The sequence below is a fragment of the Zeus faber genome (genome assembly GCF_960531495.2).
Source record: "Zeus faber genome assembly, chromosome: 17".
In the NCBI taxonomy this organism is placed as follows: Eukaryota; Metazoa; Chordata; class Actinopteri; order Zeiformes; family Zeidae; genus Zeus; species Zeus faber.
In genome coordinates this window covers 12,591,920-12,654,316 of record NC_137204.1, presented here as the reverse complement: position 1 = coordinate 12,654,316, position 62,397 = coordinate 12,591,920, and the positions used below count along the sequence as shown (strand labels likewise).

Sequence of the window (62,397 nt, the reverse complement as noted above, 5' to 3'; positions counted from 1 at the left end):
CTCTTAAAGTTGCGTTATCATAAACAGTACAAATGTTTTATGAATTATGAAAACCAGGTGTGAAGACTGATGCCAATGCTGCCCCCACCTTATTCCGTTTTTCATTAAAGAATGTTTTGGTTTTTTTTGTCAAGCCCTTGACATCATAGGTGGAACTGGAATTTTTTTTCCCAAACTTAAAACATCTCCATTTTAACTCAATCCTCAACATAAAAAGAAAAGTGATGTCCATACCTCTAGTACATTAAGACAACATGATATTTGAATCATGATATTTTATTTAAACTTTGCAACAATTAATCAGAATATTATTATGTAGATCAACATATTTTAAAACTAAATACATTATTAATATATAGCATTAACAAGCTTATTAACTTTTTTTCCCTCTTATCTTAGGTTCAGCTTTCTGGTTCTGTCTGTCTATTAATCTATATGTGTCTATGTACTGTATCTATCTATTATAAAACATTAACAATGTTGAAATTAGTGCTGGCATGATCAACCATAGCCACACAGTAAATACTAGAAACGCATAATATCGTCTGTAAACCACAAAAAAACACTTAATTTTCTCAATCTTTGTGTGCTTTTTCTGTAACATACCAGAGGTATGGACATTATTCTTTCTCTTGTGTCCGGTTATGTTTACAACCAGTAGATGGCGCTGAGCGACATTTACTATCTGTAGTGTTGAGTTAATCACGTTTGTAAAGAAACGTTAATGTTGTACTTGTACAGTGTACAGTAATTGTCTTGTGTTTTCCAGAATCATTTGTCTAAATTCTGTGGTTGAAATTATATAGTTTTTTAAATAATCAACTGTCTTACATTAACACGTAGGTAGGATGTTTTACTGAACAGAGTATAGCAAGATTTATTAGGCTAGGTTTATTTTCAGAGCCCCCTGACACAGAGACACAGGCGATGGGGTTGAAAAGTGCCGGTTTTATTGTAGAGAATTGGAAAGGTGGAACAAGCGAGCAGATGGAAAACATGTCATGACAAGGGCTCCTCCTCTGTGTGTGGGGATGGGGGTTTTACCTGTTCCTCATTGACATCTAACAAACAACAGGCATACAGCCACCCTGGTCCCAAGCCCAATTACCTAGACATATATGAGCGTGGCTGCTTACACCACACCACCACCACACCACATATACTGTATGTAAGACTGTAAGATTTGAAAAAAAAAAATAAAAGGTTAATATAACTATTAATGTCAGACAGGATGTTATCTGATCCTAACAAACTTTTTTTTTTTAATTTGGGGAAAAACAAAAGATAATAATAATAAATACAAAAAAACAAAAACCTATAAATGCACATACAAATAAAATCTCTAACTCTTCTAGTGACTGTGCTATACAGTGGTTTGATATTTCCTCCAAATTGTACTTTTTTGTAGCCGCCCAAAATCCATTTGAGAGTGGAAGGAGGTGACAATCTTTCCGACTTCTCAATTGACATTATTTTAATTCAATTTCACTCCACTGTCCTCGTAGGCTTTTTGTGACAAAGTGCAGTGGCTGCCTGAAGACGATTTCACCCACTGAGTTGGTGATGCGTGCCCTGGAGAGCATCTACCACACAGGCTGCTTCTGCTGCTGTGTCTGCGAGAATCCATTGTACAAGGGGGATCAGTTTGTCGTGAGAGAAGGACAACTGCTATGCAAGAGTGACTACGAGAAGGAGCAGGACAGTCCTAACAACTCTGACTTGGGTAAGAGATAGATAGATAGATAGAAAGATAGAAAGATAGATAGATAGATAGATAGATAGATAGATAGATAGATAGATAGATAGATAGATAGATAGATAGATAGATAGATAGATAGATAGAAAGATAGATAGATAGATAGATAGATAGATAGATAGATAGATAGAAAGATAGATAGATAGATAGATAGATAGATAGATAGAAAGATAGATAGATAGATAGATAGATAGATAGATAGATAGATAGATAGATAGATAGATAGATAGATAGATAGATAGATAGATAGAAAGATAGATAGATAGATAGATAGATAGATAGATAGATAGATAGAAAGATAGATAGATAGATAGATAGATAGATAGATAGAAAGATAGATAGATAGATAGATAGATAGATAGATAGATAGATAGATAGATAGATAGATAGATAGATAGATCATTTATTCATCCATCCATGCAATAAAACAAAAAAATGAATTATAGGATGGAAAATTGGAAATATACGGTAAACCTAAATAATTAACAATGAACCGAAAAAATAAACAACCAATGAAAGGCAATTGGCAAATATATAATAAACCTAATAATAACCAATACATTCAAACCAAAAATGTAACCACAAAAAAAAACAATAAAATAAAACTAAAAAATTAACTTTAAAATTTGTCAGTGTATAATAAATGTAAATGTGCAATACGCAATAAACCTAAAAAATTGCGATAAAAATAAACCTGTGATAAACCTAAAAATAAACAATGAATGACAAAAAAATAAACCACTAACCTCAACACTAACAATAGGCAATACGAATAAACCAAAAATAAATAAATAATCAATAACGAACAAGAATTATTTGCCACAATTTGAGCAAATGAATATGAAACATTAACCTTGCTTATGGCATAATAGTGGTGAGATTTAGATTGAAGTTGAAGATATAAGATTTATATTGAATATTTAGCTTTTCAAAAGTGAAGCAAGTTCTCTAAACGGTTAGACACACTACACACTAGTAACACACTGAGAGAGCCCCACGTTGGTGTCACATATAGAACATCTTTTTCAACTGCCTTGTGGTGGAGAAATAATGATATCGAAAATCAAACAACATTTTCCAATCTATATCAGGATGAACCAGAGGATGTAGGACAAGAGAATTTCCTACATTTCCTTAATGCTAGTTACGCTTATTATGTCAAACATGAGAGAAAGGCGACACTAACTTGTTATAAAATCAGGACAGAACACATTGACATCAATTACCCAAGAGCAGAGAAATGAAAATAAATAAATAAATATTTGAAAAAAAAAAACAAAAAACTAACTCCTCTTTCTTTGTGGCTGGCTGCAGGAAAGAGTGAGGATGAGGAAGTGGATGTGAAGCACCATGGAGACCACAGAAAGGGCAGTGATGATAGTGGACATCCACATCGAACCAAACGGCCACGTACCATACTAACCACCCGGCAGAGGAGAGCCTTCAAGGCCTCCTTTGAGGTCTCCTCCAAGCCTTGCAGAAAGGTAACAAAGGTTTTTATATATACAGTATATATGTGTGTGTATATATACTATATATATATATATATATATATATATATATATATATATATATTATAATAATATTGCATTTTGTTACTATAAAGTATATGAAAATAATATCTGCCCTCCAATACTCTATATATAGTTTATATACAGTATATAGCGTATATGATATATATATATATATATATAGAGTATATATGAAATATCATATAGTATCATAGTGTCATATTGAGGGCAGATATTATTTTCATATACTTTATAGTTACAAAATGCAACACAAAGATGGCAGCTCAAAGATAAATGTGCGGAAGGGAAGACACATGAGAGAGCCTCTTCCTGATGTACCTTAAATTTCTTAAAAAATATATGACCCTTAATTCTATTTAATTATTGTTGTGATGAGCTGCTCCAAGTCAGTTATTCCGGTAGATGGCTGATAACACAATGTGTGTCATTTTTTTAAGGTGAGAGAGGCACTGGCCGCAGAGACAGGCCTCAGTGTACGTGTCGTGCAGGTGTGGTTCCAGAACCAGAGGGCCAAGGTGAGACTTGTTTTCTTTCCTTTTACATTTTTTTAAATAAAAAGCAGTGGGAAATCCCACATCCGAAAGTTTGAGTTCCGAGTCATACAGAATGTCCTTTTAAGAAAAGTGGTCTTTTAGTCTTCATCTCTTCTATTAGACAGGAACAAGACATCAGCCATGAATGAATATGTACTGCTTCTGGGATGGCAGGTTCAATATAGGGATGTTTAAAAGACAACTCTCTTAAAATATCGCATTTATATTCAGTAATACATTTCAAATATTACATATTTAGAAAGATTACTAAATTGAAAATATATCAGAACCCTGTATTTGATTTCAAGTAAGGGCTTTCCATGCTCGTCGGTAAAGGACTCATTTCTATCATTGTTATTTTTTAATGCTGGGCATGTGTTTATGGCCATGCAACCTTTTGTAGATACTTTTTGATAGACTTTTTTTTTAGTAATACTGTCATGTGGCGTGTGCACATATGTTCTGCACAGCAAATACCTCCCTGTTGACTCACCCCACTGACAACCAGTTTTATTGTCCAGGAGATTATCTCCTCTACTTCCCTGTATACAAAATGTCAGATTATGCTCCCTGCAATAATAATATATTTTGGGTACTTCCACGCTGTAGGAAAGCTATTTGGATCTACTCCTATTAGGCATGGATAATTTGCTCAGTTAAATTCCTTGGCAATACAGATTTGATTTGATGAAATGGATCACAGCTGGTTAAAAAAGGAATCCTTTCTTAACACGGAGGTCAAATTTTAATTGAGGCTCAAAAACTATACCCATGAAAGACTTGAAAGACTTTTGAAGACACTAATCTTCAGAAACAAATTCCATGTGCTATCCATCATCAACATCGGTAGGAACTCCTCTCCTCAGGGTCGTCTACTGATGGGTCTTCAGATGACTGTAGAGGCCAATCCACGATCCACATATTTTGTTGCAGTGTGGGCAGGGGTGAGTGGTGGTGGTTGGTGGTTGGCCCTCTCTCCTTGCGGTGCTGCCGGTTTATCTCTGCAACACGGCGGACTTCCACTTCATGTCGTGCAGCTTCTTCCTGGGCGGCTTTCTTCTGGGAGCCCCTGTCCTGTGAAATGTCCTCCCAGTTGTTTGATGTAATGCTGAATTTCTTCAGACATGTCTCGATATTGTCCTTGAAACATTTATTTTGCCCTCCCTGGCCTGCTGACCTTCTTTCCGCTGGGAGTAGAGGATCTGTTTGGGGAGGTGTGTGTTGGACATACAGATGACATGGCCTGTCCAACAAAGTTAATGCTGCATGATTGTGATGGGGAAGCTAGTCATGTTGGCTTCCTTTAGAACACTGTTGTTGGTGCATCTGTCCTCCTAGCTGATCCTCAGAATCCTCTGTAAGGATCTTTGCTGATTTCAGGGCCCTTATGTGCTGGCTGTAGGTGGTCCATGACCCTGCTCCATACAGTAGGGTGGGGAGGACAACAGCTATGTAGGCCAGTAGTTTTGTTTGGGCATATAATGTATGTCCTTGTCTTCAAAGACTCTTTCTCTGGCAGGTGATGGCAATGGTTGATCTTAGACTCTATGTCATCTTTTAAAGAAAGTAGGCTGCCGAGGCAGAGAAAGTGGTCAACATTTTCAAGGGTGGTTTCATCCCCTTTTATGGTGGGCTAAGTAAATGGCTGGTTGGGTGGAGGTTGATGTAGGGCTTGGGTCTACTTGATGGTCAAGTCTAGCCCCAGGGCGTTCAGAATGGGCTGGAGGTCTTCTGCTGAGTGTGCTGCCATGGCGTTGTCGTCCGCATACTGAAACTGTATGATGGAGGTGATGCTAACTTCGCTTTCGGCCTTGAACGATTGAAGAGCCTACCATCTGTTCTGTATAAGATTGGGATCCCCTGTGGCATCTATTGGTCAATGAGGTGGAGTATAGTTTGACCCCTGTCCCCACAATGAATGGCTCAGACTGTTACATAGCACTGTGGCTGACATGCCGTCGTGTAGTAGCCTCAATATTTGCATATTCTTATAAGGACAACCGTGCCTTGAAAATACAGTACATGCCACAGAGCCTGGCGGTCTACTGTGTCGAGGGCCTTTTTTCAGGTCAATGCCTTCTACAGAGGATGCACTCACTGCATTTTTCCTGGAGCTGTCATGCTGTGAATACCATGTCTGCTGTACCTATGGATGGGTGGAAGCCACATTGTGATTCAGGGGGTACTTCCTCAGAGATAGTGGTAACAGTCGTCTTGCTCGGATGCATGCAAGCACTTTGCCTGTTTTTGAGAGGAGCAAGATGCCCCAGTAGTTTCTGCATTCAGCCTTATTCCCCTTCTTGACTATGGTCACTATTAGAGTATCCCTGAGCTTTGAGGGCATTATTCTCTCTCTCTCTCTCGCTTTCTCTGTCCCAGACCTTCAGGAGTAAGGCGTGAATGTGGTGCAAGAGTTCTGGTCCACCTTCCTTCAAGATCTCAGCTGGGTTTCCATCTGGTACGACGGCCTTATTGTTCTTAAGGCTCCTGATATCACCTCGAACCTCTGTCATGGTGGGAGGTTCCCCTGTGTTTTCTCTGATGGGACTCTGGGGGATGTGCCTGGTGATGTACAGTCAGGTTGTACTGTCGTGGTTGAGGAGTTCCTGATAGGAAATTTGTTTTTCTATCGCTGTGTTTCTCATCAAACCAGTCCTGATGTTTTCTGGACATGTACCCAAGGGTGGTTATGCAGATTTTGAGGATGGTGGATTTGAGCGGGCTCCAGTGTTCTCCGATGTTGTCAAGATAATCCTGTTGGAGGTTTTCCTAACAGAGACCTGAAGTTGCTGAGGATGCCTGTGCATCTTTTTTTTTTAACGTGGGTAGACTGGCACACGGACAGCCACCACTGTCCTTGCCGGATCTGGGTCAGGCTCCAGTGCCATGGAGTCCAATACAACTGGCCCCCCTTCTCTGCAGCAGCTTTCTTCCGCCTTCCTAGCTGATGCTCCCCTAAAGTCAGCCATCATCCTCCGCCGGTTTCATCGCTAAAGCATTGGTTGGATTACTTTTTGTCAGGAATCTCCCGCTCAACTATACCGCCATGTGCGACTCTACCAGGAGCATAGCTCCAAATGGCATCGCTCTCGGCTTCTCAGGAACACAGAAGCTTCTCCACCATGATAAGGTGATGATTCGCAGAGTCTGTTATTGGCCCTGTCTGCAATGGGGGATTATGTTTTGATTATGCATCTACCACACACTTTTACATTCTTCTTTAGAAATATGAATACAACTGGGCTGCTTTTGGTGTTTTCCTTTATCAAAATAAAAATACAATTGTTGGTGGCTCATTTTAATAATGTTGACATGATGTCTGTAATTGGGAACTGTGACTCCACAATACCAACGGGTATTCAGATGTGGCATATGAATTCCCTTTGGTTTCTCCCCTAATTTCAGTTTTTGTACACTTTTATCCACAGCGTATAACATCACAGAAAATAATTATCTCGAGAAGTATAATGTTAATTATTCTCAATGTAATTTAGCAAGCTTTGTGTAACCCTTTGATAATATCCTTGCAGATTAAAAAAATTGCCAGGAGACAAGCGCAGCAGCAGGATCAGCGGAGTGTCCAAAGGCTTGGCCAAGGTGAAGGGATTTGTCTCTCTCTCATGGTTGACAACCTTACATTTTATTGTATTCTTTTTATTTTTATGTTATATTGTTATTATTTTATGTAATTATTTTTGCTGTTCTGACTGAACTTTATCTAATGATGTGCAGCACGTTTACTGAAGCCATTAAAACTGTGTTCAAGAGTTAAAAGTTAATTCTAATTTTATTGCATTGAGCTGCCCTGACCTCTTTTGTGGTCAAACTTGAACTTGAACTTGAACACATGTTGACTGCATTTGCTCACACAGTCAGAAGGTTTTGACTGATACATTCATACTTTGCTGTAACGGAGTTAAGGCTGCTTTATAGTTCTGTGTGGAATAGCCGCCATAGGTACGAGGTAGGTCTCTACGTCTCCGGTATAGCCGGAGAGGCCGCCGCCATAGCTTACGTGCACCTCTCTGGAAATGTAATTATGTGTCGGGATGACACAAGACAGCAAGAGCTGTGATTGATCTGTGTGTTTCCAGTTTTTCCGCCAACGGTTAAAAATAAAATGGAGCAGATCAAAGTGAGGCTGGCTGAGGAGGTTCGAAAATACGTCAATTTATACGACACATCATCTTCTAATTATAAAGACCAACAAATGACAGCCAATTGCGTGAAATATCCACGATCTGTTTTTATTCCATGCTAAAATAGATTTGACACTGTTAACCAGCATTTCGGAGTAGACACCCATTACGTACCCCTGGCTACTACAAAACATCTTCATACCTTCTCACCTGAATTGGTTCTATAGACAAAAGTTTAATAACCCAAAAAGCTGGAGTATCCCTTCCATTTGACTGATTTATGTTTCAGATCCTGTGGAAAGCCTGCTGTGCTCCTATTCTCAGCCCCTGGCCACCACTCAACAGCAGCAGCTTGTGACCACGGAGCAGAATGGCTACAGCAAAGACCCCTTCCAACAGGGCCTAAGGCCACCGCAGATGACAGGTGATCACATGAATCCATGTGGTGATCATCGTCATAATCTTAATAGGCAGAGAATAACACTGACATGGCGACTGTCAATGATTGTCAACTGTGTAGTAGTGATGCAATACTCACGAACGATTCGGCCGTAGCAAACAAATCTTCTAAATGACTCAGGAGTCGTGAGTCACTCTGGCAAACGAATAGTTCATTCGTGACTCCGTAACTGCAGCCAGGCTGTTATGAATGTGACTGATTTACACATTGCATTCTTCCTAAATAAATAGCTTGGACAGAATTAAATGATTCCTGCGAAAAATCCCTCCACAACTCTGAGCTGAACAAACTCTTCTGACTCGTTATAGCAATTGCATCAACCCAGCGAAAGTCGGAAAAATTTAACATATCATTTTTTTCTGAGTCACTCGTAAAGAGACAAACTGCCAAAAATAGATGAACTTTTCATCACCATGATGTAGCTCAATTATAGAGCATAACTTACACCACCAGAGAATGCAAGAGTTGAGAAGGTATGAAAAAGACATACAGTATAATACTTAATGGCCCATAGAGAGAAGTACACACTTCACACAGTATGCCTACATTTGTCATTATTAAAGACCCTCTCTAGCCATATTTTAAACTGTGACATGTTGAATACTAGTATTTTTAACAACATTTTCCACCAAAAATGTTTTTCCACACATAGACTTGCTGACAAGTAGGAATGGTGAGTTTAGTTATTACTAGGGCTGTGAATGGATAAAAACAGTTTGCTGTGATTAAACACAATTAATAAAAATATTTTCCCTTAAGACTGAGGCTTGAACTCAACATAGAATCACCAAAAATCTCACTAAACCGTCAACACAAAAGCAGTATATTTTAAATCAAATAGTTATTTAATGGCATTGTTTTAATGGAGAACAGACTTAGAAAGTGTGCTGTATCTTCCTCTTGTCTGTCTTACACCACTCAGGTAACGACACCATCTTCCACGGCATTGACAGCGATGCTTCACAGGCAATCTTGGCTGACTGCTTCACAAAAACTGCAGATGTGGGCTCCGTGCGAGCGCAAGTAGGAAACCCCATTGATCGATTCTTCTCCGTGCAGAGCTACTATTTCGCCTACTAGAAGAATCCTCGTCCTTTGCCCTACCTTACCCAAGCACCCAAATGGAGAGCCGTGCACAATGGTACAGACCTTGTTTGAGAAATTCTCATTCTCATTATGAGTGGTTAGTATTAGTTGAGATTCTCATTCTCAATCTGATGTGTTCTAGCATCTGTACAGCTCAAATCAATGATTTGTTAATATTCTGTATTCAATGGATGAATATATTTGAGCATTTGAGTAACATGACCTCCCACGTACCCTTTTAGTTTTGAAGCACACAAATGGCAAAGCCATGCATAATTAGAACAATGACATAATTTCGCGATAAAATGCAACACAGGTGACTTCGATTCGAAGTCACCTGTGTATCCTGATGTGTCCACATCTTGTCACTTACACGCTGGGGGACATGTAATAAGACATGTAAAACATTTTTTATCACTTACGATGAATCTCTGGCCCACAGCCTACACTCTCTGGGGAGATAATCATTTGAAATGAAGACAAACTTCCTTAACTTTGCCGGCTCCAATTGTATTAAATGAAGAAAGAAAGAAAGAAAGAAAGAAAGAAAGAAAATGTATCAATGTAGACATCCTTCAAATTTACCATGTTTTATAGTTTATAAGATTTTAAGTGTGTCAAAATGTTATTAAATAAAAAGTAAGCACAAAGTATGGACTGCTTTCAATGGACGACACAGAAACATGGGAAGGCAAGTGTGTGTGTGTGTGTGTGTGCTTGTAGGTGTGTTTGTGTTTACTCTGCCCTTTGTACAACGCATTCAATAATACTGGCAGAATCCAGTTGTTACATATTCACCATTGACCTTCATATTTAGTCATATACCCACAATGATGTTTAGTTAGAACTTGTCATGGGAGTTTACATAACTCCTGACTAATTTTTTAATGACCAACAGACGGCGGCCATGTTTACCATGCCACAAAAACCTTCTTTCGTTTGCATCGGCAGCAGTGAACATCGGTGGAATAACCCAATTTGTTCCACTCCGCCAATCTGGCAGATGAAATTCAAACAAACACCCTATTGCCATACAATTGATTGTAAAAAAAAAAAAAAAAAAGAGAAAGAAAGTATACACAGTATCCACACTGTACACACAGTAGACGTCTCATCGTTTGACTTCGCTCGGGTGGAACTAACAGCATGAGACAGATGTCTGGAGTCACCCCTCCCTCAAAAAACCAAACTGACAAACGTTACCCAGGTGATGTTTAAGTCTCACTGCGTTTTCATTGTGATTGGATTGGAAAATAAACTAAGAACACTTAGTAATATACAAGAATACAATTGTTCCACTTGTCCTCCTCCTCCTCCAACAACTACAAAATTGTATTTTGTACATTAAATGGGCTTTCTATTATAGAGTTTAAATCCTGTATATGCTGTGAATATGCTTTTAATTATATTTCTTATTTAATAGTGTCTGTTAAGAAGTGACTCTAGACACACATTTATTACAATATCATATCCTATAATGGTGATACCGTCTACATAAACCTTCCATATAAATACTGTATGTACTGTGTATATATGTGTTTGTGTGTGTACAGTATCTACTGTATATGCGCAATTGAAAAGCTTAGCCTACTGTCACACATTTGCCAATGTGTTTTATATATATATATATGTGTGTGTGTGTGTGTGTGTGTGTGTGTGTGTGTGTGTGTGTGTGTGTGTGTGTGTGTGTGTGTGTGTAGAGAGTGAGAGGGGGCAATGAAGAAAGAATTTGGAGGTGGATTTTTGGAGGTGTACATAGAAAACATAATGTAAATGCATATACCATTCACATGAGTGACTGGTCCACACACCAGTAGATGTCAAATATCTTTCAGTTCTGCCGGAATCAACAGGTCACAGATGGAAAAGGCCGACAGAAACAGGTGTCAGCAATCTTTAATGTTTATGAAAGTTCTTTTTTTTTGTTTGCCCATGGACCAGTGTTGTCATCGGGAGCCCAGTATTTAATAACGAACGATTCTTGGGATTCTGTGGGTGTGGGAGCTTAGGTTACAGGAGTTTGGAACGTAAGTAAAATTCTTTGCTTTTAAAGATCTCAGAGCACAATGGGAGAAGGGTCCCGCCGGCCCCATGCACTTGACAGAATTTTTATCCACACTTCTAAAGATATTGTTAAAGATATATGGTATAGTAGGGTAGCCCTCTAAATAAGTTGATAATCTATATAATTGCACCCAGGGATTTAAGTCTAAAAGAGATTATATTGGACTGATATAATCCCTTATGTATGGATATACATAAGTGTGCCATGACACACATATATACATATACACACAGACATATATATATATACACACACATATACATACAGTATATATACACATATACACACACACAGGCATATATATACATATACACATATACACACACACACACAGACACACACACACACACACACACACACATATATATACACACATATACATATACACACATATGTATATATGTACAAACACACACACACACACACACACACATACAAACATACATACATACATATATACTATGGGAGTCTGCCCACAGGTAAGGGTTTAGGGAGGGAGACAGAGTCTTTCTGTTTTTTTATATGTATGTATGTATGTATGTATGTATGTATGTATGTATGTATGTATATATACATACATATATATATACATACATACATACATACATACATACATACATACACACACATATATACACACACACATATATATGTAGTTATACACATTCATACACACCCACAGGTACTCCTCAGTTAACGACCTACCTGTTTAACGACCGTTCGGACACACACACACACACACACACACACACACACACACACTATATATTCATACATACATACATACATATATACATACATATATTCATATATGTGGCAGTTCCTCCTATCACACGCCAGAGAACAAAAATGAAAAAAATATTTTAAGCAGGCTCTGACACAGGGTTACTATCCCTAAAAGGACAGACTCTGACACAGGGTTACTATCCCTAAAAGGACAGACTCTGACACAGGGTTCCAACATTTTTAAGGGTTCCTTAAAAACACCGGACTCTGAAACAGGGCTTCCATACCTTATACAAACAAATGTCTAAAAAACATTATGAGGTCCCCTTCCAGAGGACCTGGTTCCCCCCCAAGGTGACTGGCCTCCTTTCCCCCAGGGTGACGACAGACTGCCCCCTCCTCCCTTCCAGAGCGTAGGGCCTCGGGCTGCTGTGTTGGCTGGTGACAGCGTGGCCGGACTTGGCTGCTGCGGGGGCTGCTTGGAGGGGTGGCCTGGCTGCTGGGCTGCTGGATGGTCCCGGCAATGGCTGCTGGGTGGAGGAGATAGCCGCAGACGGTTACCCATCATGGTTGCTCCAGCTGCTTCTCCCCCAGGTCCTCCGCCGGACCCCTAGGTGCTGCTGCTAGCAGTCAGGAGAGGGAGAAAGTAAAAACAAAAGTCACTGGGGCCGCCCGTTGACCTGCTGGTGGCTCCAGGGCTTCTTTGGACGGCCCCTCTGTGTCCCCATTCCTTTCCTCAGATTCAATGGTGCATGGTTGAGTGGAATACTACATACTACTACTAAACAATGAACTTCCTTGACACACAGAGACCTCAGGACATGTTGTCTGCCTCCCTACCTTGGTTCACACCAAGCAGACTATCCTGTACATCCATGCAAATGGTGAACATTTCCTACGGTATCGGGGAGACAATCGGGGCTGTCATCCTGGGCTCATTTAAATTAAATGTGACTGCATGCAGATGACTCAAGGCCAAAACTGAGTTCCATGCATACTTAGTGAATCCGTCCAGTTCTTGGACAAAACTCAAAACATTTTCTCTGAATAGGGAGGAGGCGGTCAGCTGAGGCAACGGTCAGCTGAGGCTTTGTTGGGCTTTTTTGAGCTTACAGACTGGGAAGTTTTAGGAAGGCATGTGGTGAGGACAGTGAAAGAATAACCCACTGCATTAGGGACATATGTACATAAAATTATGTGTGGATGTCAGTCCAGTATGTAAAGCACTACCCCCTTCTAATAAAAATTATTTCACAATAACTAAGTCATTAAATGTTTCAGAATTGGAATGAAAATCTAGTCTAAAGAGAATCTAAAGAGAAGAACAAGTCATAGTGCCATTGTGAAATACAACGGTACAATGACTTGTTTTTCTTTTAGCAGTATTGCTATCAAGTAACCACAGTGTGAAATACAATACAATTGGGTGGAAATGGGCCATAACCCAAAGGAGAGGAGTGCAAGGGTTTGAGGACCGGTTGGAAGTGGGAAGACGTAAGGTTTGTGGAATAATGAAATCATGAGGCTTCAAGTTTACTTACATTGTAGATCCAGGACTTACATAAGCATACAGGATGTCACACAGATGCCACACATGATGAATAAGCTTCTTCTGAAGTCACCACACAAATATGATCGAAAATGCAATTAGTTTTCATAAACACAAACAAATGTACTACTCAGTGTCATGGTGTTTCTAGATTCAAGTTGTGTAGCAAAACAGAATATTATCAAACCAATATGAAAGCACTAGACACTAGCCTCTAAGAGGTTGATTATTTATAATAGAGTCTAAATATTATTAGTTGTATCGTGAAGTAGAATGTGGTTGTATTCATTAAGAATAGTCATTACTCCAAAAATGGCAAGAAGGCCTATGTAGTGATTAGCTATAAGTAATAAATAACTTTTTCCTTATTAATGCAAAATCAGATAAGGAAAAGACAAACAATAATTGGGTAATCTTCAAGGGCAGAGAAACAGAAAGACATCTTGAAGACAGCAGAGGTAAGGAACAAGATTTCAAGTAAAACAGAGTCAAGGGAATATAAGAATATAAAATCAAGAGCTGCATGTCGGGCAATTTATCCGTCTACAGTATATCGCCATGAACTTGAAAAAGTTGACACTTCTAGCTCAGACAGACATTTTCATCAGGGATTGGCAGGCTCTTCATCAGTGGCTTTTATTAGACTATTTTTTTGACTCTTCAATGGCCTGCCCCTTAAAAGGCAACACGGCAAAAGCTGCTATCGGTCAACATCATGATCTTGTGTGTCAAAGTTCACCGCGGTTTAACATTACATGAAACTTCACAATGACTTAACTTTGTGATCCATCCATTTATTTTGCCACTTATTGAGGTCCCGGTCGCAAAGGCAACAGGCTTAACAGAGCGGTCCAGATAGCCTTTTAACCAGCAACTCCCTCCAGATTTTCCTGGGGGATTTTAAGGTATGATACCACCTCGGACTCCCTCCAGTGGCTCCTACGCCTGCCCCAGGGTCTCCTCCTTCTCATTTTGTTTGCCTTTATCTGGGACCTTATTCTTTCACTGTCCAAAGCTCATGACCATAGGTGAGGGTTGGACTAAAGACTGTCCAGTGAATTGAGAGCTTTGCCTTCCAGCTCTCTCTTCACCACAATGGTGCTACAGTGCTCATTTTACTCTAGATGCTTCACCCATTCATCCATCTGTGAATCTCAAGCTCCCTTATACCCTCACTCATTAGTACAATTCTGAGATACCTAAACTCTTCTACTTGGATCAGATCGTCTCTCCCCACTCAAGGGGACAAGCCACCTCTTTGGGTGGCACCCTTGCCAGAGGGATCGGATTTGACTTAACACCGAGAATACAAAGACAATTTTTGTTCTGGTTGTGTGAGGACAGAATGTAACTCAGCAGAACCCCTCTGGACATACAGTCATAAGCTTTTTCCAAGTTCACAAAACAGAAAAAAAACCCTCAGCATCACAACATTCAGGGCCTTTAGCATTTCTGGGTAGAGCTCGTCCACCCCAGGCTTTTTGGCACTGCATGATTTCCCAACTCCCTCAGTGACTTCTGCCAAGGAGAAGGGTTATGCTATCTCAGAACACTCCACCCCTGCCTCCTCCATAGATGAGGTATTAGTCGGGTTTAGGAGTTCCACAAAGTGCTCCATTCAATGATGTCCTCGGTCGAGGTCAGCAATTCTCCACCCTTACTGATAACAGCCTGGGGAGGGATCCTGCTTTCCCCTCCTGAGCCGTCTGATGGATTGCCAGAACCTCTTTGAGGGCACCGGAAAGTACTTCTGCATCGCCTCTCTGAAGTCCTCCTACACCCGAACCTTCACTTCAGAAAATATAGCCTCAGGTTTGACGAAACAACTACAAAGGCGATTAGCGATGGTCATGTGCCAAATCAATTATGAGCCTCCTTGTGTTTGAAGATGGACCTGAGACAAACTCCAATTAAGTGGTGCCCAGCCGAGGGCTGTTGAGTATCTGGCTCCCTCTCCACCAGAGAAGTGACGATTGACCATCTGAGGCCAATCTACCATGGGTGGCCCTACCAGCCTCTGAGACACCAGAAAGCATATCCCCTAGATTCATTGTGGCACACAAACCCTCCACCACATTTAGGTTCACTTTGTTACCATAAGTGAATTAACTGATTGCGATGATTGCATTTAAATAAATTGAATTGTTAAATTTACTGGGGCCTTTTTAAGTGATGGTCTGGGGGGTCAGCTTCACTATAATAACAATGTCACTTATTCTTTTGCCCCATTTATTCCCCTGAAATTGTTTTTACTTTCTCTGCTCCGTCTATTTTCTTTACGAACACATCCAACTTAAATCAGTTTAACCCTAAAGGAGGTGGGGTTTTTATTTATGTAAAACCTTTTGCTATATTTACTCTGATATATACCTATATGCTATATATACTAATTTTTGTCCAATGCGTAAGAAATATGATTATGCATTTGGGGCAGCAGTATGAGTGTTATTGCCATTAATCTCCCTCAACTAAAAGTGAATCAATGGGAAAAAAATGAAAGTTATGGCCAACCTGCGTATCCTCTGAGTTGCATATCATGAGTGATTAGATAAGTTACTTCAGACAAGCTCTAGGAGCATTGTTTTCAAATAAATATATCTCAGTTGAGATCCAAACCAGGTGAGCCAAATTGTCAGAATGTGAGAATAGTCTCTCTTTTTCAGTTTGGAGTGTTAAGCGATATATATCTAAAGATCTCACCTGACAAAGCAAGATGTTTTGATTTGTTAGGTGACTGAAGTATTTTTTTATTTCCTGAAATTCTTGAATTTAATAACATTTGAGGAAGAGCTGTGCTTTCTTGACTAACATGATTCCTTTTTTTGGTGATTCCTCAGCATCTGGTTTATAATACAATGTCTGGGAGTACGTAGGCCATATTTACAAAGTAAACAGAAATAAAAATAAATTGTGATAATTATGAAATGATAGTATAAAAACACATGACACATTCCAAAACACAAGTATAAAGTGTGATCATAATAATTTCTTAGCCTCAATTTAGAATTACCTGGTGAGTTTTGTCAACACCATCAGCGTTGACACAGTTTAAAAACACCTTTTTTACACATCACACTGTACATGTGTGCTACAAAGGAGATACAGTATCTTGTTTTGCCTCTGTTGCAAGCTGCCGCTATGCTGCATACATTTATTTTACGAGTTAAATCAAATCTCTCTATTCCATAGATACGTGTTGACCCATTATGGCTGTGACAGCAAGCAATATCAATAGATTATGCCGAAATGATTAAGAATTAACAATTTGGTCTTCTTGCGTTCAGCAGTTGGTGGAGGACGTTAAAGCAGGTGGTGGAAAAGAGGCTCAGATATATAGTTGACCATAAAGTAGCCCGGTTTTATGACTATTCTATACATATCTGCCAGTGTTGACGAGAACTTGGGACATATTTTCAGCAACTACATCATCAAAGCAAACACTGTAAAAAAACACTTTAATCGCTTTTAGTTCAGCAATGTTCACTTTACTCAGTCAGCAGAGATATACTGTATATTTTAAAGATGTTTAAAAAAGTTTAAGTTAATTTTAATTAAAGTTAAAATTCAGTTTGATTCAAATGGAATATATAATTTCTAGAGGTATGTGTCATAACATTTGCATAAGTGATAAAGACAACTGCATGAATAGTAGTTACCATTTGTGCAAAGGATCCTCAGATGGTTCCCCCTGAATAGTTTAAATAAGAGAATTGTATTCATTTTTGAAGAATCTGAATGATCACTTTTCCTAGTGGGTTAGGGTTAGGGTTAGGGTTATGTTTTCGCACAAGTCCCAAGAATCAGTTATAATAATAATAATCATAATAATAATAATAATAATAATAATAATAACGATAAATATGGCTGCAAGCAGCAATACAGAGGGTCCAGTTTAGTCGTTTTAGGTACGTATCTCAATTTTCCTGGTTCTGTGAAACACAGCACAAGTTACAAAAAGCAGCCGTCCATTGTTGGCTGTAAATCACGGTTTGTCATTGGTATAACTCACCGTGATGCCATGTGAGGCAACGATGATGGAGTGACGTAATGACATGGTGACGACTTTCTGTGGATTAATTATAGTTTTCCGGGTGCTAGTTTTACGATACGTTCCAATTACATGAAACGCATCATCGACTCCCACAGTTTATATGTTACGACTCCCTTGAATCGCGGAAAGTAAGGAGGGACACAATGCGGGGTTAGATGGGAACAGAATGCCTTCGTTTACAAAAAGATTAAATATCAATCGAACAGCCCCGCCGACGTAAAGCAGGTAATACAATACACAGACACCTACACACACGCAGTTTGTAACCACAACTTAGCGATGGAATCTACACGACGCACCTGGCACAATGCGACTGTGGGTCAAGAGCCACAACCTGCACATATATAACGAATTGGATGACGGATGAAGAAGCTTGAACCACGAGATGTCTGTGACGTCCTGGTTCTAACAAGACCTCAACAGTGTCCCTGGGTCCAGCAGTTGTCGTGTTCCACACACTTTTAGCTCGAAAAATGCCAAGGAGAATAATAATAATAATAATAATAATCTGAACAATAACAACAGCTCTGCAGGCTGGACTCCTAATAAAAAAATAAAAAAATAAAAAACATAATAATAATAATAATAATAATAATAATAAGCTTTATTTCTATAGCACCTTTCATACGCAACCCGCAATTCAAAGTGCTTTACATCAATAGAAGGCAATCAAATAGTAACAACAATAATATTACATATATGCAATAATAATATATATTTTACATGTTAATTACATTAACATTGTTCTACTGTAACAAAGTACTTGTGGTTCTGGTTATAAAAAAACAACATTTTTTGGAAGAGCTGGGCCGGGATAAATGGTGCACCTGCGTCTGTCCATGCAGAGCAACGATTGGCCGTCGCTCCTCTCGGTGGGCGGGGCTGAGGCTGGACGCGGGCGGGTGATAGGGCGGCACACCGAGCCGTCAGGAGCGGCAGCGCCCACCTGACACTTCCTGCTGTGGGAAATATACATTTCGGATCGTTTTGTGTTATTGTTGTGGTCGTTGGCGGCGGCGGCGTTGACTGAGCAACCCCCGCCTCCACCCGCCACTGCGATGTCGGCGTCGTGTTTTTCTAGCTGATGTTTTCTGCGCGCTCGGTGCACCGCGTGGTTCTGACGTCGCCACACGGGCTTCACGTTCGCCTTAAAGGAATAAGAACTGTACCACACGGGACTTTAAGTAACCTGCCCGTGGATATTGTAACGAACCACTGCGGGTGGCGTGGACTCAAAATTCCAGGATCGGATTTATCACCTTGGGGTTGGATCGGCATCCGGGATCTGCGTGGGATCCCGACGCGTACATAGGTATGTGGACTTAACATCCACACGGTTAAATCACGACTCGCAGTGCCATTTTTGTGTGTGTTTGGATCACGCACACACACACACACACACACACACGCACACACACACACACACACACACACACACACGCACACACGCACGCACACACACCAGAGGGCCTATGCATTTCACCGATACCGTGTCATATGCGGGTCGTGACGTTGGGTTTCACTGACAGCCGGGCGGGCGGAACGAGCTTAGCGGACAGTTTGCTTTGTGTCTTAATTTCTTAAATTTCATTTAGTTGAATTCCAAACCGTTGCGATCATGTTTGTGGGGGACGAACGTGCGCGTCCCATTGGCGCGGTCGGACGTGCGTGTTGGGTCTCCCTCGTTTGTGATGTACTTGGTAAGATTTCGTCCCATTGAACCAATGAATCCACAATTATTATTATTATTATTATTATTATTATTATTATTATTATTATATATATATTTGTCCTTTCTTTCCGATGCGCTCAACCAAGAAGGTGGGTTTCGGTTGTCAAGGGGCTTTCTTAGGCTACTGCCCTGTTCTGTGCGAGACGACATAAAGACTCATAGATGACACGTCGAGTAGAGTGGTGTAGACTAGGCCTGTAGCCTACTATACCAGCGAGTTGGCCAGACTGTTACTCTTAGAGAAATACCATGATTTTAACGAATACATATTTCTCACACCCCATTGCATTCGCATATCGCAGAGCATCATGGATGTTTAAATAAATGATGCTCTGCCATCTGCCAAACAATATGCACCCATCCATTTTCCTTAACCCGATTTACCAAACCCTTTAGTGTGTGTGTGTGTGTGTGTGTTCGTTCACTGGACACACTTGCTAAAACAATCAGAAGTGTTGGGTTAAAAAAAAAAATCCATCTATCCGAGCAATTTAAACTTTTGAATGATCCAGGGCGTTGAGTGAGCCTCTTTCCAGTTCATTCCAGCAGTGAGGTGCGCAGTGCTGGGAAAATCTTACCCCCAGGAACTTCAAGCCAGTCCCCCCTGTGATCTGCTGAAGATGAATTTCTAAAGATGTTAGATATCCAGGCAGGTTTGATAGCGAGGCTTTGTGTATGAAAACACAGATCCATGCAGATCCCTTCTGGATATCAACCTCCCTCCCAGTTATCAGTATCAATGACAATATCAGGTCTAAACCCTGATATCGTCAATGCCTCCAGAGAGGCGTGACTATTTTGGAAGTGTAAGCCAAAACTAAACAATTGTACCTGTTGGGCGGGTGTAGATGAGTTGTCATGAAAGGGGGAACTTAAATGCTGAAAGCTTGGTTCAAAATTGCTATTTTCTATTAAGGATCAGGTGAAACTCCAAATTGATGTGTCAGGTTCTTATCTCTGACAGTGTTTTGAGTTGAGCTGAGAAATCTGTTTAAAAAAAAACCAGGAAATTGTTAAATACCAGATTTTCTGGCAAAGGGCCAATTTTAATAAATAATTTAAGGAGGGAGATGAATGGATTTTTTTTAATTTTTATTTTTTTGAAGATTTCCTTTTTTTTCAGAATCCATTCGCATCAGTGTGAAAGCGCAGAAAGGAAGTAACAAGATATGGATTTCCCCATCAAACTGGTTTCCGTGCTGTCTGAAGTTTTGCTGGTCTGTCTTGGTGCCAGTAGATCTCGCGAGGGACTATCATTTATTGCTCTTGTTAATGAATGTAAAGAGCCCAGGAGAAAACCAGAGACTTGAAGGAAGGTCCAACCTAGGAGTTTTTTGATTGTTAGTGGGGCGAGTGGTACAGGGGTTGTTTCATATAGATGAAGATATGATTCCTTCTTTAATGGAGAACATGTTAAGGGCTGAGGTAGATCGTGTAGCTCCACCTTGAGTAACTGGGATGAGGCTTGGTTTAGGAAAAGCATTGAATGCATTGATGGGTCATTATTGAATCGTAAATTGAAATTGTGGTATCTGCAGTTTGGATTGTGACTAGAGGTGTCATGATAACTAGTATTCGATGGCAATACCTGTATAAATGTTATCACTCGTTGACTCTAAGAAAAAATAAAACATACTTTTGCAGTAACTAACATCAACACACACACACACACACACCTTTTCTTGGTTACCTATCTAGTGCTGTGTTGTGTGTAATCTGTCATCGTGTCCATTTCAATGTATTTATGTAAAATTACTTGACATGAGATGTACACGTTCACAACCCAAACCCAAATAAGAGTAACGCTAACAGAACTTATGGTAGCCCAGATTAGAATGCTTCAATGATGAATTGTTGTAACGATGAATTGAGACTGACCTGCTTAAGTCTGAGAGTCTGTCTTTTAAGGCCCGGACACACCAAACCGGCCGTTAGTCTGTTGGCCTTTGTTCGACCACCACTGAGCGCCTGTGTCGAAAACCGGTCGTAGATTTTGCAGTGTTTCCTTGTTGGTCAGATCGGTCAGAGTGCCCATGCTGACCCCTGTCCACCGCCGAAAACGTCTACAATGGGCACGTGAGCATCAGAACTGTACCATGGAGCAATGGAAGAAGGCTGCCTGGTTTGATAAATCATGTTTTCTTGTACCTCATGTGGATGGCCGAGTGTGTGTGCGTCGTTTACCTGGGGAAGAGATGACACCAGGATGCACTATGGAAGGAATTCATGTGGATGTTACTTTGACGTGTACCACCTACCTAAATATGTTGCAGACCTAGTACACACCTTCATGGCAACGGTATTCCCTGATGGCATTGGCCTCTTTCAGAATGATAATGCACGCTGTCACACTGAAAAAATGTTCTAGGATGGTTTAAGGAACATGACAAAGAGTTCAAGGTGTTGACTTGGCCTCCAAATTCCCCAGATCTTACCTTAATTGAGTATCTGTGGGATGTGCTGGAACAATAAGTCCGATCCATAGGCCCACCCCTCAACTTACATGACTTAAAGGATCTGCTGCTAACGTCTTGGTGCCAGATACCACAGGACACCTTCAGAGGTTCTGTGAAGTCCATGCCTCGATGGGTCAGAGCTGTTTTGGCGGCACAATGGGGAGCTACACAATATAAGGCAGATTGTTTTAATGTTGTGTCTGATCGGTGTATGTATCACTACAAACGTGTGGTGCACAAGTAAAAGTGATTACAACTATTCATAACCCATCTTATACAATTATTTCACATAGTTCTTCATAAAAGCATCACCTGTAGAAGATAAAGGGTACTAACAATAGCATTTAATATGAAAAAGTGAACGGTGGAAAAGATGGTATAATGCAAAACTTTATTTTGTTATTTCAGACTACAACCATTACATTTGAAAGGGGATTGGCATACACATTTCCTATGTTTTGCCCCACCAAAAACACACTGCATAGATGCGAAATCTATGCAGTGTGTTTTCGGTGGGTAACAGCCAAGGTCCATCTTCAACAGGTGGTGCCAACAGGTTGCTAAAGCTTTCCACGGTAAATATAAACAGACGCATAACTCAGTTATCTAAAAAGTCATCCAGTAATAATACACTCACTGGCTACAAAACTACAGGTTATAAATAGGTACAGGGTGCTCCGTCATAGCAAATGCATTGCATTAACTTTAGTCCAACCTTGAGGTTTTTATTGCCTAAAAGCATAATATACAAACTGAAAAACAAAGTGTTCTACCCTTTAGCCTGCTCACCTGTTGCCAAGAAGTGCAATGTTACTCTGCCTCCGCCTCTATTTTCTTCTTTCACAAGCAAAACAATAAGGGCTGACAACGGGAGTGTCAGTCACGGCAGTAAATTTTCGTCAGACATATTCTCGATGACTGTCTTTGTTTATATTTCCACCTCCTGGTATGGGGAGTTATTTCCTCCCGCGCAGGTGCAGAACATACCAGCATGTCATCTGTCAGCTTGGCCGTCGGCTGTAGTTTTTGCAATGTGTTCAAGTTGTTTTTTTTTTTTTTTTTTTTGTTTTTTTTGTGATGTGAGGGGATGTAACAGTCTCGTTCTTTTATGTCCTTTTGGTCTGGGCCTTTAATGATGATTAGCCAGGTTGGATGGGTTTCCTCCTTTCGTTAGAAATGGTCAAAGGCACCTTTTGCGAAATGAGTTTTTGAGTGTTGATAATGTTTCCGTGCTTGTCTGCTTCAAAGGCAACAGTTTGCCATCCATGACTTTTGCCATTGTTCTTTTGCACCTTGTCTAATATGTGTAGTCCTATATGGTAAGGTAATTTAGAACCGCTTTATGGAGCATGGAGACTACTCTGACAGAGGAATTCAAGTGTTAGGTGAGGTTAGAAATGAGTCTAGGGTCTAGGGACCTTCCTGTTGGGGCTGCCGCACTGTTTGTGAAGGCATTGAGAAAATTGAACCCAGAGGAAATCCTGCAAGCATTTCAAGATAATGACATAATCCTGTAGGTCAGATTCAGAAGGGGTTTGGGTCAGATAATGTGTGGGAAATCTTGGAGTAAGGCTACATTGTCAGAAAGTAGGTAGCTTGCTGTTGGTCAGAATCAATTGTGCAAGGACAGTTTCACAGGCAAAACAAGGTGAGTGGATAACTTGGGAAAGTGTAGAGAGGATGACGATTAACTAGCGAGATTTTTGGAACATGAAGACAGTCGCATTCAGTTTCTCCTTGGAGCAACCTATGATGTGCTTTGTCACAAGGTGTTGCTTACACTTGACATCATAACCAAGTTGAGCATGGTCCTATTCAGAAAGGGAGCAAATTTAATATTCCATTGAGTTAACAGTTCAATTTGAGGATTTCACTGAGCAAGCCTTTGAGAGGGAGAAGTTTTAAGTACACTTATTGTGTAACTGAAGGCACACACTGGCAGGCACCCAAAGCAGAATATAAAGATTTTATGAAATCAGCTCTAAAGGATCTATCGATAAACAAATCATAGTGGCATCGTGATAGTTAGGAATGGATGTTTGCCACCAAGGAGACCCACATGGAACCAGTGGAACTGAGCACCAATCAAACATGCTAGTGGTCACTGGGCCGGGCTGTATGGTGTTGGTGTTGGAAATTAGGGATGAAGGGTTGCCACAGGGCAATTCTTTGCAGTGCGAGTTGTGGTGGTTCAGGATTATCACTTGGGAACTATACATGGAATAGTGGTAGGCTGAGGGTGTTGGACAGGTGTGTGGAGGTGGTGGGTTATGGGATTTCAGAACTCGCTGTTGAGCCCTCTGGAGTTGTATTTGGCCTAATTCAATGAAACATCAGTGAAAGAGGGTACCCACTTTATAACCTCTTGAAAAATTCTTCTGATGGTTGTTGCTTGGTAGCGGACTATGCCATTTGGAGCTGATTTATGGAGATTTATGATGGCATTGCCCGAGGTACTCCTTTATAGGGACAAGTTTGTCAAGTTGTTTGGCTAGACTGAACTGTCGAACAAAATGATTTTACATCAGATCCTTACATTTTAATAAGTTAATATTATAAATATATAAGATAAAATAAGACTTTATTAATCACTGTGGAGAAATGAAGGTGTAAGGTGTAGCAGAAAAACATTGCAAGTCAAGAAAGGCATAAGACAGATGAAGGGGACTAGTGTCTGCATCTCCGGGCGTGCATGGGTGTTGGACCCTGGGCCTCTCTGAGGGTTGACTGGCTGGTACCAGGTAGGTAGTGATTGGACAAATATTGGCGGAGTCCATCAGTGGTTGTTGTTTTTTTTATTTGTTTTTTGGACGAATTTTGTTCTTTTATTTTGAGAATTTAAGTATGGTTCAGATATTGGAGGAACAACGTGGCAGTGCGGAGCACACTCAAACAGTGGGGTGTGGAGGGCTAGTCTCATTGGAGCCATAGCTGCCGCCGCTTCCCCCTCTGGGTAGCTTCAACACTGACGGGACGAGCTTTCTCTGGGATAATTACACGATTTGATCCCTTGATTTTCTTTACTTTTCTATCCTTTTTAAAATGCCTAATTAAGCGATTGGTTTAACCGAACCTCCGCGCTGCGGCCACGTTTGCAAAGGCAACAATTTACTTATTTTACGTACTTGGGCTTGCCGGTTGCGTCCGGTTTAAAACCAAAGTAATCGGATGGCAGAGGAGACAGGGATGCATGGAGAGGAGAAGACGCATTGGGGTGCCCAAGATCCACTCCGCCACTGTGAATATATCGACATTCGCTGGTTGTTGGGCTGACTGTTGCCGGTAGGAACATTTTGACATATCGCCCAAACCTGGTACCAGGTGAGAATAACTGTCTCTCATCCTGGCACTGCGGTAAGCAGCTATTTACATTATGGCTGCTGATAATAGTCTGATAATAATATAGAATATAATATATTGTAACTCTCCTGGGATTAGATCAAATTTGTTTCAAGTTGAATTTCTGAATGACACATTGGGGAGAATTGGCGGTGCCAATTGGGAAATTGTATGCAACAAGGAGAATGGTCCGCAGTGTCACCATTTTGTTTCCAGTAGTTGCTCTAAGAAACTTGGCAAGAAGTGTCTGAAGAGTTAAAATTGGAGACACTGGTGCTTATTTTTGTAGGTGGAATTACAAATACTTAAAATACATATACTTGTCAAATAGTTTTACTATTTATGTACAAAATCTTGTGCTGCTTCTCTCACCATATAAAATATGCAAACCGAATCAATGCAGTTAGAAACATTAAAATAAAACACCATCCTTGGCCATTATTGTGAATGCCATCAAATTTCCAAACTCCTCATATCTGATCAGTTCCATCCTGAACGCTTTAACTCAAAGAGCTCCATTTGCCATAACTACCGAAAGCGTTACAAAAAATGGCTCACTGCCAGATTGTTTCATAGTTAACAAAAGTGCCTGTTCACAATCCAATATCAAAAAAAGCACATGACATCAAATGGATAAAACCATCCATGCAGCAACTTTTGATTTCATATGCAAAATGGACACAGGAAACCAGTTAAACAACATATAACTGGATAAACGGCACATGGCTTTAATCAGCTTCAAACAATATAAGGCATTAGCCGACACACAGAAAAATATTGTCAACTGTCACTATCGTTTGCTGTTATTGGTATAGTGTGCCATATTGTCCACTGTAAGTGCATGGAAGTTGATATTTACATTGAACTTTTATATGGATTTTATTACATTTTAGTTATTGAAATGTCATTGTTTTTATTCACTTTTTTAAAAATCTTAATGGTATGTGCCCTTTGCAAGACAACCTAGACAATCTGAAATATGTTTCCAAATAGCCAGTGAACATTTACAACCACCGGCTGTAAATTTCATTGCTTATTTACCAGAGCATTCGTTCACCACACCGGTTTATGGTGATCCTTATGTTACTTTCACCCACTGACTAAGTATTACAGCCTGCACTTATATAATACCCATGATTAGTTACAATGTTATCCATCTTTTAGCTGTAGTCGACAATAAAAATTATATTTATTTTTATTTTCTCTCTTTATTTTTGGAGAAGTGAAGTTAAATGTCCACAGATCGCCCAGGATTGCAGTAATGGGTGATATAACATATTCCGTAAAGAAATCTCTGTCTGTCTGTATGTCCTCGATTAACTCGACAACCATTCAAGATTCAAGAGGTTTATTGTGCAAAAGTCGACCGGAGCGCCGGCGCAAGAGGCGGCGCCACTTTCAGCCAATATCAGCCATTCATCCGATCTACTTCACACTTGGGTGGGTGTAGTGCTGGGAACCCAAGGACGTGCACTTCTTGAATTTGGTGCAATTTGGACACGCAACACGTAATATTAATAAACTTTCAATAAACAGGAAATGGCGAGCCAGCCACCCCGGCTGCAAAATTTTCAGTATATACAATTAAAACAAACAAGAAATATTACCCACGTGCTTGATAATTGTGTATTTTTCTTAATTCAATCTGCCAGGTTGTAGCTACAGTAAATCAGGTGCTTTCAGTAGTAGTATTTGTAGAATTAGTAGTGGTGCTGGTAATGAAGGAGTAGTTGTTGTAGGTAGTTGCAGTAAAATTTGGAGTAACTGCGGCCTATGTATCATACTTGGCTTTTAATAATAATACAAGTGGTAGTAGTGTAGTGTTGGCAGAGTGCTGTCCTCCTGTGGTGTTCTCTGGATCCACCAACAGGTTCCCTCACAGTGAAGGCCTGTACATTTTTTGTTTTTTTGTTTATTGTTAACCTGTGCTGTCAGCATGCTTGGCATACAAGACAGAGTGTTTGCATGCCATTGCATCTACGACAGAGTTAGTCTGCAAGTGGAGTTCAGCATCTCAACCTGCAATGCCACTCTTTAATCATTCTTTAATCATCAAGAACTGCTGCAATAACTCTGTGGGATGACCTTTGGGATGATAAGAGCACAGCTCGATAATCAAGAGGGCGCGTGTGTGTCCGTCTGTGTGTGTGTGTGTGTGTCCACGGGACTTGTCCCAATTAGTTCTGGTGTATGAGGTCAGAATTATATCGTAGTGCGTCCAAGCAGTGGAAAAGGCCCCGCAGCCACCCCTGAGTCCTGCAGCCATATAGACACTCCACAACCCCAGAAAAGCCCAGAGCATCATGCCCTGCAGCCACAGAAGACCCGCCAGACAAGCCAGGGGGCCAGAGAGCAACACCCACGTATGGCCCCGAGGAGCATAAATCAGTCCCAGAGAGCGCGAGGAGACCCTGCACCCCTGAATTGCACACATACAGCCCAACCCCTTGTGCAGGCATATAACACACGCAGAATCTGGGCCGTGGGCACCAGGCAAGGACCACATGCCCGGAGCCAGGTCCCTCGCTGATAGACAGACACCCTGCCAGAACAGCCCACCTCGCACGCGAGCCGGCAGGGCCCCCATGGCCGCCATACTGCAACTGGCTAGATGGCCCCACCCGGCCTCAAGCCCAAGCGCCACTCACGTAGCAGAGTGCGCTTGGTGCAGGACACCCTGATGAAGGCCTGTACATTGGCTTTAAACCCCTACTGAATGACTGAAGCCAGATATTTTCTTTCAAACTCTGAATTTAGTGAGGGTGAGGGCACCAGGTCCTTCTCTGCTGCAAAGTAAAGATATAAAAAATATATATAACATTTGGGGGTAAATTCTTTCTCCAGCTGACTTTATTGGATTATGTTATGCAACAATTGCCTTTGTCTTTTGGGTTATTCTCTTTTATAATGCGCGCTCTTTCCTAAAAGGACAGGATCGGACACAAAAATTGTTTTTTGCCCTTTCAGAATTGATCAAAACATAAAAAGCTTATGGGTGCCTAAACCATGAATCAGGTGCATGAGCATGCATATAGCCTAGTTAGCCTGATTACATTGTAGTACTATACGTATATTATAGACAGTTACACTTATAGAGGAACTTGGAATGTTAATCTTTCATATGTTCAAACTTTTCAATCACAACTTTATTGAAGTCAGGGATGTCAGTCACTTTTCAATTGACAGTATTGCCTTTCGATTCAGACTGCCCGGTGTTGTGGGATTTCTCAGGAATATTTTTTTTTATTCGTTTCAGGATGGAAAAACATTGCTCTGCATCAAAATGCAAAGTAGTTTCAGTATTTTGGAAAACACATTCTGCAAGTTGTTGATACATACATGGACCAATGTTGTGCATGCTTTGAAGTTGGGATTCTGATATATAAGTTTAAGTTCTGTTTGCAGAACTTTAATTTGCAGAACGTTGTGGTTTTCATAACACTGGAATGAGTGTGATCCTCCAGAACTTCTGTAAGAAAGCCATTTGAGAATTCAGAAAAAAAGCATTCGCTGTTAATCAGAATAGCTGGACTGTCAAATGCCCAGTGAAGGCAGACCTTTCCTTAGTGTTGGCCAATATTGTGTCACACACTTTGTAAACCACGTGTTGCAAGTTTGGCTCTCTGAAATCACTGTATTGTGGACAAAGAGATGGTGCGGAGTCACCAACTTTACTAATGACATCAACAAAGTTTATCACAACCTTATGTTCTTGTATAGCGTCAATATTTCTCTTTTGAAGTTCAAAGTAGAGTGAATGTATGATTTGTTGGAACTCCAAGAAAGAAAGAAATTCCTTTCCATTCAAATCTCTAGTTGCATGCAAAGCATTGAAACATTTTATCAAAACTGATCAAAAGTCTCAAACAGTGCTGAGTGATACCCAGCAGCCTACTTGCTAGAGTTCTGTCCAAAATACCAGATCTCTTTGGAGAGTGGGAGAAAGGCTGAAAAGTCACTCAGATCAGAGAAAATGCAACAAACTGGAGTTTTGACCAGAGTGTGGTGATGCAACATTTCCATTGGGCTAAACATTCTTCCTTTTTCTTTCTCACTCTACCTATCTCTAGCATGATCAAAGCTGCCTTTATCTTCTATCTATCGAGAAGTATGTTGGCGATTAACTCAGCATTTGTGGCTCCATTAATCACTTTGAACCTAAAAAATCCTTAGTCAACAGTGTTGGCTGTTACTATGTAAAATTGTACAACATAAGCCCCTGGAGTACCGTGTGATGTGGGGGTGGTGTGGTTCAAGCAGCCACACGTCTTGGGTGTAGATAATTGGGCCAAGGACCAGGGTGGCTGTATGCTTGTTAGTGTAACCAACGAGCAACTGGTAAAACCCCTCTCCACACACTCACAGGAGGGAGGCCATCTGTATTCCATCTGCCCTGGATTTGTTCCGCCTTGCCGCTCTCTACAATAAAACTGCTACTTTTCAACCCCATCGCCTGTGTCTCTATGCCGGGGTGCCCTGAAAACACCACTCGGGTGCTGTGTTGCTGGCAAAACTACCACAGTGGCACCTGAACAGGGACTCTCCAGAACGGGGAAGGGACGCAGAAGGGCTGTCCAAAGACGCTCTGGAGCTACTAGCGGGTCAACAGGCCCCCTCAACACCAGCCCTCTGCTGACTAGCAGCAGCAGCACCCAGAATGTCTGGCAGAGAACTGGGGGAGAAGCAGCCACAGCAACCACCACGGGTAACCATTTACAGCAAGCTGCTCCACCCAGGTTCCACCGCTGGGACCATCCAGCAGCCAGGCCACCCCTCCATGCAACCTCCGTGACAGTCAACCCGGCTACACCTCCAGCAATTAGCGCAGTAGCCCGAGATCCCATGCTCCGGAATGGAGGAGGGGGTAGTCTGCTTCGTTGCCCTGGGGGTGGGTCACCTATTAGCCATGCTGTTCCAGGGAACCAGCTCTCTGCGAAAGGGGACTGTTTCTGTATTGTTGGACATTTTCATTTGTTTAAGGTATGGGAACCCTGTTTCAGAGTCGACTGTTTTATTATGTTATGGTATTGGAACCCTGTTCCAGAGTCTGTAGTTTTGGGTATGGACAGATGGATACAGATATGACAGATATCTGTCATTTTTTTAACCCATACAGACATATATTCTGTTTATATCCTTGCATTAGTCCTTTATATGTCCTTGCATTATCATGCATCTGGCGTGCACTCAAGTAGATTGTTTGGATCATTTTAGAGGCAATGGAACACACCTAGGTTTTCCGGTGATCCTGTCTCGTCATGCCCTCTGAGGGATAGTTCCAGGCTCCACAGAATTGTATGCGATCATTCAGCTTTGACAGGACATAGAGTACTGTTTTTTGTCCTCCCCCTTATTGCGATTGATATGTGGATTGTGGATGACCTGGTATACCAGTATGATGATTCCCTATACCTAGGCCCCCCCTTAAAACCCAGACTGTCTCTTTCGCCCACCTCACACCCTGGTTCACCCAGAACTTCACTCTTTCAAGGCCAACGGTCAATAACTGAAGTGGCTCTAGAAAATATAGTTTTCCCTAAGCTACAAACTAGGCTTTCACAAGCCAGAACAATGTAATACTTACACCTTATCAGCCACCTTCATTACAACCCCAAGCTGCTTTTTTGGCTTTTACTTGATACCTCCCCCCTCCCCAGTGCCCCTGATCTCTGCTGCAAGTTCCTGGACTTCCTCAGGCCAACATTGATTCCATCCACCAGTAGCTTCAGGTTCTCTGCCCTCCTCCCTCACCCCAGTTAGCAGACCTTGTTCCCACTATTGCCCATCCGCTGTAGTGTTCAGGGTTTCTCCCAGAAAAGTTGTTTGGCCCGGTGGCAAGTATCTTTTGATGGAGGCCAGCAACCTGGCGGCAAAGTGTTTTTTGAAGGGGCCCAGCGAAGAGAGGATGCTCTCTCTTCTTCCTGTGTGGCACCACAGGACCCGGCTGGTAGACATCCACCCTCCGCTGTGCCGGTGGGAGGGGGATTGTGCGGGGAAAGAAAGGGGGCGGCTCCTGGCGCGCGTGGATGTGGGGGGTGCCCTGGTTCCCCTCCAGAGTGCTGGGACAGGCTGGGGACCTGGCAAATCCCGCGGGGTCCTGGTGTTGGACGCAGCGGGCCCCTGGACAGTCACCTTTGGGACATCGGGACGCATGGATCCTGAGGTCGGACGCAGGTCTGGTCCTCTATCCGGCTTCCAGCTGGAGGCGGCGGGCCAACAGTCAGTCGTGGTGTGCTCCCGGGAGCTCATGCCGGTGAGGACACGCTTCAGCTGACAGCGGATGGAGTCCCGCTCCTCTTACAGGTCCGCGAAGCGCTTAAGCAGCAAGCGAAACTGCTCCGGGGCACCTTTCACCTGCCCCTCCCAAGTCCCTGTTCAAGTGCCACTTGTGGGAGTCTCTGCCAACAGGAAGGGTTTTAGGTAGGGAGTCTTTCTTGCCGTGGTACGCCAACATGGCAAGAGTTTTTATTGGGCAGAGGAACAAAAAGGCTCGCTGGCCACAAGTATAAATAATAATAATGATGAGGATTATGATCATCTCGGGCGCAGGAGGAATGGCGTTCCAATCTGGATCCTGGTTGGCTGACGAGCCTGTGCGCCGATCCCCTCTGCAAGACAGACAAACATTAAGAAAGCTCCCTGCCTCGAGTCGGACCAGTCAGCGCTGCGTGGGCGCTAATTCGGGGCAGCTTGGCGGCCGCGAGAAAGGGAACCGTGCTGTCGCCTGCAGCCGGTGCTTGACCATGCCCCTTGGTCCGCCACGGCTCCGTTCCCACCCTTACTTACTCGGTGGCAGAAACCCTCATCCATTCATTTGTTATGCTACAACGATTAATCGAATAGTTGCCAACTATTTTGATAAATATTTGAGTCATTTAAGAAAAAAAAATCCAAATTCTCTGATTCCAGCTCCTTAAATGTAAATATTTTCTATACAAAACAAAACAAGACATTTGAGGACGTTGCCTTGGGCTCTGAGAAACAGTGATCGATGTTTTTCAGCATTTTCTGACATTTTAATCAACTAAATCGAGAAAATAACCGACAGATTAATCGATAATGGAAATAGTTAGTCGCAGCTCTACTATAATTAAAAGCTATAGAAATAAACTTGACTTGAGTTTTTCATTTTAAGACCAACTTTGCTCAAGTGTAATATATTACCTTACCAACTCACCCAACTGGCTGAGTTCCCCAAATAACCTGGCACACCTTGATTAATCTTTTAACAAGAAATAAATTCATAGACTTATCAAAAAGACTAAAAAGTCTTGTGTAGCGTAGGAGAAGTCTGGGTTTCTATTCCACCACAAAGGTGTGATGCAGTGCTGTATGATTTTGCCTCGATCACATACGTAGCTCGACCAACGTATACTGCATATATTTGAAAACTCTAATGCCATTCCATCTGCGTGAATCCTTTGCATATTTAGTTGCATTGGTTCAAACTTATGTTAAAGACAGCTACTTTGGGGATTCACTTTAGCCTTAAGTGCACCTTTTTCATTTTTTGACAATACACTCTTCATGTTCGAAGATACGGTTGTGTTTTAAATAATGAAACATGTCCACTGTGTTAGTTTTGGTGGCAGAAACAAGAGGCCGAAAGAGTACTGGAAAACTATTGCCACTGCAGAGATAATTTACTTGAGTACATAGCAGATGTAATCATGAGACAAATGTCTTAGAGAGTGAGTGCATATAAGTAGTTTACTAAAAGAATACTCAAGTAATAACTTATTGAGTTACTTATTTTTGCACTACAGGTTCATGCGACACAATGTCTTTGAGTTTAAATAGGCTAAGGGGTGTAATAACCTAGACGATGAGAGTTTTTAGTTTCAATAATTCTCCCATATTTCACACTTAGAAATACTTGCAGTATAAATTATTGTGCAATAATTATATAATTTAGATGGGTTTCCTATGTATTCCAAATCCAAAGAAACTACTTTCGAGCTTCACCCAGAACATGGGGAAATGAAAATCACATTCTTTCAAATGGAAAATGAGATTGTAATAGTTTTAAATAACTTTTGTCTCAACAACTGTAGCATGCCGGCAAAACATTGCATAATGCTCCTTTAAAGCAGACCAGGTTTAAACCCAAATCCGGTTGGGATGGGTTTGGTATTGTTTGCTATTTCACTCATTTTTCTATATACAGCATATACTGCCACATGTATATGTGTGGTTTTATTTTATATGCAGTTGCACCTAGGCTTGTCTCTATAAATAATATAGATAATAATTATAAAGATTCTTCTTCTTCCTCTCCTAAAATTGGAGAATGAAAGTACTGAAGTTAACATACGATTGCTCTACTGTATCCCTCAAAATTCCCAGGTGAAAAACTGATCAGTTGTCTGATGTATTTATTGAATTATAATTGCTTTATTCATTCAAGTGAAATCTAAGAACTGTATTTTGGAGCACTTGTAGTATGTAGTGTATCCATTCATCCATACTTAAGATCAGTTTTATTAGTGCTTAACTTTGTCTGCTTCATAGAATTTTCGTTCTTTAACTCCAGGACTACATCAATGCTTTAAAATATAACAAAAGGAAAGCACAGTAAAACGGCATTTTTAAACTTGAATACAAGTAAAGAGCTCAACGCTTGTAATTTAATACAACTTAATTGTATTTTAATTATATCTAAAATGTTGTTTTTGCACCATGGTTTTTAAAGTGCTCTATCCCTTCATCCCCCAGGCATGAATGAAAGATTATGTGTGCCATCCACCTAAGGGCCCCTGTTGCCCCAACTCATAAACCACTAAAGTCCCCCTGTGAGCATGTACCGCAGAAATGGACTCTCTGATGGAGCCAGCATCAACTCAGTCACTTCAGAGGTAAGAAAGTTTTCATACCATTATTTTTATTGCTATCAAGCTATATACAAATTAGGTGTGTGTGTGTGTGTGTGTGTGTGTGTGTCTTTTTCTTTCTGACTTCTGCAGGCCAGTAGCAGCTCTGACTCTGTGGATGGACCTTGTGTTGATTATGCCAAGAGCTATGATGCGGTTGTGTTTGACGTGTTGAAGGTGACACCTGAGGAATTTGCTGTGAGTATAGTTGTATAGGCAATTAATGATACCAAGCGTATTCATTTTTTACGCCCTTTGGACTCATTCACGAGCAGTGTGCACACAAATCAATGCTTAAATCGTGCGTAGGCAGCTTTCAAGCGAAGATCTTTCTTGATTTGTTCGTACTTTAGGAGTAAATTTAGAACTGCCTTTGATCGCTTGTACACACAAATCATAGAGGGTCCTTGAAAATGATGTTGCTGAACTTTAACTAAATGTAATTGGCATATTAGAACTACAAATAGTAAAAATGACTAAACATTATACAATATAAAATATATTAAAACATGTCATACTTTTGATAATTCTACACACACACACAAACATTTTGAAAGGAGATAATGCATTTTAGTGTTTATTGTATATTACATATAATCCAAATCACCCTTATATCTTCTTAGATTTCTCACTTAAAAAAAAAATGTAATCCTAATTTTCCAATCTTCTCCAGTCTATGGAATGCAAATAAAAACGTTTAAATTATTTAGTCTTTATTTTCAGCCCAATGGCAAATTGCAACCATTTGATAGACAGTAAAACAGTTCTTTAAATATCATCAATCAATGATGAATAACTCTTGTTAATTTCCTTTAGGTTTACTGCCCATTATGTTCGCAGTAAACCTCCTGTAAATTTCTGTGACCGTGTGCTCATGGTGGATGACATAGGTTTTTGTTAACTCTAGAGCCAAATAACCCTGATGGATGCACCGGTTTTCAAAGCCATACAGCCAGAGGTAAGAGAACGTTTCAATTGTTGTCATTGTTCAAAGGGATTTTAATTATCCACTACACATGTATTATAAAAGAGTAATGTGATATTAACAATGCTCAGGCAAATCATTGATAACTGAAATCCAATATATCTACCGGGGAGCTTTACACCACTCCAGCCGATGGATGTGGCTGAAATAGCCCGTTGATTACAGTAGAAGTGGTGTCCACATACTTTTGGCTTTGTAGTGTGTGTATACTGTATATAAGATATACAGTTGTGGTCAAAAGTTTACATACACTTGAACATGTACAACATGTATGTCACGGCAGTCTTGAGTTTCCATTCATTTCTACAACTCTTTTTTGATTATTTTATGAATTTATTATGGGTCTTCTGAAAACGTGACCAAATTTACTGGGTCAAAAATCTACATACAGCAATGCCAGTATTTGGTTACATGTCCCTTGGCGATTTTTGGTGGCCTTCTACAAGCTGCTAGCAAGCTTTTGATTGAATCTTTGACCACTCCTCTTGACAGAATTGGTGCAGTTAACTAAAATTGTTGGCTTTCTGACACGGACTTGTTTCTTCAGCACAGTCCACATGTTCACGATGGGGTATTTAAGTCAGGACTTTGGAAAGGCCATTCTAAAACATTAATTCTAGCCTGATTTAGCCATTCCTTTACCACTTTTGACATGAGTTTGGGGTCGTTGTCCTGTTGGAACACCCAACTGTGTCCAAGACCCAACCTACTGGCTGATGATTTTAGGTTTTCCTGAAGAATTTGGAGGTAATCCTCCTTCTTCATTATTCCATTTACTTTCTGTAAAGCACCAGTATCACTGGCAGCAAAACATGCCCAGAGCAAAATACTACCACCGCCATGCTTGACAGTAGGTATGGTGTTCTCGTGGTGAAAAGTCTCACCTTGTCTCCTCTAAACATATTTCAGGTCATTGTGGCCAAATTGCAAAATTTTTGTTTCATCTGACTACAGAACTTTCCTCCAGAAGGCTTTTTCTTTGTCCATGCGATCAGCAAAGGTGTTGTAGTTCTAACCGGAATTCCCTGTCTCTATGTCAGGAGACGTCAGAGACCATTTTCCATGTAGACCATTTAGTATAGGCCGTTTTCAAATCTTCCGATCACAACCCCATCCCAGTCTATAAAGCATCTGGTCTTATATCACTGTATCAAATCGCCGTAAATCTCTCCTACATGTTCTTAGCATTTTCAACATTAAGGATTCTAATGCTTATTTAATTCTATGAAAGTACAGGTGCTTATCAGCATTAATGCCCCTTGGTTCAAATCTACATAAATCTTCATTCAAAATTAAAAAATTCATCATTAAAAAAGAAGAAATCTGCTATTTTCCTGTACAATATATGACAATTTGTGCCTATTGATCTGCAAATGTTGGTTGGTGTTATCCCTTCAAATATAACATTAAGTAAGCTCTTTGAAACATAACACACAAATTATCAAAGAGTGTTAAACAATGGTACTTACTTTAATCTTATTAATTTTGCAGGAGCTGTCAAACTGTGGATGGAACAGAAAAGAAAAGCATAGTTTGTCCCCCAATGTTGTGGCATTTACACGCAGGTTTAATCAGGTTGGTCTTTTCTAATAAGTACTTATGCTGCGCGAGCACCGCCTGTCAATTACGCACATTTGAGTATTTTTTGAGCTTATAGAACTTTACATTTCACTGCATATATGTACGACCGTATGTGACAAATAATCTCTTGAACTTGAGTAAGTAATAATAACTACTTATTATTTTAATAAGTATTTACAGCGGTGTGAACATTTACTTGCTTTTACAGTAAAGATTTACAGTAAAGATGTGTGAGCAGACAAATATCTATACAACCTGTGAATTTCTGAGTTTGAACATGTATGAGGCTCCTTCAAATGGATTTCCTTTTTTTGTTGCTGTTTATACGCCGTTGTTCTTAGGTAAGCTTCTGGCTGGTGAGAGAAATTCTGACTGCCCAGACGTTGAAAATTCGAGCTGAAATACTGAGTCATTTTGTCAAAATAGCAAAGGTGAGTTAAAAGAAAAATTAAATATTGGAACTAATGACTTCATTTGAGACTTCATTTAGACTAGATTTGGTGTGATGTGAAGCTTATATTGGAAGATAAATGGATGATTTGGTTTTCATATAGTAAAATGTAATATTCCACATGAATAGAGTATCAAAACCCCTTTCTGAAAACAGGTTTTCAGGACAGCTGGGATACAAATACAAACAGATGTTGTCACTTTTAAAAGGGATAATAGAATACTGTTAGAGTAATAAATGAGGCGTAGCTAGTTCTGTCAGACAACTCGACGGCGCCACATGCTTCCACGCCCTTATCGGCCGGCCTGTTTAAGCAGCCAATCCCTCTTGCCCTACCTGCTTTGCTGCCTGCTTGCTGTGTTGCTGCATTCCCTACACCTCCCCTGCATGGAGCATTTGAGCTCATCACTCCAATGTTTTTGGCGCATTAAGGATGCCTATGGTTTTTGAGCATCTCACCGGGAGTGATGAGCAGTAGAGCCCAGACGCCAAACTCAAACAATGCTAAATAGATAAAGACTATTTTGAATTAAATCTAAGAGTTGTCTGTCAGAAATGTTATTATATAACATTACTGTCCAACAGGAAGGACATTAATTTTTCAAAGTTTTTGAACATATATTTCTCAATCCCCTTTTGCTTAATCAGTAGCCCTTGATACCACCCATGAAGTCAATCGGTACCAGTATAGGGATCATTTCAGAAATGGAAGGATTTCTAAACTGGTACTGAAATGATGTACTGTGCTCCATGCCTATGTGACTATGCTGTGACAACCACTTAATATTCCTTCCCAAGTCTTCTGATAAATTATTTAAAATAAACATCCCAAAAAAAGGAGGAGCAGGATGGTGGTGATGATTATTATTATTAATACTATTTTTATTATAATTAAAAATTTTTATTGAGTGACTGATTTGAGGGTTTTGAAGAGAATAGTTTAAATTAAACTTTTTGCATAGTCTTTGAAATGTATGAATATAATGTGCTATTCAGGTATTATGTCTACATCTTCCTCATTAAGGACATTACCTTACCTTTATTTTTATTTTTTTTTAAAGAAACTTTTGGAGTTAAACAACCTCCATTCTCTGGTGTCTGTGGTGTCTGCCCTACAAAGCGCTCCCATCTTCAGACTGAGCAAAACCTGGGCGGTGAGACATGGTTTCTTTACATGGTTTTTATAGAAGTAGAAGATAAAAAGTCCTGCAAAGAAAGAAAAAAAAAAAAAAGGATCTCCAGTGCAAAATTTTAAGATTCCATGGGGTTTACAGCATCACAAATTCCCTTTATTGACATGTATCATTGACATCTGAAGAGTGAGGTGGGAGATTGATTTGACTAACAACCAGCAACGGCTGAGCATTTCTGCAGGATGTGGAGGTTTCGTTTGGTAGAAGACTACTTGTGTAAAGATGATTATGGTGAATTTGTGTAAAATAAATGTACGTTAAGTGCATATAAAAGGGGTAAAAACTATAAAATTAGGCCTCTTGAAATAAAAATGTAGACGTTGATGTGGAATAAATGTTCTATTTTATTTTCTATGTTTGTGCCAACTCTGCAATGAAATTGAATTTGATACTGAATTTAAAATATATATATATTTGCTTCTTTCTCTTTGGGAGGTGTATTCAAAAATATCCTAAGATTCATAAGGTATTATATCGTATAATGCCAAAACATCGATAGCTTTTGAAACATGCGGTTGAAGAGTGAAGAAATATTTAGAATTAGGAGCTTGATATCTCATATCTCTGGGAATTGTCCTACAGACAATATACCGTTTATAAAGTCCTGTCCTACCCTTTACGTCCTGCTACTAAACAGGGAGCAGAAAATGTGTTCAGGAGGTAAAGCGGGTGGTCTGAGAATCGAAGGATGCATAGTTTGATCCGCTGCTCCTCCCTGTTAGCATATTAAAGTGTCCTTGAGCAAGGCATTCATTTTATATTGCTTGTGGACTTAGCTGCCAGGTCTTCTTTAGAAGAGGCGATATGAGGAGAACTGTTGCTAGGTTCAATCTTTAGAGGCAAATTATCTCTATCAGCGGATCAGAGGATTCACTTTTTTTTCTCGTGTTTTTGCATGGGAGCGGACATTACCGAGTTAATGTTGTAAATCATTTGAGATTGAATATTGAATCTTAGCCTGTAACATATGACTTCACCCTATTCCCAATAATTGTTTAACTACTAACGTACATCTACAATCTAATTGTGGATAATAATGATCCTCTCGGGCACAAGAGGAATGGCGTTCCACTGCTGGGCTGCTTACCAGCCCGTGCACCGATCCCCTCTGTAAGACAGACAAACATTAAGAAAACTCCCTGCCTCCAGTCGGAGCAATCAGCTGAACACAAGTGGACAGAAATGGAAAAAACTTGAATATGTATGTGACACATAATCTCTTGAACTTGAACCTGAAGACCAGCTGATTCCTAAAACTTGGAACGAGCTTCGCAGCATGTGAGTATTGCCGCGTTGACCATGTTTGGCTCTACACTCGCATGTGAGCAGTCTTTCTAACATCTGAAAAACATTAAGAGCAACCTACGCTCACGTTGAACTGATGGAAGCCTCAACGCAGCATGAAGCTTAACCTCACTACGTATGAACCAGAACACAAGGCCATCAACCATGCAGCACCAGAAGTCGCATTAATGGTAAAAAGTATTTCATTTATTATTGGTTAGCTACAGTATAACAACAATATTATTAAGTAGAATAAAGAGAAATTTATTATATAAAGTACTTTTTTTAAGTACTTAGATGTGTTATACATTAAAAGTATGCCTTACTTAAAAAGTTGCATTCAATTTTATTAAATATTATATGGCTTACAAGGAAATACATTTAGAAATATTTGGCTTTTATGGCTCTACCAGCCAAAAAGGTTCCCGACCCCTGCTCTAAGTCCTATAAGTTGTGAGGTGGGGCCCCCATGGATCAGGCTTGTTGTTCCAGCACATCCCACAGATGCTCGGTCGGCTCAAGATCTGGGGAATTTGGAGGCCAAGTCAACACCTTGAACTCATTTTCATGTTCCTCAAACCATTCCTGAACAATTTTTTCAGAGTGGCTGAATGCAATATCCTGCTGAAAGTGCTACTGCCATCAGGGAATACCGTTGCCATGAAGGGGTGTACTTGGTCTGCAACAATATTTAGGTTGGTAGTACATGTCAAAGTAACATCCACATGAATGCCAGGACCCAAGGTTGCCCAGAAGAACATTGCCCAGAGCATCACATTGCCTCCGCCGGTTTGCCTTCTTCCCAAAGCGTATCCTGGTGCCGTTTCCTCCCCAGGTAAATGACTCACACACACCCGGCCATCCACATGATGTAAAATAAAACCTTCTTCCATTGCTCCATGGTCCAGTTCTGACACGCACTATAGGAGGACTCAGCGGTGGACAGGGTCAGCGTGGGCACACTGACTGATCTGTGGCTACGCAACCCCAGCAATTTTTTTGTACAGTAGCTCCACTGAGGGATTGGACCAGGCGGTCTAGGCTTGGCTCCCAACGTGCATCAATGAGCCCATGGGCAGTCAATCGTCGATTGACTGGTTGTCCTTCCTTGGACCTCTTTTGGTAGATGCTAACCACTGCATACAGTCGTCTAGCCATCCCAATTTGCTCCTTGTCAAAGTCGCTCAGATCTTTACGCTTGACCGTTTTTCCTGCTTCCAACACATCAACTTCAAGAACTGACTGTTCACTTGCTGCCTAATATATCCCACCCCTTGACAGGTGCCATTGTAACGAGATGGTCAATGGTATTTACTTCACCTGTCTTTAATGTTTTAATGTCGTGGCTGATCGGTGTGTTGTACAGCAGTAAATTAAACCTGAAGTATTTAAGCGGTAGAAACAGAATGAAGAATAAACCTTTTTTTTTTTTTCCCCCCCAATAATTCAACAGTAAAAAGTAAACACCTCTGTATTAACAAATACATTACTTCTGCTTTTTGTTATTTTATCTTATTACCTTATTTATCAAAACCAAATGGGTGCATTAGCAAATAAAACCATACAAAATGTATAATAAACTCATCATGTAAATAAAGAGCATAAATTCAACCAAAAGCAAAAAACTTATATATATATATATATATATATATATATATATATATATATATATATATATATATATATATATAAAATTTCAAATGACAACAAAGTTCAGAGACTCCTCTGTGTATATATGGTTTGACTTCCTTTACAAATTTCTTGTGTACAAGCAACGTGTAATTTGTATACGCAATTGATTATACTGGAGTCACTTAATAGGCATTGATTGCTATGTTTTATTGCTTATTATAAACTAATTTGCTTTCTGTATCCTGGAATATTTGAAAAGGTTATCCAGTGAATAGCATAATTATTTTTGTGAATCTTAAGATGAATGACTATGTTTACACCTTTGAGTCAGTCACTTTAACACATGCTCTCACATCTTAGGCCTAAAATGGGGGGGAAAAAAGAGAGGTCTATCAGACATGATAGATATATATATTCCACACATTTTTATTTATTTTTTCCCAATTGTCATTACTCTAGTTGATCAGTCGGAAAGACAAGGCCACGCTGGAGAAGCTCAACTATCTGACAACAAAAGAAGAGAACTACACTCGCATGAGAGAATACATCCGCTCCCTCAAGATGGTACCCTGTATTCCTTACCTTGGTAAGTTCTCTCGCCTTCATTTCAAGACCACCTGTCGACATCCTAGCCCTTTGCAGGATACACACATATGCATGTCTTTAGAAACTTGACTTTGAAAAAATAGTCTAAAAGTCTTACTAAAACTTAATGAATTCCAGTAGACTCAAGTACAAGTACAATTTAGTGATTCAAACCAAGTTGGGAGTTGAATGGGGTGATAGAGAAAAGAAAGTTGATTCTGGAATTTTGATTGCTGCTATCCTGTCAATTTGGGAAATGGATAGATTCATCAAACTGGTGGAGGTCATATGCTGTTGTTCAAAGTAATTGATTGTAGGTGAGACTAAAAACTTACACATTTAGGGGAAATGTCAATGCCTCAATACCTAATTTGAGGCATATGGATTTTCAACCTCTTGGAATGAGACGTAGCTCGTGGAGCTAGTTCTGTCAGACAACTCAGCGGCGCCACACGCTTCCACGCCCTTATGGGCTGGCCTATTTAAGCAGCAACTGGGTGCTTAAATAGGCCCTACCTGCTTTGCTCCGCGCTTGCTTGCTATGCTGCTTGCTTTGAGCACCCGTTGGGCTCTGCTCTTCTATCCAGTGGGTGGATTCACGCTCATCACTCCAATATTTCTATCCCATTAAGGAAGTCTATTTTTTCTGTACACCTAGCTGGGAGTGATGAGCATGAGAGCCCAGGCACCCGAACTCAAATAAAGATCATATGAAATGTTACCTAAGAGTTGTCTGTCAGAAATTCAATCTCTGTCTGGGGAAAAAATGGTCAGTAATACAATTAATGATAATGCTTATTATTTTATTATTTTTAAATTAAAATCTCGCTGCTGTCAACCTCACATTTAATTACAATGGTGTCATTTATTTTACTCTTTCACCTCTTCCCCATAGGCATCTACCTGTTGGACATGATTTACATAGATTCAGCCTATCCAGCATCTGATAGTATAATTGAAACAGAGCAACGGACCAATCAGATGAACAATCTCTTGAGAGCTATCTCCGACCTACAGGTGTCATGTAAATATGGTAAGTAACATCTATATTAATTAATTATACTGTATTTAGAAAAATGCCTCGCTCTAGCCAAAAGCTCTAATCTGGAAATATTATCCTTCATTTCTATAAATTATACAAAATTCTCCAGTCTCCAGTGTGCTGGAATACAACGGTAAATCAAACGCGACCGTTTATGAACAAGTCAACGAAAAGCAAAACAAATGTTACCTTTTGCTGCTCTGCCATGTCAGTGTGCAGTGGGTATACAATGATGAAATAATTGACATATAAATCAATGAGTCAATGCATTCAACAAATTAATCAAATTAAATCACTGATGTACCAGTGAAGTCATCATTCTGAAGGGAATACCCAAATTCTTGAAAAACATAAAGGTCACTCATTTTGACTACTAAATTAATAATACATTCTGAAATATTGAGAAAACAAAATGTTCATATTTTTCACTTCAGATTACCTGGTGACCCTCCCACACGTCCAGAAATACTTGATGTCTGTTCGCTACATTGAGGAGTTGCAGAAGTTTGTGGAGGATGACAACTTCAAGTAAGAATGAATCTTAAATTGCGAAGCTATCACAAGCTGTCACACTTGGCGATTTCAGATAAGCAAAACATTTCCTGACACGGTCCACATGTGACAGATTTTGTACATACATTTCTATGCCATTGTTCATGAATTATACTATTTCCATGAATTATAATTAACTAACGTAATAATGAGCTAACATTTCACTAATACATGGTGCGTGCGTGCGTGCGTGCGTGCGTGCGTGCGTGCGTGCGTGCGTGCGTGCGTGCGTGCGTGCACTATACACCGATCAGCCACAACATTAAAACCTCTGACATTTGAAGTGAACAACATTGATCATCTCGTTCCAATGGCACCTGTCAATGGGTGGGATATATTAGGCAGCAAGTGAACAGTCAGTTCTTGAAGATGATGTAATCGAAGCAGGAAAAATGGTCGAGCGTAAGGATCTGAGCCACTTTGACAAGGACCAAATTGTGATGTCTAGACCAGTGTTTTTCAACCTTTTTTGAGGCACGGCACATTTTTAGATTAAGAAAAATCCCGCGGCACACCACAAACCAAAAATGTTACAAAATGACACATTACAGCCTAATACAGTAGATTTAATGACAGTTTCGTTTTTAAATTCACTCAAACTCACTCAGTGTGAAACCTGGGCCTGTTTCGACGTACACAAAGTTGATACCTGGCAGGAATTTAAGAAAGGCACACACGGAACTCTTCCTCAACAACTCTGTCTCTCTGTTTTTTGTTTTTTTTTATGGCAGTCATGCTTGAAAAGCCCAGCTCACATAGATATGTTGTGGAAAATGGGAGCAGTGTTGAAGTAGCTCTGTTTGCCAGCATGGGGAAGTCCTTGACAGCAGTCGACCAAAAACTGTCCAAAGGTAGATCAGCAAAGTTTAGCTTTAAACCTCGGTCTTGTCTCGGTTCAGTTAGTTCTTCCTGCTCCTGCAAAGTTATGTCCTTTTCCAAAAACTGCTGCTGAGCTATATGGGTCCCTAACCCAGTCAAGGCAATCAGTGGAGGCTGAGGGGAAATAAAACGACAACTCCTCAAGACACTCGTGCAATGCCTTGCAGAATAGGAAGTTTTCTCTTATGGTGTCTCCATCCACAGAGCGCACATTGGCCAGGAGTTGAGCGTGTCCACTAATTAGATTCATCAAGTTGCAATGCAAATTTCAAATTGATGCGTATCTTCTCCAATACAATATTTTCGATGTATCTAACTTTGAGAGCTCTCTCAGACACCCTTGTGGTTTTTCCTCATTAAAGTTGCCTGTTTCTCAGTGTGTTCACGCAGGCAAACAAAATAGTCTGTGTTCTCGTTTTAATGTGAAGGGTGTTTCGTTTGGAGATGGTGTCTAAGCTTGCTTGGGACCATAGCGGTGTTAGATAGCTTTTCCCCACGCAACAAGCATAACAGAGTCTGTGCAATCGGATCTCCGGTGAAAGTAAATCCAAACGAAAGATACCTTTCGCTGTACTGCCTCGAACTCACCGCTTTTGCTTTCTTTTGACCACCACTCATACTAGGCATCTCATCTGGGTTCGAATTTTGACCAGGACCCAGGTCAGAGTCTGCACTTTTCCTTTTCAAAAATTTATCCATAGCTGTCGCACTTCTCATCACCGTCACAAGTATCATGCATCACTAATCATGCATCACTAATTCTGTTGTCTTAATAAGATAATTAATGCACTCCCTACTGCCACCCACTGACATGGAGGAGTATTACTTTACCAGCCACTACATTGCTGGCACCGGCGCTGAAAAATTACGTGCAGTGACTAAATAATATTTTTTTGGACCTATTAAGTGAAATTGGATAATTTCCCACTGCACACCTGACGATCTCTCACGGCACCGTTGAAAATCGCAGGTCTAGATGACTGCGTCAGAGCATTTCCTAAACGGCAGGTCTTGTGGGGTATTCCCGGTATGCAGTGGTTAATACCCACCAAAAGTGGTCAAGGAAGGACAACAGGTGAACCGGCGACAGGGTCACGGGCACCCATGGGCTCATTGATGTGCGTGGAGAGCGAAGTCTAGCCCGTTTGGTCCAATCCCACAGAAGAGCTATTGTAGCACAATTTGCTGAAAAGGTTAATGCTGCTATGATAGAAAGGTGTCGGAACACACAGTGCATCGGATCATGCTGCGTATGGGGCTGTGTAGCCACAGACAGGTTAGAGTGCCCATGCCGACCCCTGTCCAGCGCTGAAAGTGCCTACGATGGGCATGTGAGTGTCAGAATTGTACAATGGAGCAATGGAAGACGGTGGCCTGGTCTGATGAATCATGGGGATGGCCGGGGTGAGGGTCCGATCCGATTGAGCATCTGAGAGATGTGCTGGAACAACAAGCCAATCCATGGGGGCCCCACCTCGCAACTTACAGGACTCAGAGGATCTACTGCTAACATCTATGTGCCAGATACCACAGGACACCTTCAGAGGTCTTGTGGAGCCCATGCCTCCATGGATCAGAGCTGTTTTGGCAGCACAAGGGGGACATACACAATAATAGTTATTAGAGGTGGGTTTTAATGTTGTGGCTGATCGGTGTACACTGTATATATGACTGTATGTATGTATGTATGTATGTATGTTTGTGGTTAAATAGTTATTGGTCATAGGGTTATAAGTCATATGTTACAGGCTAAGATTCAATGTTCAGTCTCAAATGATCTACATCATTAACTTGGTAATGCAAACCACGAAAAACAACCAAAAACATACGATGGAAAAGCAAATCCTCCACTGATAAAGATAATGTTTTACAGACTGTCTCTGAAGATTGAACCTGGCAACAGTTCTCCTCGTATCGCCTCTTCTAAAGAAGACCTAGCAGGTAAGTCCACAAGCAATATAAAATAAATGCCTTGCTCGAGGACACTTGGACCAGCACACACTATGGTACCAGGGAGGAGCAGCGCAAAGATTAGCCATCCTCCAATTGTCAGACCACCCGCTTTACCTCCTGAACACACATTCTGCTCCCTGTTTTGTAGCAGAACGTAAAGGGTAGGACAGGACTTTATAAACTGTATATTGTCTGTAGGATAATTCCCAGAGATATATGAGATATAAGATTAAAGTCTTCTTAAGAAGACCTCGCAGGTAAGTCCACAAGCAACATGTGAGACAGAGATGGACTGAGGCACTGTAGTTCTATATATTTACACTTGTCCGTATTTACACTTCTCTTTACACCCTTAGACTGGTGTCACAGCACACTTTTTACAATAAAATAATCCCATGCCACGAAAAAAAAATCCCATGCCACATCTCACTCCTGATCCAGAAACCCATAGAACTGTGCTTACTGTGCGTAGTTATGCTGGACTCCTGCAAAAGAGTGGGCGAACGGGTCTTCGACTTCAACAACTTAATAGACTAAATCCGGTTCATGGCAAACAACTTAGCAGTTGCCATTCAACTTAGCAGTTGCCATTCAATATGGCAACTTAGCAGTTGCCATATTGAATGTGACCGATTTACCCCAACATTCCACCAAAATAAATAATTTTGACAGAATGAAATGATTCCCGGGAGAATTACATCCACAACTCAGAGCCGCTCAGACGCTTCTGAGTCTCGTTCATTGTTTTCTGGGAGTCCTCCCTCGCTCACTGTGCATTACACCAACTGAATGAAATGAATGAAAAGTTGCAAAATTGAATGACTCTTCTGAGTGACTGATTGCTGAATCTCAAAAGAGTCTAACCTTTCTTCACCGTGTGTAAAACTAGAGCTTATTCTGATCAACGCAACACTGTTATTACGTCTGTAACCGGTGAATTAGTACAGCCTTGCAATTTTGATCTTGCAGCACAATTGCCAGTTTCCATTATTGATGTATTTTTATGGGAAATCTGAAACATTTTCACGGCACACATTCTAAGCAAAAACTCACTCGATGTTCCGATATTTGGACTTTACGAGGATCGGTTTTAATGTCCCTGCATTGTTTCAGGTCTGTCAGAGATGTCTGCCTCTGTGAGGTACAGCCGACGACCCACCTGCCCTGACGCCTCTGTGGGGTTACGCATCCCCACCCCACCCCCGTCTCACCATCGAAAGAGCCATAGTCTGGGAAACAAGTGAGTCTACTCTCTGACATCAGTCCCCCCCCCCCAGTGTTTTTGTTATTTATGTATAAATCCTCTCATAAACCCGCTTTTCTCTGCACAGTATGATGTGTCAGTATGGCATGTCGGAGAGCAAGAGCGCCACATTTCCCATCGAGAAAGCGCGGCACCTACTGGATGACAGCTTCTTGGAGTCCCAGAGTCCGGTCAGGAATGATCCACACAGCACTTCAGTGTCAAATGGTCTATCTTTAGGTATATCCTCCGTCTTTTCTTTCAACATATGTTTCTCTGTGGCAGGTGCTAAAAGTTGAATATTTCCATCACAGTTTTGTTTTTGTTTTTCCCATCCCTCACTTCTCAATAGGCAGCAGTGAAAGCTCTTTTGAGGAGGGGACGTCACCTGGAATGGAGCGGTGAGAACAAAATAATAATAATTCGTAATAAATATCGCAGCCCAGCTTAGCAATTAAACCCTATACTATAACTTCAAAAAGGTACATTGTACAGTTTTTATACTATACGTATATATGTATTTATTTAGTAAGTTATTTCCACAAGTAAAAGTACCACACTTATTTGTAGTATAAAATGAGAAGTGAAAAAAATATATATATTATTAAACCTTATTACCAGGGGTGCACATAAGTGGTGCGCAGGTGTGCGATCAAAATAAACAATGCGCGCCAGATCAGATGTTGTAACTTGCGTTTGCGTACCTAACATTTTGGTACGGATAGTACGAAACATTGGAATGCAGTGCACAGTATAAGCCACTGCTTTTAGGACTTTCTCCATTCATCAAAATGTCCAAGAAGCAAGCTCCATTAAGCAATTACTTTGGTGTTCCTCCACCTCCAAAGAAACGCCAGACTGAACCTGAACCGCAAAAGACGCGTGTGTTCTCGAAAAAGTGGCTGCAGGAGGTCAGCTGGCTTCAAACGAATGACCCCTGCACCCAGATGTGGTGCAAACAGTGCCGTGAAAATCCCACTCTGGTGGATAAAAACAGCGCCTTTTATACAGGGACTAAAAACGTAAATCATCCAGCTTTTGATAAGCATACGAGTAGCAGAGAGCACCAGAAAGTAGTGCAAGTGATTGATAAAAGGCGCAGCTAGGACCAGAGACCCAGTGGCCTGCGCGACAGATGGCAAGACAAACTGAATGAAGAACAGCATCGAGCACTGTGTAAGGTTTTTCTATTGGCCTTTCACAAAGCGAAACCTGCACGTCCTATGTGTTCATATGAAGAGGATATTCCGCTTCTCAAGAGGCTTGGAGTTAACATCGGGACCGCTTATCATTCACTAGAAGGGGGAGGGCGTATCATGCAGAGCATCGCGCAGGCCATAAGTTCGGAATTGAGTGAAAAACTGAAAGCAGCTGAACTTTGGGGTGTGCTCTTTGACTGCAAAGTGGTGGTAGGGGAGTGTGTTGCTAGGCAGCATCAGATGGTGGTCTGTAGGATGACTCTGTAGGCCAAGAAGAGGAAGAGAGTGAAAGAAGAGCCAAAGATAAAATGGTGGAAGTTGAAAAAGGAGGAGTGATGCATGCAATTTAGGGAAGAGGTAAGGCGGGCAATAGGTGGGAATGAACGGTTACCAGATGACTGGGAAACAACTGCAGGAGTGGTGAGGGAGACGGCCAAGAAGGTACTTGGTGTATCATGCAAGAAGAGGAAGGAAGACAAGGACTCTTGGCGGTGGAATGAGGAAGTACAGAAGAGCATAGTGCAGAAGAGATTGGCGAAGAAGAAATGGGATAGTCAGAGAGATGAAGAAAGTAGACGGGAGTACAAGCTGATGTGGCGCAAGGTGAAGAGAAGGTGGCAAAGAAAAAGGCATTCGACGAGTTGTATGAGAGGTTGGACAGTAAGGAAGGAGAAAAGGACTTGTACCGATTGGCAAGACAAAGGGACCAAGCTGGGAAGGATGTACAGCAGGTTAGGGTGATGAAGGATAATGATGGGAATGTGCTGACTAGTGAGTAGAGTGTGTTGAGAAGCTGGAAGGAGTACTTTAAGGAGTTGATGAATGACGGAAATGAAAGGGGGAGAAGAGTGGATGATGTGGGGATAGTGGATCAAGAAGTGCAGCAAATTAGCAAGGATGAGGTGAGAACAGCATTAAAGAAGATGAAGAGTTGAAAGGCAGTTGGCAGTTTAACACCATCCTGGAAAGGGAGAGGATGCTAGAGGAATGGAGAAGAAGTGTACTGTACATCTTCAAGAACAAGGGAGACGTACAGAGCTGTAGTAACTACAGGGGAATAAAGTTGATCAGCCACAGCATGAAGCTATGGAAAAGGGTAATGGAGGCTAGGTTAAGAGGAGAGGTGGGGATCAGCGAGCAGCAGCATGGTTTCATGCCAGGAAAGAGTACTACAGATGCAATGTTTGCTTTAAGAATGCTGATGGAAAAGTACAGGGAAGAGCAGGGGGAGTTGCACTGCGTCTTTGTGGATTTAGAGAAAGCATATGATTGGGTGCCGAGAGAGGAAGTGTGGTATTGCATGAGGAAGTCGGGGGTGGCAGAGAAGTACGTAAGAGTGGTACAGGATATGTATGAGGGCAGTCAGACATTAGTAAGGTGTGCAGTAGGCGTGATGAAGGCATTCAAAGTGGAGGTGGGATTGCATCAAGGATCAGCTCTGAGCCCCTTCTTGTTTGCAATGGTGATGGACAGGTTAACAGATGAAATCATGCAGGAGTCTCTGTGGACTATGATGTTTGTGGATGACTTTGTGATCTGTAGCGAGAGTAGGGAGCAGGTTGAGGAGAGCCTGGAGAAGTGGAGGCATGCATTAGAGAGAAGAGGAATGAAAGTCAGCAGGAGTAAGACAGAATACATGTGCCTGAATGGGAGGGAGGGTGGCGAAAAAATGAGAATGCGAGGAGTGGAGGTGGAGAAGGCGGATGAGTTCAAGTACTTGGCGTCGACCATCCAAAGCAGCAGAGAGTGCGAGAGAGAGGTGAAGAAGAGAGTACAGGCAGGGTGGAGTGGGTGGAGAAGAGTGTCTGGAGTGATGTGTGACAGAAGGGTTCCAGCAAGAGTGAAGGGAAGGGTCTACAGGACGGTAGTGAGACCAGCTATGTTGTACTCCAAAGCTATGTTAAAGACAAACAAAAAACAAACAAAAAAAGCAGGTGGCTGAACTGGAGGTGGCAGAGTTGAGGATGTTGAGATTTTCATTGGGAGTGACAAGGATGGACAGGATTAAGAATGAGTACATTGGTTGGACACGTTGGACAGTTTGGTGGAAAAGTGAGAGGCGAGATTGAGATGGTTTGGACACATGTGTAGGAGAGATGAGAGTTACATTGGGAGAAGGATGCTCAGGATGCAGCTGCCAGGCAAGAGGAAAAGAGGAAGGCCAAAGAGAAGGTTTATGAATGTGTTGAGGGAGGACAAGCAGGTGGTTGGTGTAAGGGAGGAAGAAGCGCAGAACAGAAGGTATTAGAGGCAGATGATCCACTGTGGCGACCCCTAACGGGAGCATCCGAAAGAAGAAGCAGCTCTTTGATGGATCTGAAGATACAACAAAAATGGAGCAGGAAATTGTGTGCATTGTTTCTGTGTCCAGCAACGGGGAATTCAGCTCAGATTTCTTTGGAATAATTAATCTGGGGGCCAATCGAAAAGCACAGGACATAGAGGATGGACTTGTGCAACTGTTCAATGCTTGTGCTTTAGCAGAGTGGAAGACGAAATTGGTCTCAGTATGCACTGATGGAGACGCTGTCAACGTTGGAGTTTACAGCAGGGTCTTCCCAAATTACAATTCCCTTGTGCATATTCTGTGCAGCGCCCACACCCTGGAGAACTGTGCCAAGTCAGCTGATGGCACGGTCCCATATTGTCATTTGAAAGTCATGAAAGAGCAGTGATTTAATTTGAACGCTACATACTATGGGGCTTTAAAGAACTGACATTTTGTTGTACTGCTTTTATTCATTTTTAATTGGAATTAAAGTCCCATGTCACGTTATCCATGTATCACCCTATTTTGTTCATCCTGAGAGGTGGGTCATGGAAAAAAAAAAAAAAAAACAAAGTGAGGACCAAGCAACAACCCCAGGTTTTCCCCTGAGAACAAGACCAAAAAAGTTATGTGCACCCCTGCTTATTACTAATATTATTATGCCTTATTTTTTGATCATCAGTAGTCAACCCAATTGATTTGCATGAGAATACTTATTAAATAATAATAAATCAAATAAAGATAATCAATAAATAGATAGATAAAAAGATAAAATTGATAATTCAATTCTAAACTGGATCAATTTAAAAGATTCTGATGCCCATGTTGACCCACTTAATGGTCAGAAAATAACTTTGAGATTAAAACACAAAATTTGATGATAAAAAAATAATTTAAGAAATACCAGTTTTCCTTAGAAAACCACATTTATTTAGTCTACTTCTGTTATTTTGAACGGAAATGTATGCCAGAACTAAGTGCAGATTACTGGTGGCAATTCAATCTAAAGTCCAGACATTTATTGAATGTACTTTTTCTTTTCTTTTTTTTCGAAGAAGAAGAATAGTTTTGTATAGAAATATTGTATTATAATATTCCACTTTGATCTCTAAGCTAAATTTATATTCTAAACAAATTCAAAATGATCTACTCTAAATTGAATAATGATGATACGTATGTGAAAAAAAATATATATATACTTTTTTTTTAAATTTTACATCTTAAAAAAAATATCTATGTAACTTTTGATGGTCTTGATGCTCTACGTATATCGGAAATGATGTCGTATTCGACACCGATCATCAAAAATTGGTCGGATGTGTCAGACCAATCTGAACTTGCATGGCTCAATTTTCCCACATACCGTATTTCCTCAAATAGTCACAGGAGCCTTGATTTACCGAAACTGCAGAGGGTGCCAGGCATTTATTGGAAGCAGGCTTATATAAGAGGCAGGTTCTTATATCTAATTCCCTCTGAATATTTCATCATATTTTAGTATGACTTTTAAATCCAACATCCGTCTAGGTGCCATGCCACGCCAACGCATGTATGGTGGAAGTAAGAGAGAGCTCGTAGCTACTCTAAAATTTGCATTTGTGATGCTAACCTACGGGGGGCATTACAGTTTTCAAAGTTTCCCTTGAGCGCAGCACTTCCCGCTTTGGAGAGCGAGAGCGCTCAGAGCTGGGCATTTGCCCCAAGAAGGGATCTCGTTTGGAGAAAAGATCACTCTGATGGAGCTGCGGAGCTGTTCCCATGCGGAGCTCCGCAGCTCAAATCAGTTTTTCCCCAGCCTGTGTTTGAGGCAGGCTTTTATTTGTTCGTGTCCACCACGCCCCCGGCATTTATTAGGAGCCCGGTTTTTATTTGATCACCGGTTTATACTTGAGGAAATACGATAACCCTTGAAGATCTGAGAAGAGAAAGCTTAACAACTCTGAAATAGACATTTTTTGTAATTTACCTGCAGCCTACAAATTATAACCAGTTCCCCCCATGGCATTGTGGGTAATATAGAATAGTCTGGACCACCATATACGAGACACTTCAATATTACAATGGGGTTGAAATGAAACCCTAATTGCTGCACTACAAAGTTTTGGCAACTTAAAAGATAACTCACCGGCTAACTTTAAAAAAAAATTGTGATAAACAGGGGCCGCATGTACGCCACATTAGGCCCTAACTGGAGGGTTCCGCTGCGCAATTCTCCGCGGAGCTGCAGCTACGTTTACAGGTACAGTGGATTTCATTTTTTGGGAGGCTGCCTATACATATAATATTGTAATATAAGTAAATAACACAATCATTCTCACATGTATAGTTCTTCCGCTGCCAACTCCTGCTACGCATGTAGCGAGGTCGGCGGCGTCACCATTGAGGGGCCCCTTCGAAGGAAGACACTCCTGAAGGAGGGACGGAAGCCCAAGGTGAGATGGTCCCGTTGGCTTTTCACAATCACTTCCACATTGAGATTCAGACGATCGATAGTTTGTCACGAGATTGTTGATTGGACTTCAACTTCCTCCACAAGTGTTTTTTCTGTATTCCAGTTGTCGTCTTGGACAAGATTCTGGATCGCTCTCTCCGGTTCCACGCTAACTTTCTACGGAGCCAAAGCTCTGAGAGCCTCTGAGAGGAAGCATGTGCGTAGCGAAACAGAACTACCGTGTGAACTAAAAAAAAAAAAAAAAAGAAGACGACTTGAGTCTAAATGGCGCTAACTTGATGTTGCTTATTTCCACAGTACAAATCCATTGCGTGTAAAAAGGTGTGTGTGACCGGATGGATGGTGGTTCTGCCAGATGATCCAGCCAGACCCAACATTTTCCACCTCAATGACCCGGACAAAGGTGAAACCTCTAACATTTTATTTGAGTATAGCTGTTTGACTACTCTTTAAGTCGACATGTTTTTGACGTGGCAGTTAATTCAAGCGGCTTGCTCGAACCTCACTTCACAGGCAATGTTTACAAGTTCCAGACGGGATCCAGATTTTCAGCAATCATCTGGCACAAAAACTTGGAAGAAGCTTGTAAAAGCGATAGACCTCAGGTATGTGGCTGCAGGGACCCGTGCATTTGTCACCTACCAAGCAACTGTTTTTCAACGGTTTGAGCCTAGATGTGGCCAAAATCGAGTTTTGCGCCATTGAGTCGTACACGATGTATTTTAATGAACATGTTTTTCTACTGCAGTTCAGTTTTTCGGCCACTAGGTGCAGGCTCCGGAAAAACCTCAGACTGAGTGGAAGTCAATGGAAAAAAAAAAGAGACTTCTCACAGGAAATACAGACTCATTACATTTTTTCCACAACACTTTAGGGAAATGATTGTTCCTCAAAGAGGATATTAAGGCCTAAAGAGGTTTATTAAGGGGAGTAGTTTCCCTTACCGACTAGGGGTGAGACAAAATACACAAACAATAAACAATGTGTATTGAGAGATGCAATGAGCGTGAGCCATTGAACATGGTACTGGATACTTGTAATTTGTATTGGAATTAAATTGCGTTGCCGGGGGCGGGTCTAATTGGATCGAATATTTTATATATTTCACGATATTATTTGAAGTTGGACATATTTTTGTTGTCATTGTTTCATCTCAGTTGTCAAATTCTCTGAAACTGACACCACACTGCAGTGAATAAATACATAATTCCTGCTTTTTGCCTTTTTAGGGGTATATTTCCTTACACAAGTATCGTGATTGATTTGTCTTGCAATGTGTCGGGATGCCATCGTTGTCATGGACTACGTATCGTGATAGTATCGTGAGATACTCCGCCATTCCCACCCCTATTATTGACCGGTCTCTTGTTCGAAATGGAAAGATACAAAGCTATGATTTTATACAACTGATACAAAGAATAGAAATATAAAAAAGATTTTGGACGCATATACAGTATAACCACCCAACAGAAACATCGATAGGGAATAAAGCGGAATAGGAAATCTATCATTTTAGGATCTGGTAGAAACAATGATTAGGGTGAACGTTATACTTAACATTACTTAAGCTGAGGAGCTCAAGTATTCAGATGAGCTCACAGATCATGCTCATTGCTGCACTATATATTGGAATAATAATAATTAATACATTAAGTTGGAACATAATATATTTTCCTCTTCTCGATTTTTAACAAAACATAAGTCTATATCTACAGTATATGTCTTTTTGTTTCCTTCTTTTACGATTCTTTTTCCAGATGCGATCTTTATCATCTTTACTCAATCAATACCTTCATTCCATATAATCGGATATTCTGATATTCAAGTGTTCAAACTTAATTTGTTATGTTCGTTACAGAGAACGGTATGGGCTGCTTTGTTATCGACACAATTACAATGGAGAATAAAACGATCACAAAAATAACAGTGTTTACAATTTTTAATATGCGCCTTCTTAATCACATGACTTAATATATTCTATTACTTTTTAGGGTTTCAGAAACCTTAATTGCGACACACACAAAAAAAAAAAAAAAAAATTGGCAGCTTGAAAGAAAACTCACCGGCTAACTTAAAAATGACAATTTTTGTGATACCTCAGTCTGAGGTTTTCTGGAGCCCACACCTAGTGGCCGCAAACTGAACTGCAGTTTAAAGCTCTCACGCTTTACATAATTAATCGATTTATATATTTTTTCCTGTCTCTCAACAGATCAGACCAGCTAACCTCATGTCATTCGAATAGGAGATGTCACCCGGTGGGGATATTCGCTGTGCCAAATCAAATCATTTGAGTCCATTGAACTCTTGGCAAAAATGGTGAAACAATGGAATTTCATTACTATCTTCTGAAATGGGAGAGTGCGTAACAATTGGACTTCTGATTTATAGAAGTTCCTTAATACGTGATGTACACACACACACACACACGCGCGCACACACGTGTGCCGATCCCCGAGGTGCTTCCGAGCCTGGGCACCCGTGGAGAAAGTTGAGCACCCACACGAAAAATGCAGAGAGAGGGGGAGACAGAGGTGCAAATTGTGCATTACGCATGGAGAGGGAGTGATCGGGGGGATCGGGGGGATCGGGGTGCCGCAGTCTCCGCTCCGCTGTGCCACCCCCCCCCGCGCGCCAACCGGCACCCACCGGCAGAAACATAAATCGGCGCCTATACACACACACACACACACACACACACACACACACACACACACACACACACACACACACGTAAGCCGGGTGCTTGCCGGCATCAAAGACTTGTGAAAACGGTGAAGTAGATATGTTCTCTTTGTCGCTTTGTTTAAGCTTTTTCCTTCATTGTCATTTGTAAAGCTACTATAAATATGTGAGCAAGCACATTGTTTTATTATTTTGGCCCATGTTGGGGGGGGTGTGTGTGTGTGTGTGTGTATATATATACAGTATATATTTGTGTGTGTGTGTATGTATATACAGTATATATTTGTGTGTGTGTATATATATACATACGTGTGTGTGTGTGTGTGTGTGTGTATGTGTGTGTATATGTGTGTGTATATATATATATATATGCGTGTGTGTGTGTGTGTGTATATATGTATATATATGTATGTATGTGTATGTATATATATATATGTGTATGTGTGTATATATATATATATATATATATATATATATACACACATACACATATATACACATATATATATATATATATATATATATGTGTATATATGTGTGTGTGTACGTGTATATATATGTGTGTATATATATCATTTCCAGTGTTATTGGCTGTGGTTAATATTCACATTGTGGACTACAATCATACTATCGTCAACCCTGTGCCTCAAAAACAACTAAAAGGAATTGTGCTTTAAAAGATTCTCGAGAAATTTACCAAAATGTCTTGAGACATTAACGAACAAAAAAAACTGCCTTTTTAAAGAGCCGAGAAAACACAGGATTCATTATGAAATAATTTGATCAAGGGCTCACGGAAACACTGACGGATGGATGGTGAAACAAAAAAACTAAAAGATTTCAAGCCCCCCCCCCCCAAAAGCAGATGTTAATCTCATCACACTAACTTTCTAAGTTGTGTAAACGATTTACTGGAATATTTGCTTGTTTTAAGCAATTTATTATGTTTCCCACTGAGTGCAAAAGCTGTGCAAAATCGACACTTTACACACTAAAAGTATTTGTATTTATCCAAAAATAATATTGAAGAAATGTAATGGTTAAAAAAAACAAAAACATGGAAAGACTTACAGTGCAAAATATGTCCACATTTTAGTGGTCTTTATAAATCAGCTTATTAATTACAAACAGTCTCAAACTACAGATAGTACGGATAAGAACATTATAGATTGTCATATGACTGGTTTTGAATTGGAGTCGGTACGATTTGGTAACTTAATGAACACACACGTTAAAAACGAATTAAAATTCTCCATAAGTCATTATAAGAAGATAAACTTAGACTCCTGAAGTTTCCTTTAAAAAAAAAAAAAATCACCTTTCCCTTCAGCCCTTACGTATGTAAACAATTGCTAACATACAATCAAGGAATAAAATACCAATAAAATAAAATACGATTTGGGATTATTTAAAGGTGCAGTGTGTAGAATTTAGTGGCGCTCCCTATGTAGATTAAAAACACCTCATGCTGAGGTAAGAAAAACCCGACTGTTATTATTTTATTTATTCTTATACGCTTAAACACTGATTAAAACATACTTATGAATATTATATTCACTTTCTGCCAAGTGTGTTCTGTAAATTCTACACACTACACCTTTAATACAATTTTAATGTAAATCAAAAGACATTAGGTACTAGCCCATATCAAGTTGGCAATGCAAATGCTCTCATTTCAAGTTGCTATAACGGTGATATTACTGATTTTGAAGACCCTGTCTGACTTATTTTTTTTTTTTCATTTCATAGATCATAAAACCTATTCTCTGTTTAAACCTCAAACCTTTAAACCAACCTTGCAATGATTTGCCCTGTTTATTTGAGTGATCCATAGGCTCTGCTTTGAAATGATTGAAGAATTTAAAAAAGTATTAAATATTTTAAAGCATCGCCACATTTAGTTTGACAATTAACAACTAATTCTTCTTGATTTATTTGTCCCTTTTATTTGTTATCGTATATATTTATGAACTCATTGATTGATTGATAATCCCCTTGCTTTAGCCAGAGGTAAACTACAATCCATACTATTTTATCTGAGATGATTGTCATCTATTGTATAACAGCAATTTACCAAAACATTTGGGGGAAAAAATATATATACACATAACTTGCACTAATGTTCCAAAATTCATTTTGGAATGATTTCCTTGATTTTAACAAAGATCCCAAAATCAAGGATCGAGGCTAGATTTTTGAACATGAAGGAAAATTAAATCAAGTCTTTGATCCGCTTCTTAGTGGTTTATGGAGCCCTTCAGACTAAATGATGAAAAATACTACTAAATCCTGTTTTTATTTATACATATTTTTGCTTTTGCTGTAGTTCAACTTCTTGACATTTTTTTTCCTCCTCAAAAAATGGGTGTCAAAATCAGCAAACAAATTCAGATGATCTAGAGAAAGCAATATTCAATGTTTTGTCTTTCCCTTCCCAAATCAGCCAATTTGCAAATCATTTCTAATGTTAAAGAGTTTTTGGACCACATTGATGGCATTGAAAATATTGCCCTTTGTAAAAAATAAAATAATAATTAAAAAAACACAGGAGTATCACATCTTTTTAAAATAAGTGTACGGTATGTATTGTCCCGCTCACTGTGTATGACTAAGGTAATATTTGTTTTCTACTTTGCATTTAGTATTGAGTTATTTTATTTCAATTTAAATGAAGGACACCTGAACAAAGGAAAGAATGTCTGTTCCAGTAGAATTGTTCCTTTATCTCGATCTCTCCCAAACAGGACATTCCGCTTACAGTACATGTGATTTTTTTCATGTTTTTGGTTTTTTTATATGCCTATCATCCAACAATAATTCTTTTAAATGTATTATAAATGTCCAAAAAATGTGAAATACGTCAAGACCTGAATTCTTTTGACTCTAATTGCAAAAAGAAAAGAAAAACAGGGAACATTATCTATTTTCTGTTCAACTGTTATTTATTAATTCCACCACAATCTATGTACACTTGTCAATAACTAATGCAGATGGATATAAGAATTGAAATTATTTTTTACAAATGGAAGCTTAAACTTAACTTGCCTTTGAGGTAATTATGAGGAGTCTTGCCATCAATGAAATTATCCCAAGGTACCTGATGCCATATATTTTTTATTATTCATACCTAAAATAATTTAATCATCTCACAAGTGTCTCTGCAAGTGACAGTATTTGTACAAAAAAACAATTATCAAATTATTTCATAAAGATAACAAATTGATTTGATCAGCTTTTCCTACTTTGTTTACATGGCAGATTCTTTTTCCTTATTGACTGCCCAACCACTTCTGATCAAATACTGTGTTTTGGCATAAAGTTGTTATCAAGTATTCCATGTGTGCATTACTTCACCAATGAGGACATGGTTTGTTTGCTTCATGAGCTTGTTTTTTGGATTTTCTACTCATATTATGTGCTCTGCCGTACTAATAACTGAACAGATGAAATCGGATTGTATACTATGGGATGTTGCATGTGGTTTGTGTGCAGAGTTTCTAGTGTGTAAGTACTAACTGTGAAAAAGTTTACCACATGGTGGTATAACTGATTATTTTGCGAAGCCTTTTCTTACCATGGCATCGCTATATGTTGCTGTATTTTTCAGCTTCAAACGAAACACTGGATTGTGAATAAAACTATGTAAAGCAAATTGTTTCCCTTATAATGTCATACGGCCATCTCTGCTTAGACGTTTGCTTTTCTGGGTGTGGTCGACGTATGCGTATTTCTATTGGGAACGCTACACCACGCTCACTCACAGACAATCGGCATCCAGAAAAAACGCAATGCGTACAGGCAATCTTGCTTGAATAGAGGGAAACCAAAGGGAGAAGGAGATCCAGTGCAAAACAAGCTTTTTTCAGAAAGGTTTCCCTTCTAATCGCGGTGAAACTGTCAAACGACACTGTCAAACAAGATCATCTGAACATGTATATTGAAGCATCTCAGAGGGCAGACTTCTAAATACCATCAATGGAGTGGACATGTTGTAAATTTACAATGGAGAAAAAAAATAAAAAAAGGCGACATTTATTCAATTCATTTCAAATGTAATTCCTCTGCTCTTATTTACTTCCTGTGTTGAAAGCAAGATGTCGTTTAAGAGTATTTGTTTTCATGTTCGCTATGGCGACTGCGGGTGCTTGTGAGAGAAGTGACCTCCTTGACCATCCTTGTGAGTGTGTACAGTAGTTTTGTGTATGTTCCCTTGTTACAAGCTGCTTTATTAATAAAGCTTTTAGCCATCTGTGAGAGAAGACACCACCTCCATTTTTTTATTTCAACAGAGCGTTAGGAAATGGTGGTCCCTTACATTGATAGGTGTTTGCTCTTGATCACATACTGTATGTGGAATGCCGGTCCGATCTATGAGTGACCTCCTTGCTGTAGTGAGTGGTTAGTTTTGGTCCAAAAGTAGAGCCCAGGTAGATCTACTTCATACTGATTGTGTGGACAAAGTTATTGTACATTGGCAGACGCATACTGTATAAGCTCCAGTTGGGTTAGACAAGGACGCCCTTTATCATCCTCACAATGGAACCTCTGGCCCTGTGCAATAAGGAAACACCCATCATTCTACAACCTGTTTGTCCCTGGAAGCAGTTGGAAAGAAACAAAGTTGCCATTGTACATGTACCAGAACTTTTCCATTACCAAAAAGGTGGAAAGACAGTCCCATAACTGGGCTCCAAATTGGCAAGGCAAGTGGGGAAAACATTTGCCAAATGCTGGGTGGGTCACAAAATGTGACCTCCTCTCTAGACACTCCCTATGCTGACAATGTATGAAAAGGTCAGTGCTTATCAAGTAAGACAATTCAGGAAAGGTTTAATCGGACACGTCAGTATCTCACCTGATACTTCAAGACTAGTGCTTGTGGTGGAAAAATGCCAATAACCCCTCTCCTGAATCTACACAAGGATTTGGCCTGTGAAGTAGTTGAAAGTAGTCCTGTAGTTCCAACAAAAGCCTTTTTTTTTTTTTTTTAAATAAGGTGACCTTCACATAATGTCTGCGATTGAACTGTTGTGATACGTATGTATTCCATCTACATGTATCTGTCAAATGGGAGTTATTCAGGATCTGTTGGTCATTTTGGGGATTTGTGTGCAGCTCTGTCCGGTGGTGTGCCCCAAGGCTCCATTTTGGGTCCCAAGTTCAAGACATTATTTGTCACATACATATACAAAGTGTATATTGAGTACAACACAGACAATTAATTATATTACATAATTATAGAACCTAGAATCGCAATTGTGGCGCCGCCCCTTTCATTCGGTCTGTTTTATTTATTTTCTTGACAGATTAGTAGCAATTTTGAAGGTAATGATATTCAGTCATACCACTCATTTGGTCCTAAAAATGTAACGCATTGATAACTTGATTGTTTAAAATCCATTAAGAATTGAAAAACATGCAAACTTCTTGCATCGAACTACATCTGTACATATTTCCTGCATCTGTACATATTGTACGGATTAAACAATGCATCAGTTCCTTTTCCCCTTGGTCCAACCAATCTCAGTGTAACTCTTGTTGAGGCTATGAGCATATTACTTTGCTGACTTTGTCCAGTTCTTTCGATGGATGAACAATATCAAATTCAGGCCTCTTTTGTCTAAATTGGAGACATAGAGGTCAGTGCCCGCATTTATTTCCTGTCTCCTATACTGTTGAACTGGACTTTTTTTCATGCCTCATCCTTGGACCATCTACAAGTGGTCCAAAACACAGCTGCTTCTGATCAGTTCAAAGAGCAGGTCTCATTGAACCTGTCTTTAGATTTAAAATTGTATTATTTACAGAACTTTCGTGGCCACCTACGTCCATCAGTGATGTGCGCTCAGGGTGCGCAGTGCCTACCTTGTGATAATGGGAACATTTGATTTACACAGCATACGAATATTAGATTTGAGCGTCTTTTTCAGTTTCAAAGTACTTATTCCAATACATATTGGATTAAGGATTGGTTTGTTAAAATTTGGCGGATGCTTGAAATATTGAAATTTACCCGAATTAGTTTGACCGCTGACAACTGATCCAGTCGGAGCCACCCAAATATTTGACATATAACACACAGCCCCAGGACCCAAGCCAATAGAATGCGATGAAAGTG

General features: G+C 40.3%; 2 protein-coding genes across 4 annotated transcripts in view; both read left to right on the top strand.

Annotated features, from left to right (window-relative positions):
* LOC307242953 (LIM homeobox transcription factor 1-beta.1-like) overlaps positions 1-9,500 on the top strand; it is a gene marked incomplete at both ends in the record, with an annotated part of 11,187 nt that extends 1,687 nt beyond the window's left edge. Inside the window, 6 exons of the mRNA XM_080017601.1 lie at positions 1,506-1,723; positions 3,071-3,240; positions 3,726-3,803; positions 7,352-7,418; positions 8,250-8,405; positions 9,343-9,500. Of these exons, the coding sequence (XP_079873727.1) occupies positions 1,506-1,723; positions 3,071-3,240; positions 3,726-3,803; positions 7,352-7,418; positions 8,250-8,405; positions 9,343-9,500 (847 nt within the window). The remainder of the gene's footprint in view (positions 1-1,505; positions 1,724-3,070; positions 3,241-3,725; positions 3,804-7,351; positions 7,419-8,249; positions 8,406-9,342) is intronic.
* Positions 9,501-34,222: 24,722 nt separating this feature from the next.
* LOC307243424 (ras-specific guanine nucleotide-releasing factor RalGPS1) lies at positions 34,223-55,839 on the top strand (the record flags this gene model as incomplete). Of its 3 annotated transcripts, none has more annotated exons than XM_080018235.1 (19): positions 34,223-34,279; positions 34,388-34,492; positions 35,202-35,252; positions 36,771-36,854; positions 37,202-37,291; positions 38,373-38,465; positions 41,880-42,006; positions 42,901-43,038; positions 43,482-43,575; positions 46,352-46,419; positions 47,554-47,671; positions 47,763-47,914; positions 48,027-48,075; positions 53,301-53,381; positions 53,469-53,574; positions 53,698-53,790; positions 53,892-53,997; positions 54,108-54,199; positions 55,810-55,839. In XM_080018235.1, 19 exons carry the CDS (start codon positions 34,223-34,225, stop codon positions 55,837-55,839), a joined length of 1,734 nt encoding a protein of 577 aa, XP_079874361.1. The 3 variants fall into 3 exon arrangements, with proteins under 3 accessions (XP_079874361.1, XP_079874362.1, XP_079874360.1); XM_080018236.1 differs by having other exon boundaries at positions 47,545-47,671; positions 53,502-53,574; positions 55,807-55,839; XM_080018234.1 differs by having other exon boundaries at positions 47,545-47,671; positions 55,807-55,839.
* Positions 55,840-62,397: the final 6,558 nt, after the last annotated feature.